The following is a 72,089-nucleotide window of genomic DNA, read 5'->3' as shown; positions in this document are numbered from 1 at the left end:
TGCGTTCAGGGGACTGAACTTTGGTCCCCAGACTTGTTTGCAAACACCTTTACCTGCTGAGCCATCTTGCCAGCGCACTGTTGATCACGTTTCTGTCTAACATGACTCTGAACAGCTTGAGAGATGAACATGTGTCTTCCGCTTCATATATTCAGTACCTAGCATAAAACTTTGCAGATAATGACTTCTTAAGAAGAAAACACTGTTGCACTGATGGAAATCAAGGGGAGAGAAAGCCATATTACTCTAAAGAGGGAAAGAGGCAACACGGGCATTGGGAAATGCCACAGCTTTTCACTGCTGTGTGGGAGAAAAACAAAGCAGTGTTTCAAAGGCCAAATTTAATGGATTCCCAAGGTTGTGCCGCTGTGAAATTATGCTACCACGGAAGAGGAACCAGAATCCGACATTCCAAAATGTAAAATACCACAAAAGATAAAGTCATAAAACATAGCATGCTTTAAATGAATCGTCCAATTAGCCGAGCACCAGGGAGAACTTGAGTCAGGACGTAACTTTATATGAACAGAGAAAGTAGCAGCCGTTAACGCTCACTGTAATGACAACCAAGGAAATGAGAGTAATTACACGTGTGTGTGCCATCTCAGCGAACCCTTCTCAGCAGGCAGCACAGGCTTCTCTGCTGTGCCCACACAGCTCCCTGTTCCCTGCTACAATATCTCGCTCCACAACTAAAATCATCTAAATCTGGAGAAAGCAAAAGAAATCAAAACTGTGTTTTGTCCATCTACAAAGAACGAGATATGTGCCCAAGTAACTAGCGTTAGAGCAAAATAAAGTTCAGGGTCACCTAATTGTGTCATACCTTTAAACACACTAGCTTGGATATTCGTCAAAATGAAGTTTCATGGAAGAAACGCGGGAGCTACTTACTGCTGTTCACTGCTAAAATATTGAGGAAAATATCATTTCCTTTGAAATTCATATCCTAAACACTTCCAGGGCACATAAAATTAGAATTTTTCATTTAAAATGTCATATAGGCTTTCCAGATAGTTTTTTGCCAAAATTTTAAAATCACTTTGTATTCTTTTAAAAAAATATATATGGCCAAGCTGTTTAAATGTTGGAATTATAACATTTTTATTCTCTGACAAAAGTATATTTTTGTTTTATTTCTTGACTTGGAGCATCAGAAGCTTTTCCCTCTGCATTTTTGTTAGCATTTTGGGGTTGATCAGCTGTCGTAGATCAAAGCTAGGTCCCCTAAGCTATTATATCTCCCTGTCTGGTTAACCTTATCAGACTAGCACAAGAAAACCAAGCCCACACATTAGAATTCATCCATTCTGTGAGTTATCCTGGCCATAAAGTGCTGCACAAAACTGAGATAAATTATGATGGGGACCAGAAATGGGTTACATTAACTGCGTGTGATTGAATTGGGTAAGAAGAGCTGAGCGGGTGACAAGTCACAGTGTGCAGAGCTGGGGACAGCTGGACATAGGAACAAGTGCAGACTCGAAAATGCCTGTAACTCAGCTTACCCTGACCCAGCCTGAAGAAGCACACTGAAAATATCCAGCCACAAACACATCTAGACTTATGGAGGTTTTTTTTTAACAATAAGAGCGTCGAATCTGCAGACGTATCTCAAGCTCTGTGGTTCTTCGTCCTCCTCACCCTCAGCTCCAGTATTGTGAATCAACTCAGATTTGCTGGAGACATTATTAGGATCCAAGAAAGGTGCGGAAACTCACACTATCCTGGGTAAGGATAAGAACTCTTGAACATTTGTAAGGGAATTTCCACTTAGACCAATTGCCCAAAGCGCTCCAAAGCATGGCCCGAGGAAACACACACCTCAGCCTAAAATGAGTGTGCAAAGTGGTCCCAGCAGATTCCACAGAAAGACACGTGAACACCCTCATCGCCTCTGCTGGTACAACGTTCAGACGGGAGGTGGCTTTGCTGGTGAAACTGTGGCACAAGAAAATTGTTAGTGCCACAATTTTCTGAAGTATTGTAGAGATAGAGAGCAAAGAAGACAAGCTGTTAACGACAATGGCTCGTGTGTGTGTGTGTGTGTGTGTGTGTGTGTGTGTGTGCGCGCGCGCGCACTAGAAGACACACTGATGGAGGCTGCCTCCTCCTTTCTTGTCACAGTGAGAAATCTGTTTTGCACTCTGAGAAATCCATCCCGGCGCTTCCCGGTTCTTCCCTCCAGTCCCACAGAAAGTGCAGAACTTCCAAAATGCATTACCAGGCAAACGTCTTGGGTGCTTTTTGCCACACATTTATATTGCAAGGTAATCAATAAATTATTATTTCAATATTTATTGGAATCTCGGAATAAGAAAGGAGATGGATTACACAAATTCGTCTTCTGTGATTAATGGACATCCCAGCAGAAGGCAGTGCTGACGGAGGAGGTCAGTATGCAGACTGTATTACTGAATATTTCAGCCCAGGCTGTAAATACAGTATCTGTTTCGCTTAGGGACTGTCACACTGAGTGCAGTATAAAAGGTAATAAATTTCAACAGATTAATTAACTCTTTGGTTACTGGGGCTGTGTATCACCTACCCTGGCACCTAATAAAAATTCCTTAATGCCAGGACATAAAGAAGGGCCTCTTTGGAAATGAGTTATTAACAGTGTTTCGTGAATAGATGGAGAAACTGTAGCTGAGCCATTTAAGTGTCATAAAGAGCGGCAAAGGCTGCTGGAGGCCTCTGAGGGACGCCAGGCAATACCATAACAATCAAATCTGAGATGGAAGAGGGATTGAGCTGTCCACTCAGAATTTTTATATTGTCAAGGAGCGGCGGGGAAATAATGTGATCAAGAAGTGAATTAACCTTGTGTGTGAAAGGAAGGGGATGATCTGGAAACCGCAGTAAAGGAAAAATCACCCCGTGGTGCGACCTTGCTGGAACACCGAGGGGCGCCCCGATGCCAGCGCGCTGTCAGGGAATGGACTCCTCCCTCCATCAATGTGACACCCTTACCTGCTTGCACCTGCACCTGGGATGCACGCCTGGATGCGATTTGACTTCTTCCTGCTCCATGATGGATGCACCCGGAGCACTAAATCCTGTAGGCACGGTGTCTTCTCAGGCTCCTGCAGAGAGGGTCTTTCGCAGGGACACACATCCAGAGGGGGTGTGGCTGACTTATCTGCTCTGCACCTCTGCGTTGTTCTTTTCAGCAGCTGGGCTGCGCTGCCCGCACCTCCCTGACGGTAGTTTGGCTACCATATTTTCATGCGTTTTTATTTCAGAGACAGTTCTTAGCAAGCAGAAGACAGTAAACATCAAATCCTGACCTTGCTTAGCCACTGATGTGCAGGTCGTTTTCATTTTCTCTCGTGAGGCTAAACCTCAGTACGATACTTGTTATCAAGTCTTAAGAACCCAAATAGAATGTAAAATACTCAAATAAAGTTTAAGCCTATAGTGTTTTTCCGAAGACAGAGCCTTTAGCCTAAGTTATTTAAGAAACTCAAACCCAGCAACTACTAACAATTAGGTGTTTGGTATACAAAAATCAGCCACATACCAGTCACACCGCTGTAACCAAATCACATGGATGAAGTCAATCGCTTTAGAGGAAGATCCTATGATGTAGGTACTGCCTATTAATTAGGGGAGCTGCAGCACAGAGAGGCTAAGCAAATTCCTCAAGCCACACAGTTGAACTGAAACTCTTCCAAAATATGTCTGTGGGAATGTGAGTCCTTAGCCACTTGACAAAGTTTCCTCATCAAGCAATAGTTAATTAAATTAGTACAGGACTTGGGAGATGCTCATTGGGTAAAAGGCTGACTGCAGGAACTTGAGGAGCCCAGTATAGCTGGAATGGATCTCTGTGTTCCCATCTACTACAGTAGGAAGCTTCTCTGATGATGGTTGAGCAAGGCATTGATCTATGAGAATAGCAGAATATTGTTAGGAATCACTTTATCAATACATCTTTCTTCTTCATTTTTTAAGAACATTATTATTTGGTTTCATTCTCGGTCCTGTGGGTTATCCATCTAGTCTCAGGTTCTTAGTTACTCAAGCAGTGTCTGGTATGGTTCCATCTCATGCAATGGGACTTAAGTCAAATCAGCTATTGGTTATTCCCACAAGCTTTGTGCCACTGTTGTCCTAGTGTATCTTGCAGAATCAAAGAAAAAGGGATTGTAGCTGGCTTGGTCTTTATGTTTCTTTTTTAATAGTGTGCAGGATGCCTTCCTATACTAAAAACCCAAGAATGTAGTGTTGAAGTCTCTGTGTAGGCACTGGCTTGACATCTCACTCCTCTATGAATTGTGTAGGTGTTGTATTCAACGATGGAGCCTTGCTGTCAGTTTGTGAAGAACAACATATAGTCTTGGCAACAGTCTGGGTTGTTTAGGAATTTCCACGGAATCCATTTGGCCAACTAGATGCAACCAAACTCCAGCACTGGAAGCTTTGTTTGGTGACAAATCCATTTGGAACTTTCTCCCCCATTTATGTGGTGATTTCATTTAGATTCTCTTCATATATTTATCTATTTTAGGAAGTTTCTACTGCATTAAGCCTCAATACGACCCCTCAAATGGCCCTCATTTTAGCTGTCTTTCACTGTGTTCCTTCCCATAACCCCCTCTCCCCTCTTTCTCTCCCACTCAATCTTCCTATTCCAGCTGCCCCATCCATCCACAACTATACTATTTACCTTTCCTAATGAGATCAATCCGTTCCCTCTAGCCTCTTATTCTATACCCACCCACAGCCAGACATTGCACAGAGAATGAGAGACCTTGGACACTCAACCTTAAAGAGATGTGTCCATCAAATCCCTCCCCTCAGAACTCAGGGAACCCCACAAACAAGGAGGCAGACAGAGTTTAAGAGCCAGAGGGGATGGAGGATACCAAGAAAACAAGATCCTCTAAATTGCCATGAGCAAATCTCATCTGAACTCACAGAGACTAAAGCATTAATCACAGGGCCTGCAAAGGTATGCATCAGGTCCTCTGTGGATATATTGTGGCTTCAAGGTCACTGTCTTTATGGGATTCCTGAGGGAGTGAACTAGTGGATCTCTGATTCTTCTAACTCCATGGGCTCTTTTCCTTCTGTTTGTATTCTCCAACTTTGATGTGGCAGTTTTTTATTATATTTTTTGGCATATTTTTAAATGAATGAATGAATGAAAATCTAGCCACTAGGATAAAAGGTTAACAACTGAACTGTCACTTATACCTGCTGAGAGAAGGAAAATCAATTTCCTTTAATAGAATGACACTGGGTACATAGACCACTCTAGGTCAGGCCTCATGTTCAAGAGTAGTTGACCAACATATAATGAGACCCACAGATTTTGGGTTGTTTGTTTGTTTTGTATGTATGTGTGTTTATTTGGTTACAGTTTAACTTTATGTTTTTCTTCTTTTGGGGTGTGGTTTTATTTTGTTTTCTTGGTTTGGGGCTTTTGTGCTTTTGGATAAGGAACTTAGAGTTGGGTGGGTAAGGATGGGGACATCTGGAAGGACTTGGGGGGAGAAGAATAGCACCAAAATATACTTAAATTTAAAATTGTCTTAAAAACAAAACAAAAAAAGCTGGAGGTGAATGTGGTATTGCACAGAAGATGTGAGGCCAAGGTAGGAGACTTCCTGGAAGCTCCCAGACAAGTGAGCCTATTGTCCACGCACAGTGAACCCTGTCTCAGAGGAGGGAAGGCAGAAGAACTGGCACCTGAGGCTGCCTATGACTGCAACAGGAGTGCTGTGACATGCATGCACCTGCACTCACACACATGAACATGTGTATGTGAACATACAAAGACATTAAAGAACAGACCCATCAACTTTAATAACTCTCAATGACTTCATCTCTACACTAAAACTCACTCACCTCAAAACTGCATGAAAAGATGCTTGTGCACTTTCCTCGGGGATTTTAACTCTCTCAGCTGTCCCTTGCTCCTCTGCATGATCAGTCAATCTTTTCTGTGTGGGAGCACCGCCACTAGTCCACACATTCTCCGTGTGGGAGCACTGCCACTAGTCCACACATTCTCCGTGTGGGAGCACTGCCACTAGTCCACACATTCTTCGTGTGGGAGCACTGCCACTAGTCCACACATTCTCCATGTGGGAGCACTGCCACTAGTCCACACATTCTTCGTGTGGGAGCACTGCCACTAGTCCACACATTCTCCATGTGGGAGCACTGCCACTGGTCCACACATTCTTCGTGTGGGAGCACTGCCACTGGTCCACACATTCTCTCTGCACTCACTTACCTTAACCATCCTCTCCATGATGGCCCCTCTCCCTTCAGTCCAGCTCTCCCCCTCAGGTAGACTCTTCTGAGTGGTTCTCACTAGCAGCCACCACTTCTCCTCCTCTCCCTCCATGAGGAACAGCCTCTTTCATGCCACCACCCAGGGACTGCTGTCCTAAATCCAAAGGTCACTTTTCTGTCTTCGTTTGCTAACTTTTGGCAAACAAGATACAATTATCCACCCACGCTTCCTGGACAATCATTCCCTGGCTACCTGCTTCCTCCTACACTCCTCCTCTCCTGGTTTTCCTTCCCATTCTTTCTCATCCTCTTCCCAGCTGTCAGTTACTAGAGTTCTCGAGATCCTGCTGAAGGTTTCCCTCTGTTGCTGTCATCCACTATCATGGTCATCAATTCAATAGATTTGAAAAACGTATTGTGCTGATGCTGCATACTAAAACATCAACAAAAATAAGAGGGTTTCATGTACCCGGCTGGCCTCAAGCTCTTTGTGTAGCTGAAGATCTCCTATGAGTTATGGAATACAGGCATGCACCAATGCACTGTGTGTACAGCACTGAGCCCTCAGCTTTACACACAAGAGGCAAGCATTCTAGAAACTGAGCTGCATACCAGCCCGTGGTCACAGTTTTGCCTATTGTCAGTCCATTTGTGAATGTCTGCCTGATCCCTACTATATGCCAATTTGGAAGACTTACAAGTCTCTCAGATTGAATGATGCACAAATGGTACTCTTGACACACACACACACACACACACACACACACACACACACACCAAAATAAAACAACAAACCACTTCTATCCATGGCCTTCCATTCAACTGCTTCATTCCAAACTCTGTCCTCCTCAATTCTGCTCCTCTTTCTCACACTCTCTCCAGTCCATTGGCCTTTGTCCCCAGCCCCTGCTCTGTCCATCTCACCTGCCAGCAACTGCTTAGAGGAAAGACACCTCATGGAGCTGCAATATTCTGACTGAGGAGACTTTCCTTTACCTGTGAAAAGACACACAGGAGAAAATTCTCCTTCTATTCTGGGGAAGATCAAAACTTATGACAGTTGTATAGGTCTGTAGGAAAACTTGGTAAAGATGCTGTGATGTTTCCATTTCCTTCTGAAACCATAAAATACCATGACAAAAGCCACTTCTAATTACCAACGGTTTATTTAGCTCACAACTCCTGGTGACAGCCCATTGTAGCAAGGATGTCACAGAAGCGGGAGCTTGAGCAATCTGGTCATGTCACATCCACATCAGAAACAATTAGAGCAATGAGTGCATGGCAGTATTCACCTTGCTTTTTGAGACACAGTCTTTCACTAACCTGAGTCTTGCCGCATTAGGTGAGGCTGTATGGCCGCAGAGCCTAGGAGATTCACCTGTCTCTGCTTCCAGCACTGGTGTTGTAAGTGTATACCATGCTAGTGTATGTGAGTGTGTGTGTGTGTGTGTGTGTGTGTGTATAAATGTATGTGTGTATGTATATATACATATATATATGTGTATGTAATGGTTTTTGTTTTATAAAACAGGGATTCTCTCTGTAACAGTCTTGACTGTTGGCTGTCCTGAAACTCTCTTTATAGACCAGGCTGACATCAAACTCACAGAGATCTGCCTGCCTCTGCCTTCCCAGTGCTGAGATTAAAGGCGCACCACCACTGCTCCACAGCCATGCCTATATTTTTATGAGTTCTGGTGTCAGACTTTGGAGCCTGTGTTTACGTAGAAAACACTTAACAGATTGGGTCAGTTATTATATGATATAACAAGATCCACACTGGCTTTAGATATTTGTAAAATGTTTGTAGATAAACTTCCTTTGGACTGCCAGTTCCTAAATAATAACTAGGAGACTTATTATTAAGCATGAAAGTTTGGCCTTAGCTTTAGCTTGTTCCCAACTAGCTCTTAAAATATAAATTAGCCCATTTATATTAATCTATGTTCTGCCACATGGCTCATTACCTCTGCTCAGTACCATGCATACCACTTCCTCTATGTCTGACTGGGGCATCTCTCATAACAGATTCTTCCCCCCACCACCCCAGTTTCTCTCTCTCCCCAGAAGTCCTGCCAATCCTCACCTACCTAGCTATTTTGACCATTCAGCTCCTTATTAAGCCAATCCGAAGATGCCTTAGCAGAGACACAGATTCACAGTGTACAAAAAGATTATGCAACATTTCCCCTTTTTGTCTAAATAAAAAGGAAAGGGTTTTAATTCTAACACAAAAAAACTTATACAATAAGAACAATTGTCAGATAAGAATTACATTTACAGTGTCCAGCCCATCTGTCTTTGACACCTTTGGAGAAAGTATTCTATTATCTACTCTACCTTGATGAGTTCAAAGTTTAGTGGCTAAATCACTTTCTATCATAACTTGTATTACCAAAATAAAAATATATTTTTAGACCTTAAAACATTTTCTTAGACAAACAGCTTACGCTATCTATCTAAAACATCTCTGTTTGACTTTAAAAACATACCTAACATGACTACAAGTTTCATTGTTATAGATGACTAACTACTAATCTCCATTTCATAAATATCCTAAACATTTTGTAATGATAGCTTTGAAGGACTAGAACTTTACATTACATTTTTAAATGAGCTGCATTGGTATAATGCCTTAAGTCAGGGTAGAAACATATATATACATATATATATATATATATAGAGAGAGAGAGAGAGAGAGAGAAATGTTTATATATAACTAACAGTATATACATATATACAGTATAACAAAAATAACCTTAAATTTATATCAATATGTAAAATTCCATACCAATGTAAAATATTTGAGACTAGTAGTTGCCTTTTAGTTTAAAAAAGATTCAATAATTTATCATTTAATCCTGTCATTACTTATCCCCCCTTTTTCACTAGATAGGAAAGAAGGAAAGAAAAAGAGAGAGAAAAATCCCCTAATCTAACCTCCTTTGTTTAGTCTCCCCCCTGACCTTGAATAATAACAACATGCAGCTCACCTTCCTAATCAATGACCAACATCCATAACCCACCGAATGAACAAAAAAACCACTCACCCAACCTCTCGGAAATATGAGCTTCTTGTTCTTAAAATTACTTCTTGTTGTCTGGCAGTGACAGAATCGTTGGGGTTCCTGAGAAAACTGGGGTAACGGTCAAGTTCTGGGAGAGCTGTGTTATTTTCTGTCCAGTCTCTGAGTGATAGGAAGGTACAGGGCTTAACTGAAGGCCTGGATAGAATAGTCTGTGAGGATGGAATACCTTATTTAGCAGCTTTGAAGTTGTTCTGGATGCAATTTTTGAGGAAACTGAAACAGAGGCATTCTGAGAGGCCACTTGGGCTATTTGTCTTGTCTTCATTACTGTCTGGTCCTTTTATTCTAAATACACATAAACTTTTAATGGTTACATACATATCAGTATTAACAAAATTATGGTAAGGATGATATACATAAATCAGCTAAAGATGATTTTATGCTCTATGTTTTAACAGATAAAAGGTATCTGTTAACTTTATCAGTCCATTTGGAATGCATAACAAAACTGTAAAATGAATCTCCATCCAGACCATATAAAAGGGTAGCATGTAATAAAAAGCCATGAAGACTTGTAGCAAACAAACTTTATCACGTCTCATCCAGTCTCAGAACTGTCCCATGTCAAGGGATCAGCGTATGCACCACCTGTTCTGCAGTTCTTTGTTTCTTCCTTCATGTCTGCAGCCAAGATTTTGAGGAGGGCTTCCCTGGTCAAATTTGATCTTTATTTTGAAGGAATCCATAGCTTTTTGTTTCCTTTGAAAACAAAGGCATAACATCTTCCCAAATGCAATACATTTCTTAACTTTTATTCTGAATTTAAGACATCCTTAAAATATCTAGGCTGGTTAGATTAGTAGTTTTTCCGCAATCCAATGTTTTTCAGCAGCTGTTGTTCTTTGTTATTAGTGTTTAAATTTTTTAAAGTTAATAAAGCATTATATAGGACCCAGACTTCCTGTGTTATGGTATTTCTCATCCCTATATGGTTTATTCTTTTTATACTTTTTTAACTTTCTCTTTAAAGACATTATTTTTAAACTATTCTTTTTTCTATGACTGTCTATACCCATTTTCTTTTCTTTCTTCGGGATCTAAGCACATTTTCAAGCATACTGTACCTGTTCAGAGGTTTTCTCAGTATGACTTTTTGCATGCCTGAAGGATTTTTCTGACTGAGTGAGCCAAGTCTTAAAGGGCACAGCTATTTGCTGCTTGGCTCCCTGTAATGCATGGCACGTGTGTCTGGCTCTGCCCCCAGGACTGGTCCAGCAGGCTGCCCCACAGGTTCTGGGTTGTGGCCACACTGGTTGCCTTTCCATGAGAACCAAGCCTCATGCCCACAGGCACTGGCCAGGAGCTGCACATATCTGCCCCAGCTCTGGGAAGTTGTTGAACCAGTGCTGCAGCAGACATTTCCACTTAGTGCCAAGGAGCTGTCCACCTCTGTTCAATACTGTGCGCCCCACTTCCTTCATGTTTGGCTGGCAAATCTCTTGCACTGGATTATTTTTCCACAGTTCCTCTCTATCCTCAGAAGTCTCGCCTATCCTCTCCTGCCTACCTATTTGCCATTTAGCACTTTACTAAACCAACCAGAAGGTGCCTTAGCAGAGACACAGCTTCGCAGTGTACAAAACGATTATTCCACACTCATTCTCACATTCTTGGAGTTAAATATCTTCTGACTAGCACATCACCTCTGAAGGAGACCCCACACACAGCAGGCGCTCCCTCTCACACCCCAAATTAGGCACAAAACCAACCCCAAACACCTGTTTCTCAGAGAGATCCTTTATTGAGTGGGAAAGAAAAGTTAAAGTGGCTGCTTTCTGACTCGGGGTAGAAATCAGCAGCAAATGACCTTGCAGGTGTTTCAGAAGAGAAAAAAGGGAAGTCTGTGTTAGAATGGGCTAAGATGTGTTGGTAAAGGAGATAGAGGATAAGGGAGAAGGGGAAGGGAAAAAATAGAAAAGAAAAAAGGGAGAAGGGGAAGGGGAAAGGGGGAAAGGGCAGGGTTATTTGTCCCAGGGGACAAATATAAACCACGCATGCTCTTTCTCGTGGCTCTTTAGTCATTGGGACCTTCTTTTACTTACTAAAGTCACTAACCTGTCTCCAAGTGCCCCCACACACGCACATACCTGTCTGGAAGAAGATTCTCTGGCTGACTGTCCCTGAGGTGGCTTTCCCCCATCATACCGACCTTGCTCACTTCCCTAGAATATTTCATTTGGACGCACTGTGGCCGCATTCCTCAGTGTCTGATAGAGAGTTGGCATGCAGACAAAGTTTGTGAATGAACGTGGGAATGAGTGGGGAAGAGCACAGGGTATGTATGTATCCACACAATGCTTTTAAGGAGCTAAGAAGAAAAACCACTCAGAGGAAGATGTGTACGGTGATGAGGTAGTTAATAAGTCTAGTGCACAAAGTGACATTACAGTTCTCTTTAAAATATTTAAGGGACTACTGTGAGGGAAAAGATTAAGTTTATACTTTATAATTCATGGGACTGAATTAGAATGGATGAGTAAAAATTATGAGAAAACGGGGCTTAGCTGAATAAAAGACAGAGCTTTTTAATGACTAGAGTCATCTAAAAAAGAAACCAGTTCACTTCCCAGAGCAATCTTCCTGTCATTTAAAAGGTTTAAAACTAAGTAAGCTATAACTAACCTGCCTGCAATATAAGAAAAAAATTCAGATCGAGAGACAGGCTGACTCGATGTACTTTTACACTCTGAGACCAGTGGTTCTCAACCTGTGGGTTGCAACCCCTTTGGGGATTAAATGACCCTTTCATGGGAATCACATACCTGATACCCTGCATATCAGATATTTACATCACCATTTAAAACACTTGCAAAATGACAGTTATGAAAATAATTTTATGGATGGTGGTCACCACAACATGAGGGACTGTATTAAAACGTTGCATTAGGAAGGTTGAGAACCACTGCTCTAAGACTCTGTGTGACTTTTCATGGGGAGACAACACACAATACAACACACACACACACACACACAGAGTCTACTCATTCAAAACAGACAAAAGTACAGATACCATTAAAGTCCAATGAGTTTTATTAGGGTTACTTTATAGGAATATAGATGAGGGGTTACTCGGGAAAGCAGAAACGACTCAAAGCCAAGCGCATCACCAAAGCCCACACCAAGCATGGGCAACAGTTCACAAAAGCTGTAAACCTGGAGCACAGTACACAGCCCGTGCACAGCTCAACAAGTTGGAAAGTACCTAACTCAACAGGCTGAAGAGTGTCCTTTCCAGTAGACTCAGTTGATCCGGCCCCTTCCAGGCAGCTCATCTGGCCTTTGTTTCTTCTGGGCAGGTTGCCTGGTCTCTGCTTCTTTTAGGCTGCTTAGCTCATAGTAGAGTGTCTCACAACAGTCTTTATTGCTTATATACTCCCGAGGAACAACGGTCCTAGTGAGTCTGGTTAGTTTCAGAGACTTCCCGAAGCTATTTTGAGTTGTTTACTTTTACTTTCTGTCTTAAAAAAGCCTGCCCCATAGGATGGAGTGTTTCACCTTGCTGTAGAACAGCCTTGTCGTCTCACCTCCTTGTGAACAACCTATCCTAAAATACCCTGCTGTTCTGCTTCCTCATTATATCCTATGTCCTAACAGTTTCCATCCCAGATGGAAGGTTTGAGCCTCAGGAGGAAACTGCTGCAAAGGAGAAGTAGTAACAAAATGTGTGTTTAAAATATCTAATATTTGAGTGAGACATAAGAGAGAGACATAAGAGAGAGAAAACTAAAATCCATAAGAAAACATTTACTTCTGCTTATGCCTCAGGAGAACTTGGTTAATGCAGAAAGTTTTAGATACTGGGCTTTTGTGATTATAAAAGCTATATTTTAGGATCTAAATGTTTCCATAGGTTGATTGAGATACCAAACTTGGAAGCTCAAGAGTCTTTGACTGAATACCTCTATGAATCACATTTTAAAATCTTTCTGGAAGTAGATTGCCTAATGTTTAGTTTCTACCCAGGCATTGAACCAAACTCTTAAAATATAATAAGGGGAAATAATTCCTCAAAAATAGTAGAAGAGCTCTTCAATGGGTGTGTGGACAAAACAGGGCACATGCACTAGAACATTATGCAAATGCAAAAATAAATCAGGCACAGGCCTGGCAGCACTGACTTGTAACACCAGCTTCTCAGGGTGTTGAGGCAGGAGTACTAATTACAAGCTTAAGTCCAGTCTCACACGGACTAGTTCAAGGCCAGTCTGGTAAACTTAATGAAGCCCCATATCAAAGCAAAAATAAGAGTGAGGAGCCGGGCGGTGGTGGCGCACGCCTTTAATCCCAGCACTCGGGAGGCAGAGGCAGGCGGATCTCTGTGAGTTCGAGACCAGCCTGGTCTACAAGAGCTAGTTCCAGGACAGGCTCTAAAGCTGCAGAGAAACCCTGTCTCGAAAAACAAAAAACAAAAAAAAAAAAAAAAAAAAAAGAGTGAGGGCTGAGAGATGGTTCAGTGGTGGAGTTTGTAAGCATGTGTGAGACCTTATGCTTAATCGGCAGAACAAGTCACAAAGTACTGGGAAGTTAAGTGAGTATTTCCAAGAAAAAACAAGGATACAGACATGATTCTAAAAACATGATCATCTAGGAAAATGTAAAACGGAATAGAGAGTTAAAAGTTCAGTTACTGCCCAGAGCTCACAGGCAGAGGGCTAGAGGAAAGGATGACAGTGGGCACATAGGGCATGGGAGTTATTCAGTGCAACACTCTCCTGTGGACACATCATTGTACTTCCCTCCAGACCCATAATGCCACAACACCAGGTGCATCCCCCTAATGTAGTCTGTGTGTTTAAGCCACAGTGTGAGGAATCGCTCTGGCTCAACAATCATAACAGCAGCAGCATGCTAATGGAAGGTGTCAAGAGCAAGGGAGATGGGCGAGCATAGGTCATGGCTAAGCTTGGTTGTCTGCTCGGCTTTTGGTGAGCACGCAGACTTTATGGAGTACACAAAATAAAAGATAGTGACACTTTTGTGTAAGCTGTTTGAAGCAAGTGTTTACGCATTTGAATCAAAAACAGAAAGAAGCAATAATAAAGTATAAGAGACTAGATTCCAAACTTGCAGGATTGCAGAACTTGGAGAAAAATTGAAGACTGTAACTGAATCACAGTGAATGAAAACTCAAGAGAATAAATACGACTGTAAACTTCCATCCTGCTACCAATGATGACTATAATAATTGTGTAGGACAATACATTAGCCTGCTTTCTGTTATTATAACAAAACACCTATGTTTAACCACTCACTTGGCCACAATCACAGGCTGCTGTGGGCTTGTAAAGCATTCTTTTTATCCATAGGGAATGGAGTGTCAAGGGGACTTGTAGCTATCAGGATCCCCAAGGCTTGTAAAGGCCTTATAAAGAGCCCTGAGTGCACAAGAGCATCTTATGGTCAGGATCGCTGAGGGTATCTCCAATTGGTATCCACAGCTCTGGGTCCCATGTACAATAGCATCCTAGAGAATGTTCACCTGACACTTGGCTGTGATCCTCACAAGACAGCCCATTTGACTTTGGGAAGCTACTGTACACCCAGAAGAACAATGTCATATCTCAGTTTAGTTATAGCTCTGCCTTCAGAGCCACATAAATCTATTTTGTGTGTGATGTCTAATTAATTACTTGAGGACAATACCTGCGCACTCCTTTGTTTCCATGATTCTTCCTTATCTTTCTCAGGCCCTAGAAGAACATGATATTGCTCTTGATTGCACTCACAGAGTAGCTGAACACATTTATCCTTTGGTTCTTTCTCCACCACCAGTTTCAAAGCAACAGCTGATCAAAGAGAATATCACAACTAAAAGCATAATGACCAATTAGACGAAAACTACACCTAATGTAAATACACATGAAAATATAAATGTAAGAACAATTCTAAACAGTATATAAATGTATATAAATAGACCAAAATTTTAACTTATTTCATACTACAGAATATAAAGTTTTTATCTTTAACCTCAAAACAATCTAAAAGATGTAACATTAGATAGTATTAGATGCAGAAGGTTTTTGTATTATAGCCTACTGGCTTGAGTATTTAAAAAGGAAAAACACGGGTGTGTGTGCATTTCTTATGCATGTGCTATCGTTGGAAGAATATTAAGCTCCGAGTGCCATCAGATGCCATAGGACAGAAGAATTAAAAGAATTAAGCGTGTGATTAAATTTTTATGACTTATGCTTTGGTAACTTAATTTTTAATTATGAAACTGTATTTCATAATTATAAGTAGCATGATAAACTAAGAAGATAATAAAATATAAACTCAATTAAATAGCTCACATGTAGATAGAGCAAGGCTGTGGCATTCCCTTTGGCCTGAGTGTAATTCACAGCTTTTTCACTGACACAAGGAAGACAAAATAATCTGAATTTAACTTAGTCCTTAAATTGTTCTCTTCCATGAGCACCAGACCAAGTAATATTTCGACATAAGTACAGAAGTAAAATAAACTTCCTGCTTGTCTATATTTAATAACATTGTCTTTTCTCAACCAACCCTGCCCCTAACCTGCCTGTTCTTTGATCCTGCTACACACAGCTCCAATACTGAGTGGACCCAAGAGGTGAGTCAGCAGCGGCCCTGTGGCCTGACAGGTAGACGCCCCACTCCCTAGGACCTCCATGCGGGAGAAAAACCAGGGTCCCCTCCCCAGCTACCTCAGCTTTTCTAGCCACCAGCAGGGAGGTTTCCTGCTATCCCTCAACCCACCTGTTCCCTGTGAGCTTCATGGAACCCTGCTACACAGCCTGCTCCAATACTGAGTGGACCTAAGAGACAGCCACAGCAAGGATTGGACCAAGACGCCAAGACACTGCCGGATTCATTTGAAGGAAGAGATGGGTAGGCACCAATGCAAGAATTCCTCCAACATCCTAAGAAGCAACATGGTAACACCAGAACCCAGTAAACACACAATAAAAAGACTTGATCATCCTAACCCAGAAGAAGTAGAAAAAAACAACTTTAAATGTAACTTTATGAAAATGATGGAGACCTTTAAAGAGGAATTGAAAAGCTCCCTTAAAGAAATGGAAGAGAAGACAAACAAAAAGCTGGAAGAAATTAATGAATCCCTCAAAGAAACCCAAGAAAACCAAGAAAAAGCAATCAAACAGGTGAAGGAAACAGTTCAAGACTTGAAGACTGAAAAAAGGGTAATAAAGAAAACACAAACTGAGGGAATTCTGGAAATGAAAAATCTGGGTAAATGAACAGGAATTACAAAGACAAGTATAGCCAACAGAATACAAGAGATAGAAGAAAAACTCTCAGGTGCTGAAGAAACTATAGAGGAAATAGACTCATTGGTCAAAGAAAACATTAAATCCAACAAATTCTTAACACAAAACATTCAGGAAATTGGGACACCATGAAAAGACCAAACCTAAGAATAGTAGGGGTAGAAGAAGGAGAAGAATTCCAGCTCAAAAACACAGAAAATATATTCAACAAAATTATAGAAGAAAACTTTCACACCCTAAAGAAGGATATCCCTATGATGGTACAAGAAGCTTACAGAACACCAAGTAGACTGGATCAAAAAAAAAATCCCCTTGCTATATAATAATCAAAACACAAAACATACAGAATAAAGAAAGAATATTAAGAGCTGCAAAGGAAAAAGGTCAAGTAACATACAAAGGCAAGCCTATCAGAATTACACCTGACTTCTCAATGAAAACCATGAAAGCCAGAAGGTTCTGAATAGATGTGCTGCAAACACTAAGAGACCATGAAAGCAAGCCCAGACTACTATACCCAGCAAAGCTTTCATTTGCCATTGATGGAGAAAACAAGATATTCACTGACCAAAATAGATTTAAACAATATGTATCCACAAACCCAGCCTTACAGAAAATACTAGAAGGAAAACCTCAACCCAAGGAAGTTAACTACATCCACAATAACACAGACATCTGATAACACCCTACCAGCATAACCAAAAGAAGGGAAACACACAAACACCGAAAAATAACCGGAGTTAACAACCGCTGGTCATTAATATTGCTTAATATCAATGGATTCAATTCACCTATAAAAAGACACGGGCTAAGAGAATGGATATGCAAACAGGATCCAGCATTCTGCTGTCTACAAGAAACACACCTCAACCTCAAAGACAGACACTACCTCAGAGTAAAGGGTTGGGAAAGCTTTTCCAATCAAATGGTCCTAAGAAACAAGCGGGTGTGGCTATCCTAATATCTAACAAAATTGATTTTAAATTAAAATCAATCAGAAGAGATGGAGAAGGACACTTGATACTCATAACAGGAACAATTCAAGATGAAGTCTCAATCCTGAATATCTATGCCTCTAATACAAGAGCACCCACATATGTAAAAGAAATATTACTAAAACTTAAATCGCACATCAAACCCCAACATCTGACTTCTGAGTCTTTATTGGTAAATAGAACTACCTAGGTAAAATCAACAGTGGGGGTTGCATCCCCAGACCTCAAGGTGTGCGGTTCACAAGGCATTGTAGGAACATGTGTAGGGACTGGAAAATCATGCTTCCCCTAACTTTATGAGCCAGGGAGCTCAAAGAGTGTGGCACATGTGAGACAATTGTGGGCGGGTTTTGTCTCCTCACTTGCTCAGTTGGGCCTGTGCACAGTGGCAGTGGTGTGCGGTGGAAGGAGAGGAAGTGTCTTTCTTCAAGCTTCCCCAGCTGGGGTAAGCCCAGGGTGGAAGAAACTGGCTGGGGCCGGAGGCCCTGAAATCTCTAACATGCACATCCAGGTTGAGTATGCCATGCCGAGAGGCAGAAATGCACAGAAGACAAGAGGGTTGGTAAACTCTGATCTCTCCAGTCAGGGTAAGCTCAGAGTGACAGAAGTGTGTATAGGGGGTGGAAAGTCCCTGGTCTTTTAACCTGTTTGCCTGGGGTAGATGGATGGCAATAAAACTGTGCAGAGGAAGAACAGAGAACTCTGACCTGACCAGCTGGGGTAAGCTAAGGTCAGAGGAATCAGCAGCAGGGTTGTCTAGCTTGTCAGGTGGGATGCTCACAGGGTAAAAGTGTGCTTGGGAGCTGGTGGGTCTGGAGACCTCTAACCTATGCAGGTCAGGTGCTTTGTAAGGCAGCATGATTTATTTGTTTCCAGAACTTCTAATCTACCAGAGAAATTGGAAATATAAATTCTGACACTGAGTCATTGGAATTCACAACGAGAAGGACCAATACCTTTTTTGAGTTTTGGATCTCAGACTCTAACTATTCTAGCTATCCGGGAGTACACACTTTTGGTTCTGTAACTATCTGGGACGATGGCATCTTCCTCCTGCTGGGTCTTTGGTCCTGGTGAAGGAGTGATGCTGGTCTCATAATGCTATACAAGACCAATGACCTCCAGGTGGTAATACATGGCAAAGCCAGTGTATCCCTTAGTCATATGTCCCATCGTGCCATCTTCTTGCCACGAGTGTTTTCTGCAGTCAGTGGCAATCTGTCAGGAAACTGTATTTGTAAGGCTGGAGTGCAGGCAGAGAACGGATCTGGTATCAATTACTTTAAGGCAAACTATTGATCTTTACAGGAAGTCCATTCTTTGAAACTCCAGTCCTGATGAAATTACACCCACTTCAAAGGGTTAAAACCCTCCCTAATGAGCTCTGGAATTGCATTCTTCTAGTTGGTCCCTTTGTTATCTACCTCTGCTGCCCACACAGTTCTGTCCCAAACTATTGGTTGAGAAAAAAAAGTAAGAATATGTCACAAATGCTCTCCGAATCAGATTTCCGTAACACTGGCAGACACCAAGCATGCTTTGTCTCCCACCCTACTTCACATATATGTCTTAATCAGACACATAGCTCCAGATTCAATTAGCATGTCAAGACTAGAGAAGAACAAGAGGGTAATCTGCAACCCTTTATGTCAATCACAATTCCTGCAGGATTGAGTCATAGCTGGAAGCAGGACAGTTTTTACAAGCCTAGAGACAGTCAGTGCATGGCACTCCAGTTATTTTCATGAAGGAGCCAACTGATCTTTACTGATAGGGCATCTACCAGCTCAATAACTACATAAAAATTTGCATTCTAGTAAAACCTCACATTTTCCACAGCAGCTGTTCTTGGAGGTATTGCTTGGAGAAGTTTACTAGAGCCCACCAAAAGCACATCGTAGCTTTAAGAACAATACGTGTCAACATCCCTATATTTTCAAAGTCTTTGCTGGTAAAGCAACCTCTGAAATTCCTAAGTAAAATTGTCAACTGATTTCAGAGCCTCGCCATGAAGGAGAGAACACCTTCTGTATATTTTTCAAGTCTGGCTAGTAATGAAATCTCTCAGATTCCCTGTAGGTGAAATTAGTATCTTATTTCCTACCTTGGACCCTAAGAAGTAGACAATTTCAAGAGTTCCCACCTGCCCCTTCCTATCATCATCAATCAGCAAAGGTCAGAGATTCTGTTGTTAAACGGATGAATATCACTCTTGCCCTGAATGATTCTCCAGACCTTACAGACATCCCGTGAGACAAGACTGTGCCCAGAATGCCTTTCGCCACTTGGCCCCCCACTCTGAGTCTTCAACATCAGTGTCAACTCAACTACGGCAAAGGGCCCTTCATGACTTGGTAATTTGCTAGCCACAGAATAAGCCCTTGTGCAAATAACTCCAAGTGCCTTGGGAGTCGAACACATACACACGTATTGGCATTACAAGTGTTCTTCCTCAAGAGTCAAGGGACCTGCTTCTCCCTCGAGGGAAGAGTTTGAGCATGAGGTGATTTTGGAGGGAAGTAGTTCCTTGCTTTTTCTGTTTGCTTTGTGGTTAATTGAAGCACTCAACATGCTGAGTCTGCACATCTGTCTTCACATTAAGGACATGCACTTTTCATGAGTCCACAGGCAGTGGTAACAGGGTTTCTGCTCTAGTTCTGTGGTTGCTCCTAACTGCATTCACCTTGCTCCTATTGGTGAACAGCGCCGCCGTCACCTGCAATCCTATCACGAGCCTCATCACTAACGCCACGGTGACATCTGGCAATGCTTGCTTTTCATTCCCGGTGGACATATCTGAGGGCAGTGTGCCATGCAAAAGGAACAGTCAAGGCGAAGCAGGAGGCATGCTGTGCTTGACAGGGGCTAGACGAACTCTGAGATGGCGTCTGGATACGACCCATCAAGAGCAAGTTGCAAGCCACGGGAAGCGTGTTGGGTTGCAATGAGATGGTAAGTCATAAAAGGGTCGTGAGTACAACCGCATAGGATCCTAAAAGGCTAACTCCCGCTGCTGAGCAGAATTGGGCTGTAAAGAAATAGAAAGGAGGGCTGGAGAGATGGCTCAGTGGTTAAGAGCACTGCCTGCTCTTCCAAAGGTCCTGAGTTCAATTCCCAGCAACCACATGGTGGCTCACAACCATCGGTAATGAGGTCTGGTGCCCTTTTCTGCCCTTCAGGCATACACGCAGACAGAATATTGTATACATAATAAATAGATAAATATTTTTTTAAAAAAAGAAATAGAAAGGAAGTAGAGAATACCGTTAGGTTACTGTGATTGCCCAGGCAAAGTGGGTGGACCTTGACACCTCTTGTAGTCTAGGTTTATATTACCATTTACCTTTTCCCCTGTGCCCTATAACTCCTCCAGGATGAGGGGTTCTACTTATAAATTATGCATATAACCTACTCATATGCCCATTTAACAGGTGTTTGACAAATATGTTGCTTCAGTAGCTACCAGCAATAGCGACTTACCACTACTATTTGCTATTGTCGAGTGACAGAATGACATCACTGCATGGGCTTTGTAACTATCTTTAGGAAATTTTTTAAAGTTTCAACATTCATGTAACACTAGCTTAACAAGACTGGCATTTCAAAAGTGTCTAACTGGACCTCCCCTCCACCCCACCACCACAACCAAGGCACAGATGCTTCTTTCTGCACAATTCTGGTGAAATTTTAAACCTTATTCATAACTGACTGGGTTATAACGTTTCTGTTGATACTCTTCACCCCCTTCCCCTACGCAAAGCAGGCTCTCAAATACCCTATCGGTTATGGTAATCATAGTAACCCTTGTCACCGAACCCATCTGGGTATTTTCTTTGTACCTCAGTAACTGTAGGTGTAGCTCTCAGTGAGGGGTAATTGATGATAACTGTCAGACCTCAAAGTAGGGATTTACGTTGCAGGCAGTGAACGGCCTCTTCAATACAATCCTGCTAACATTTCTGGCCAATTACAAACCATGGGCACTGAAAGAGCATGAGACGCTGGGTTCCCTAAGCGTTTACTTCTGTTCATCTTGGCCAGAAGAGCAGGAATGGGTCCCGAGACTGGAATAGGGAAGGCGGCGTTGAGAAGCGACCTCATTTCTTTGGTTCAAAGGACGCGGGCTGGGGAGAGAGGAAACAGGCTGTTTCCGGTTCGAACATTTTGAATATGTCCTCCTTGAGGGGCGTCAGCTCACAGCCTTGGATGTGAAGTCAAATGGGTCGTGGACAAACGGGGCAGAACCAAGATCTCGGCCCAGCCTCAGAGAAACGAGCATGCGCGCAGGGTAGTGGCCAAGAGGGTTGCAAAGGGGGCGGGGCAGCGCCCCTACGCAGGCGCACAAAGACGCCTAGGCGGAAGTGGTGCGCGGGGTCTGGCGGTGTGAAGACCTTCCGGGAAGGTGGCGGCCGCCGTGGCCGGCCCGGGAGCAGGACAGGAGGCGGAGGAGGAGGTGACAGCGGCGGAGCTGGGAGGGGGTCTCGCCAGGTGCCGTCAGGCAGGACTGGGGTGGGCGTCCACGCCGTGTCGGCCAAGAAAGTGGACGCCGCCGTCGGGGTGGCCGGGACGCGCGCGGACCTGTTGGGGGTAGCGGGGGCGAGCGCTTCCGGGAAGAGCATCCTCCCGTCCTGGCGTGAGACCGCCGCTCCGACTCCCCTAGCCCGCTGTCTGGGTTTGGACGGTCTCCCGGATTCCCTAGACCGTTTTTTTTGCTGTTCAGAGCTACTTCCGGGTCTGTGTCCGGTCCTCCGGGTCCCCGCGCCTGTTTGTCTTGCCACGAAGGAACTGTTCTTGCAGAGCTATTAAGTTTATGTCGCTGAAAGCCTTGTGTGTTCTTTCCGGCTTTGCAACTGACTTGTCTTCTTGAAAAGAAAAGAAAAAACACTGAAAATTTTTGTTGGTATGCCAACAAGTCTTGTTTGTTTGTATTTTTTTCCTATATTTTTTTAAAAAGTACGTCTGCATTTCTTCCACAGTAGATTATCAGAATCCAGATCTTTTAGTTAATGTTTTTCTTATAAGTGAGTTGCAATAGTTTGAAACTTGGGGGGAAAAAAGACACTGCTAGCATTTGAAAATATTTTAGATAGCATTACTTGTGTGCAATGTATAGACTAAATCCTGATTTTAGTCCCTGATGAGGGAACGAGTTTCAGAAATCACCATTCTCTCACACTTTGTGTGACGAGGTATAGATGAAATCAGTCTTGTTTTCTCCTTTACGATCTTATTCCACAAACTGTCATTCATGCAGAGCGCACCCGAGGCATGAAGGCAGGCATGTCACCCGAGTGTGTTAAGTTCCAGGCCATGTACACGATAGGTTTCCTTCGCATGCCACCTTTCTGTAATAGAAAACGTTTCTATTTCTTTCTTTCTATAATGTTTCGACTTCTTTCATGTTAGAAAAAGAACTAGATTAAGAGCCAAGCCGAGGCTAGTGAGATAGCTCAACACATCCATGCACTTGCCACCAAGGCTGGTCCCCAGAGCCCACAAAGTGGATGGAGATAACCGGTTTCCCCCAGGTTGCCCTCTGACCCCACCTGTGGTCTGTGGCATATACACACAGATTTTTTTTTAAAGAAATAATCTCAGATAATTTTTATTTTAGTATGTCTTTATTAGTCAGCATCACCTATTTCTGATGGGGTTTTTTTTAGAACTGAAAAGCCTTTCTTTAATACCATTTTCGCTGTTATTTCTACCTCCATGTGCTAAAGTTAAGTGTTTGTTGGGTTTAAGAAGAGACTTAAGGCAGAAATCCATTTTAATGGTTTCTTCCTGTTTTAGTGTCAGAGATTGTTTCGAATTGCTTAAGCAAAGCAAGGTATTACTTGTTTGATTACTTTTAATCCTTTTTTTTTGAGACAGACTGATGTCAAATTCCTATGTAGTTTAGTCTTTTCCCCTGCAACGTAAGGACGTTGTCCCATGTTCTTTTTAGATTTATTTGTGTGTGTGCATGTGTATATGTGTATGCATGAATGGAGATATATATATATATATATATATATGTATATATATATATATATATATATATATATATATATATGAGGGGGTCTGACTCCCTCCTGGAGGCAGAGTTAAAGGCAATTGCAAGCCTCCTAACATGGATGCTGGGAACCCTTTGCAGGAACAATAAACATTCTTAACCACGGAGCCACTTCTCCAGCCCTAGCTCTGTGGCTGATTCTTTAGATAACAATATCAGCTATTAATATAGGAACAAGTGAGGTACAGATATCAGGGATCACAGTTTGAGGGTGACGGCGGCCCTCGTCAGTCATGTAAAACTGCACACTGAATGCCAGGTTTTGAAAGGGCGGGTTTTGTGGCAGTGAGGTATCACTTAAGCAATTACAGTGAATCCATTTCATTGTTCATCACAAGTGCTTCCTGGGAAGTTCGGGAGAGATGAGTAGTGTGTCGTGCAGAGTTAAAAAAAAAAATAAAAGTATTGTTGAAGGTGCTGAAGGTTTTTACCTGCGCGTGCATTCTAGAGCTGGAGCTCGTCAGGCTGCAGGGGAGTGAGTCTGAGTGGTAATGTGGTGGAAGAGAAGGAATAGAGTAATGTTGGTCACATGTTTACAAGAACACGAGAGCCCTTCAGCTCAGTGTCTTAGGTTTTTGTAGTGCACTCTGGTATCATATAATAGGTAGGCAATGGAAGAGACTATTGTAGAGCAGGCTAGGTGGGAAATCCAGATCCCTGCTTCCTCTTTCCTGCTGCCAGGCAAGTGAGTCCGCTTCAGCAATGTTTCTGAAAAGCTGGGCAATGACAACTAACGTGCACGGGCTGTCACACTGTGTGCTGTGCACTTGGACAGTTACGTCATAGATCCTGCAAAAGGTCTTTACTCAGCACAGTTTACTTTTCCCCGTAGAGATGGAGAACCGGAAGCTCAGAGAGACTGCTTTGCCCTAGACTCCTCAGGTAGCATCATAGTTCAGACCCCCAAGTTCCAAACCATGGGACTGCTTTTTTGTTCTGTTGGCTATACTTAAATTGGTGCTGTGTGCTTGACATTTAACTATAAGCATTTAGAAGAGGGCAATGTCGGGAAAGAGTTGCCTTCTGGAGACATATTCTGCTGTCAGTATGAGGAGGAAATTGATTTTGTAAGACTCGTTCTCTGTGTGTGTTTGTTGTGTACCTAAGTATAACATCATCATCTGCACTCTCTTGGTTCTGCCTGCTGTACACTTCAGTTTGCTGAGCAAGTTTGCCAACACCATGGTCCTTTCAAAAGTGGGTATCCAAGTGAGAGAGATGTGAGCTGGAGTTTGAGGCATGTCTATTAGGCATGCCAATTTATTTCTTTTTTCTGGTATAGATAAAAAATCCATGCCAGATATCAAGATGCAAAGCTGTCACAAAGAAGGGGGCTAACAACCCTAAGCCTAAATATGACCTAAAGAAAAAAACCTCAAGCAGAAAGGACACCAAAAGCATTCGGAAGTCTTCTATTCTGGGGAATGGCTGAATGGTTAGACCTTTTAATTGAAAGAAAATCAGGGAAGAGAAGCTCAAGACCTTTGTTTATTTAAAGGTGCCCTGTGTGCGGTTGCTGTGCCTGCCATAGATATAGGCCAAACCTTGTTTCCTCAGTACTGAAACACAGCACAGTTGGAGAAGAAACAATTTAAAGCATGTTTATTATGAAAAACGGTATGTTCAAGGATGTTCTACAGCATGGCATAAAAAAATCTTCAGGAGATAAGATGAGTGCAACACAGCAAGGGAAGCCAGAATAAGAAGAAAAGGACATGAGGGAAAAAGGAGCACAAACAATAAAAGTGCTTATAGAAGTGTAGACATAAAGGGGCAGGTGTCCCACAGACATAAATGTGTTGGTGCCTACATATGGATAGTCGTGATTGTGTGTAGTGCCTTGCCCTTGGTGTGCTGTGACTAACCAGTTCTCTTTTAATGCGTGCAGCTCAGCTAGCTAGAAGCAGTCACCGAGAGTGGACTCTAGTTTTGTCATTTCCAACGCGAGCACGACATTTTCTTTTATGGTAATTTTTAAATGAAGACCCTGTCAAAATTGTCCTTTCCTGCCCTTGGAGTCTGGATTTTCTCTTGCTGGAGCACCAGCCGTGAGGCTGTACAGGAAGAAGTCTTTCCATCCTGTGTGCTGTCATGATTTCTGCACTTCCCTTACTGCTTACATGGAGTTCATTATTTTTGGCTTTTGTAAGTGCAAAGAGAAACCTGGCGTCATCAGTGGTGCTTCACATTTTTTTCACTGCCAACACACACACCACACACCACACACACACACACACCACATTTTCTACATTTTCCAAAAACTTAATTTGGATCATTTTCTCCCACAGGGAAAAGAAAGCCTTCTCAGTCATGGTTGGTAGCCATGCTTTGTAACCATAGTGTTCAGGCCACTAAGACTTCTCCCATCCTAGCAGCCTGGGCTACAGACAGGTTTTTCTTTCAATTTAAGGAATGCTATTGCTAAATCTTACACCTGTTTGGGTTTAGTTTCAAAGCTTACCTTGCAAATAGATGTATGGTTGTCAACCCTATGTCAATCATCACTTTTTCTTTATTCTACTACAAGATTGTCTATAATTTGAAAATATTTTACATTTTATTTCATTAGCACTAGATATGTACTAGATGATAAAATCATACAACCATATGTAGTCCTAGTTTTGCTTGCTATGGAGATGAATATGATGCTATCCGGTGATGGATAGGGCTGGGGAATGAGGGTCTTGTACTTACTTGTTTGGGGTGTGAGAGGTTAACACTGATACTCAGAGAGACTCAGCTGTGTCTGTAAATCATATAGTGTACACATTGGATTATTTGAGTCTGATACAGCTTCATTGGTTGTGTGATTTACCATAACTGCTATTCCCTCCCCTAGGCCCAGCCAGCAAAGGAAAGACAGGACCTGGCATTGGAAACCGGCAAAGACAAGGTCGCAGACCGTGAGTGTGGCAAAGCAAGAACAATGGACCTCAAGTTCAACAACTCCAGGAAGTGTGTCTCCATCACTGTGCCCTCCAAGACCCAGACAATGTCACCACACATCAAGTCAGTCGATGACATTGTGGTGCTGGGCGTGAACCTCAGCAAGTTTAACAAGCTCACACAGTTTTTCATATGTGTGGCTGGAGTTTTTGTATTTTTACTAATTTATAGGATACTTACAGGTAAAAAGTACTCCTTTGTTTATAATAGTGTTAGGTATTTTAGCACTTAATGTCCATGTTGGTTTTGACTGCTTGTTTTTACCATGATAGTTTTATTTACAGGCTACCAGTTTTCTCAGAACTGGAGATTTTTATAGAACAATCGCCTCTTAAAAGGATGACTAAGAGTAAAGAGCAAACTCTCCAAGTTAAATAGCTTACGGTGGAAAGACTATCTTGTAAAATTAAAGTTATGAAAGTAACTTGTAAATATTTAGTCAAAATAGGTGTTTGCAGCTGTATGTTCATATCTTTAAAGACTTATTTATTTTTATGTGTATGAGTGTTTTGCTTGCATATATATAAGTGTACCACATGTGTGCCTGTTGCCCAAGGAAGCAAGAGGAAGGCATTGGATCCCCCAGAACTGGAACTAACGGAGCTTGTGAGCTGTTGTGTAGGTGTTAGAAAGTGGACCCAGGCCATCTGCAAGAGCAGCGCAAGTGCTTTTCCCTCTGAGCATGCAGTCACACATTATATCCCTGCTGACTGTTAGAGAGTGAGTTGAGCATTGATGTCTAGGAAGATCATTTTGCAATAAAGTTGAAAATAACACAGTTTAATTCCTGATTCTTGGATTTCATTGGGAAAAGGTTATTTTTGTTTTCTTGTGTTTTGAATGGGTCTTTATTTGTGACCCAGACCAATCTTATATTCAAAGTCCTGCTTCCTCCCTCCAGTTCTTAGGAGAGTTTGACACTCTCCAACCACACCTAACATAAAAGACATTTTACAGACTAAAGTCTGGTCAAGAAAAAAAAAAAAGTTTTCTGTCTTTCCCCCTTTCGCTAGAAGGCTCTTTTATTCCTTTAAATATAGCTTTTTAATCCTGCCATCCTTTTCTGGTACCTATGATATTCTCATTCTTGTTTTGTTTTTCATTTTATCCATTTTTTGCAGAAATCTTACTTTTCTATGAATTTGTTTCACTGTATCTAACATTGCAATAGCCTGTCTTGTATTTGTTCTGTAGCTTGGGGTGATTTTATACCTTTAGCCACTAGCAAATTCCTAGTCTTCAAAGCCATGGCTGGATGGGCGAAGGTTCAGTCCATTGTGAATATGTTTGTTTGAATGGCTTCCCAGTGTTATTAACTTGATGCATTGACTTGATAAATATTTTAATGATTAGCAACTTAGTTTTTAATTCAACTAACATCATATCTGAGAACCTCAGTAATCCAGAGGGAACATAATTTGTTGGTTTTCAATTAGCACCACATTGGAGTGACCTTACTCATGCATGAAATTCTTATAAAACATTATGGTCCCATTATCTTATAGAAATGCATTAGATAAATACATACAATTAAATTTTGACTTCTTGTAACTATACCACAAGATGTCAATAAGAACATTATTAAAAATACTATAGAACATGACTTGGTGACTTGAGTCCCAGCTAGAAGATGATAAACAAAACAAGGTGTCAAACCTCGCACAGCATTAGGAATAGGGCGTTCGAATTTTTCTTGTTAGAAGCATTTCCTTGGGTGGTGGTGGCGCACGCCTTAATCCAGTACTCGGGAGGCAGAGGCAGGCAGATCTCTGAGTTCGAGCCCAGCCTGGTCTACATGAGCTAGTTCCAGGACAGGTTCTAGAAACTACAGGGAAACCCTGTCTCGAAAACCAAAAAAAAAAAAAAAAAGAAGAAGCATTTCCTTTCAAAATGCCTCTGTTACAAATAGCTTGGGGGCACAAGTAGCTATTGCAAAGGAAAATAATGCAGACCAACCTGGCAATGCTTTGCAAGGCTAAGGGGACTGTCCCTGACCGAGATAGTGAGTGGAATGAAGACATGGCAAACATGGGCGCAGAAAAGCTGGGTTCGGGTGGACTGGGCTCTCGGATGAGGAAGCCACAGCACCCCAGAAGTTTAGCATGTTTATTATACACAATTGAACAGGGGAGGTGAGGGTATCACATACAGTTTGGCCAAGGAGGCTACTTTAAGATATAGCGGAACAGGGAGGCAGGGTTAAACTAGGTTTTGGTAGAAGCAGTCTCTGTAGTGAAACAGTCTTCAGACCATGAACATTTTCTATATACAACTGTCCACTTTTGTACTTGGAAGAAAAGAAGGCTTACCATGCCCCTGAGTCATCCCCTGGGGAAGGCTTTGGCACACCTGTGCTGTTGAGGCATTGGAGTCTTTTGACATGCCATGCCATCTCAGCAATGCACATTCGCTTAGGACTTTACTGTCTCTGTACGTAGTCTATAAGTGTTACTAGCTGCGCTTTTCCCATTGAATAATTAACAGACTTCCATCCAAAACAAAATATGCAAAGTTTATAGTTGTATAAATCCTTCAAAATCGTAGCTTTGCTGCTTTGGCTTGTGATACATTACATGATTTCTAAATCTTTGTAACTGGTATCAAAGTGTAGAAAAGTGGCTAGGCGCTATTTTATCCATCCCCATTACTCATACAGGATGGAAAGTTCAGGTCATTCAATTAAAAATAACTAGGTACATTTGTAATACCTTGTTGACTTGTTAAATGGAGACTGAGTAAGAGTAATTAATGAAACATGTTGACTTTCGAATATATACTCTTGTATTTAGGAGCTGGGAATTTAGCTCTTTTGGTTGTTTGCCTAGTAGCCACTAAGACCTGGGTTCTTTTCTCATCATAAACAGGATGACACATGGTGACACATGCTTAGAATCTTAGTGTTGTGGACACAGAAACAGGAAGATCAGAAGTTCAGTGCCACTGTAGGCTGAGTAAGATTATCCTGGATTGCATAAGACACGGTCTCAAAAAGAAGGGAAAGAGGGATGGCAGAAAAGAAAGAGAGAAAGAAACAGAGAAATGCCCACTGTTTAGAGAAATTCATACAAGGAAGATTATTTCATCTAATCTTGACACATAATTTTGAAAATGCTGTAATATGACCCATATTCCTGATGAAAACCAGCTTGTAGATGCCTGGCTTTTACTGAAATAAGCGTTTGTGTGAATTCTTGAATTAGCCACCCACTTTGTTAAGTACAACTTTAGTTTTTGGTCTTTTTATGTCTTTAATGAAGAAGCAGTAAGAAGACATTGCATTTTAGTTACTTCTCTGTTGATTTTCATGCCTAGTCATATAAAGTCTAGTGATTTGGTGGGGAGTAGGTGGAATTGGATGGAGTATGGCTGCTTGCTTTTAAAATATACTCATAACAGTTGACTGAAAGTTAGTCTCTGCCTTGGATTTACACATTCATTGTCTTCTTACAGGAGTTGATATTTCAATGGAAGGCTTTAAGCCCTATGGTCTGGGTACCTTACTTAGTACAGTTTGCATTTTACTCCATATTTGGCCTCATAGAACTTCAGCTCATTCAGGACAAAAGAGAGAAGGTATGTGCTGCACCTTGCCTGCATCGGTTTGAATCTAAAAGAAAAAAACAAGGCCAGCATGCAACTGTGTATGATTCTACATTTCCTGCATAACATCTAATCATGAGTTTTTAAATCAATATAAACTACTTGCTTAAAATAATAAATCTATTCTTTTATGCACTGGAACAAAGTAGATCCCCCCCCTTTTAAGTACAGGTGTCACAAAATCAAGCCGAACATGGGTCAAGTCATGGTTAGACACAGCCTCCCTCAGAGAGCTCAGAGCGCACATTTTCATGACCGTCCAAGAAATGCCTAGTGAAAGATTTAAAATGCGCCTCCATCACAGTGGTAAGCAGAAGGCCAGTGTCAAGTGTCTAATAGTTTTTTAAAGTGTTATGTTTTTGTGGGCTCTATCCCCTGAGATTGTCATTGAGTGTCTAGTGGTTGAAATCTGGGTTCTTTTTTATGAGCTAATAGTAAGGGTTTCATTATGGCATTCTCGTGTACATGTGTCATCGATATTATGATCTAGTTCATCTCCTCCCACACTGCGCCCCACGTCATACCGTGCCCCACTCTTGCTGCTATTCTTCTTCCCTTACCTGCTCTCTATGTACGGGTGTTTGATTGCCCTGTCCATCGTCCTCCCCTCTCTTCTTCTCTGTTTGTCCCCTTTCTAATTTCAAGTATGAGCTCCATCTGTAGACACACCTTGTTTTCTTCAGCTGTTCCTAGGTTGTTAGATGTCTGGGCTAGCTATTGAGAATAGTAGAGCTGTCGACGTGGATGTCCCAGTACTTCTGTGGCATGTCATCCTTTCAGTGGATGAGGAGGGCCATAACTGTTTTCCATAGTGGTGGCACCAGTTTTTATTCCCACCAGCAGGGTATAAACATTCCTCTTTCTCCTCCTCCCCTCCAGATTGCCATGTGTTTTCTTTATGATAACTGGATTGAAGTGGAATCTCAAAGCAGGTTGAATTTGCGTTTCCTTGATGGCTAAGGATGCTGCCCATCTTTCCAAATATCTCCTGACCACATTTACTCTCGAGAAGTCTGTATTTGGTTTCTTAGCCCATTTCTTACTGCATGATTTGTGTTAATGGCGTTTATTTGGGAGGGGTAATATATTCTAAATTTAATCCCCTGCCTGGTGTATACTTAGCACAAACTTTTTTTTTTTTTTTTGCTCCATTCTGTAGGCTGTATCTTCTCTATGGTGTTTTCTTTGCTGAGCAGGTTTTAACTTTATATGATACAGTGTGCCTGTTCTTGGGGTTCCTCCACCCTCTGGAGCACCTTTCATGATGTCACTGCCCATACCTGTAGCTTGAAGTGCTTTCCCCTAATAGTTTGAGAGCATTACGCCCTATATTAAGGTCTTTGATCTATTTTTAATTCATTTTTTTGCGAGGTGAGATATGGATCTGGTTCTATATGAATGTCCAGTTTCCCAGCACTGTCTGTTGAAAGGGGCTGTCTTTTCCCAGTGTGTGTTTTCACACCTGTGTGAGTTTCCCTCTCGGTTTTCTAGTCTGTTGGTCTATATCTGTTGGGGTCCACTGTCATATTTTTATCAATATGGCTCTATAGTACAATTCACTGTGATACCCCAGAATTGTACTTTTTGTTAGGAGTGCTTTGAGGTCCTTAGTGCTTATGAATGATTTTTAGGAGTGTCTCATGTAGTGTAAAAAAAAAAATGCATTAGAATTATGATGAGATTATGTTGAATCTGTAGATCACTTTTGCTAATACAGCTGCTGTCACAATGTTAATTCTGCCAATCCAATGACTTCAGGTTCTTTCTTTATTGTCTGTATCATTAGAACAGTCTTTCATGAACTCTTGGTTAAGTTTATTCCTTGGTTAGTTGTGTGTTTTTGTTTTAAATAATTATAAGTGGGATTTTCTTCATTTCTTCCTTAGCAAACTTGGTTTGGGTATATAAGATTAATTAGAAGAATCTTTAGTTAGAGTTCTTTAAATATAGGATAAATAATGTTCTTTAAATATAGGATCACGCTGTATACAAATATGGATGATTTGACTTTTTTCTTTCCTATTTGTATGCCTTTTATTTCTTTCTCTTTATGCTCTAACAAGTATGCGCTTTTACTTTCTTAAATTGTATTATGCATGTGAATCAGCGGAGGAAGAGAAAACTAGAGCACCATAGCCTGTGTGCAAGTAAGTCAGAGGACACATTGAGTGTCACAGCCTGTATACAAGTAGGTCAGAGGACATATTGAGCACCACAGCCTGTCTGCAAGTAGGTCTAAGGACATATTGAGCTCCACAGCCTGTGTGCGAGTAGGTCGGAGGACACCTTGATTTTGAGCACTTTGAGTATAACGTTGACCATAGGTTTGCTATCAAGAGACTTGAATTTCTTGATGTGGTTGTCTTCTATTGCTAGTTTCTTACAAGTTTTAGTCATGAAGGGGTATTGAATTTTGTCTGTGATATTTTCTACATCTAGTGAGATGATCTTGTGCTTTCTGTCTGTAAGATTATTTACGTGGTGTATTACATTGATTTGTGTATATTGAGCCAACCGTTTTTCTCTGATATGAAGCTACCGTATCTGTTAAATCCATTAACCAGTGTTATAGTTTAAAGTTTCCTTGTAGATTTTTAGTTTGAATGACCAGTCTAAAGGTGAGAATTGACTATAAAATCTCCCTATTGTACTCAAACTTTAGTGACTTTTTATGTCTGTTAATATCCATATAAAATCATGAGCTACAGTGTTTGGTGCTTATTTATTTACAGTAGTTATAACTGCTGTTCAATTGTTCCCTTTATCAGTCTGAGAATCAAAGGGTAGAAGTGAACCTACCAAGCAAATGGAAACTAAACACAAGCTATTATAGTTTTTTGGTAGCTGATAACTTGAAATCCAATTAAGATATAAGTAATAAAAGTCAGCATATAGTAATAAAGGGAACAATTGAACAGCAGAATCTCTGCAATTGTGGGCTGGGCAGACCTTCACCTCCTGTGACTTGTTAGACAGTATCCCCTGGTGTCACTGGACATTCTGCTTGGAGGGGGCTAGCAGGTGTGCTAGAAGTGTGGCCACACACCGCACAGACCTGTACAGACAAAGCCCCTTCTTCTGTGCTGTGTAGGCCCACTTGACTGTCCTCACCTCATTGAGGGATGCATCTGTGGCTGCCAAGCAGCCGCCTGGGCCATCAGAGTTCTCAGGTCCTCCAGCAGGCTCTCTGGCGTTCACTGTTCCCTATTTTAGGCCACCCCAGGTAGCTAAGTTTAAACAGTCAGTTCCCAGCCACTGCCCTTCTTAGGATTCCTCTCCAGCAACTGACCAATCTGCCTGAGACATCAGTCTTCTCCAAAACCTACCACTGAATTGGGAGGCTCTTCCTGGCCTTGTCCCCAGGGTGGAGCTGCCTGTGTCTTCCCCAGTGCTGACTTCCCTTTGGATGAGGCCTCTGCTACCAACCCCCACTCCCATCAGACCAAGCAACCGAGCTGTTTGACTTAGCCTCCATTTCTATTGGTATATCCATTACCTTGAAATAGAATCCTTTTTATATGGCTGTTTTCTTCACCAAGTCACTATGAGGCTGCTGCCTTACCTGAAAGTCCAGGTTTCTGTTCTTTTAATTGAGGCGGTTTGTGTCGTTGGCAGGTTCTTCACGTGTATACGTACTCTCACCCAACCTGCCCAGATCTCCTTCTCCAGCCCTGTGAGCTTCCCTTCTCCCTACAAGTCCACTTTCCACATTCTTGTCTTGGTTTGGAAATCTGTGTCCGAAATACTGGAGGAACATCTTTCGTTCTATTAAATCCAGCATGCTTATGTTGAAAATCTTTTAAATTAGTAACTTTGTAGATTGAAAAAGTGCTTTGGTTTATCTTTAACGGCAATATTAAAACAAAATACAGTAATACTGTGACCATAAACAGAAGGTAGTTAGGAATGTGAGCATGAAATTTGGGGGTAAATGAAGCATGTTCGTGCTTTCATTGTCATCTAAGATGCTATATTCATGTATCTTTGGGACAGTTAAAGATAATAAAGACAATCCTGACATTCCATCTTTATAGAAATGGTTAATGCCTCACAACAATATAGCTTGTTATTTCTACTAAACATTATGCTTTTGGAGCGATACATAGGTAACTATTCAGTGTTTATTAAATATTGCAGATTCCATTTACACCAAGATTTTACTGGAAGAATCGAACAATTTTCTTATAAATTTTAATTTTATTTCCCAAATTATTCTGGTGCCTCTTGGGGGAAATTTTTGCAGCCATTATAGTTGAAGTACGAGATCATCTTTATTGTTTTTCGTGCTCTAAAGCTCCAAGAGAAAATGGTGGTGATGGACTAGAAAGTAAGTAACGATCATTGCCAAGACTAATGGTTATGGGCTGATGATCCATTATCTCTTGGAAACTGCGGCTTCAGGGTGGGTTTGAGGGCACAGCTCCTGAAGTGGAGGTTGAGGAGGAAGCATCTCCCCTGCATGACCGATGAGATGTGGTGTGGGCTTGGCAATCTCAGCTTTCTAGACATGTCACACCTAAATATTTGAAAAGTAAGATAACTTACTTTGATTTAAACCTAGAAGATTCTGAAGATGAGTCTCTAGACTGAAAATCAGTAGGTGTGAACTGAGCCTTTTCTTTACGAGGCACAATGTTCAGAACTTCCATCCCGCCGCAGGGCTCCGTGTCTTTAATGTACGTGATTTCTGAATACCCAAGGCGGTTGTTACTTTCTTTCAAAAGCCTTTGACCTGTACTCTGCTTCTTGATTTCTCTGCCTGGGGTCTGCATAGGTGATGTATGTGTTGGTACAGGCACAGGACTTACGGTGTAGAGATCACGGGTTTAAACGGGCATTGCTTCTCTCAGACTCCGTCAAGACTGGGGAGTCTCTGAACTTCCTGGCTTGTTTCAGGAGTAACGTCACAGCTAACAAGCTCTGATGCTCGAACATGGTGCTGTCATCCCTCACCAAATAACATTTTACCATTGTCTGACTTTGGGATACAGGAATATATGATTTTGGCATTGAAGGATTTTCTTTCCTGACCATTATTGAAGAAGTTGTTGAGGGAATCAAATAGAAAAACACCGGGAATCCGGAGGGTAGCTGATGAGATGCAGCTTCCTCATCACCCATGAGGAAACAGGACCTGGAGGGGGCTGACATTTTATATAAGGTCATGTAGGAAGTCCTCTGGGGGTTGGCCCTCTTTGGCCCGAGCCTCAGGACAGCACCTGTCTGCCTGCATATCCTGCTTCCGTACCATTCCTCAGAAGTTTAATGAATGGAATTTTTCCTTTCTGGCCACTGTTGTTTAGCAGCTCTCTTTGAGGAAAATATGGTGCTGGTGTTTATACTAAGCTGGGAAAGTGGGTGTTTCTGCCGTCGCAGACAAGGACAGTGGGCTGGTCCACTCCAGGGACAACCGAGGAAGTAGAGTGGTAGTAATTGTAGGGTACCCGTTTCTTGACAGTGGATTAAAAATGGTGGCTCCTACATTAGAACTTAAGTAGAAAAAAACTCAACATTGAAAAGTCAATGCATTTCAATAGAATTTTCCCACAAATTAGTGTACATTTACTTATATAAAAGATTAGAGCGTTGGGGATGTAGCTCAGTTGGTAGCGTCTTTGCCTAGCATGCCTAAGGCCATGGGTTCAGTCACCAGTACCTGCATATACCAGGTTTGGTGGCACATGCCTGTCATCCCATCACTCAGGTAGTAGAATCAGAAAGAAGCTCAAGGTGTCCCTCTGTTACATACGGCGTTTGAGGCCAGCCTGGGCTAAAGATCCTGTCGAGAGAGAGAGAGAGAGAGAGAGAGAGAGAGAGGAAGAGAGAGAGAGAGAGAGAGAGAGAGAGGGAGAGAGAGAGAGAAGTTAGAGGAGTTGCATGTCTTGTTGCCTGACTTACAATGCCAGTACAAAATGCTTAGTGTAGGTGGGTTATAGTCTGAGTTTACAGCATAATCAAATTACGTGACTAATGCTTTTTTGTGTCCATCATACAGTATGCCACATTATTACTTTAAACCATTATTGATACTTAGATATATGCCCGTGCTGATGACTTTCTAAAGATACCAATTCAGAATCTCCTTCAGGCGACCCTGATCGAGCCAGAATTAAAAGTTTAGAGGTTACAAAGACAGCATTAGAAACATTACCTGAAGGCTGATTATTGGTAACATGGAAAATAGAGATCACTATAGTAATAATCACGTCTGGAGCTGCGAAGCTTGTGAGCTCTCTCTAGAAAAGTTCTTGAACTGTCCTGGTGGTTACAGTCTTCCTAATTATGGACAGAAAGTTAGGGAACAAAGCCAATTTACAAGTTCCATTACAGCATTAGTGATTGGGGCCTTTTTACCGTTGTAGAGGCCATATTTTTTCATCTCTCACTTATTAATTAAATGAAGATAGTTGTTGTCTATACCTAGAGCTACTATAAGAAAATCTTTTATCAGCATTTATACATCAGCTAGAATCCCAGTGAGTCTCTTACTATTACGCACACAGTTGAGATACCTCATTGATGATTCAGCAAAGTAGATTGTGATTTTGTCAGTGTACAAGTAAACAGTGGTAACAATTTGAGAAAAGAAAAACGATTTTTAATGTATATTCCAGAAACATTAACAGAAATAGAGAAGCACATTGTAAGCCATCATCTTTAAAGTACTATGAAACCGGGTCCCACAATGAAGGTTTTAAAAAATTGTCTCTTCCAGAATACCAGGAAAAACCTACATGATAATAGCTTTTCTAACTGTGGTACTATGGGCTTATCAAACACTTCCTTGGGCTACCTGAATTACCCCCACCCAAGTCATCTTCAAGTGCCTGCAAACTGATTCCTGTTATGCTAGGAGGAGTTTTTATTCAAGGTACAGTAATGACATGTTTATACTGTTTGAAGAGCGCGCAAGCTGTGTTGTGGCATCTGGCATTAGGAAAAACAGTAAATGTCCACAACACTGTTTTTGAGCATTCTAGCCATTGTGATAGTAAAGCATCTGATAAAAATAGGGTATCATAAAAATATTGCTGTTTCTCTAACATACTGTAGTATTTGCATTCATAATTTGGATATGAGAGAAAAGCCATTATTTTATTTTATTATTTTATCTTGGAACTTAATGCATCCCATAGTGCCATATTCACATAGTGAAGCCCGTCTGAGTGGACCCACTTCTTCCCTGACTGAACTGGTTCTGATGGTTTAGAGCAGCTGAGTCGAGCTGGATGAGAAGAGGAGGCAGCTGGAGCAGCAGGCGTTGGAGCAAGTTGTTGCTTAGTCCCTCCCTGTCTAGAGGCTCTTCCCATCACTAAGGGCTCGGGCAGCCTGCTCTCAGTGTGTGCATCAAGATGCCTCCCTGGGGTTGACCTTTTACAGTGGAAGTGTGTCAGCACCTCACTCAGAACACAACACAACAGTGGTTCATGTGGAAATAAAATACCTCAGTCTCTTTTAAAAATTCTTACTAGACACATGTATTTCCTTAGAGTCTTTACCAAAAGTTAGAATACATTAGCAGAGGAAAATGGGTGACTTCTCCCCTGCCTGACAGTCTTCACATAGTGTTTACCAGCTGAAACGGTGTAGCACAGGCAGACCCATTCCTCTTCCCTCTGTGAACTGACAAGCTGCAGGAGCGTCTGTAGTCATTGCACACTGACTAAAGGACGAGCTCGTTTCTCCGCACAGTTAGAACTGGGGAGTGTGCCTTTTACTTTTGTCACTTTTCACCAGACTGCAGCCACACCAGTAGATGTGCATGCATTTGACCCCATGAGATAAGGTTGCCCAGTGACGTCATAGCCATCTCAGTCTGTATGCGTCTGGTGACGTCAGACAACAAGATACCCGTCAGGTGCATTTTCAAGGCATATCCTCACCATTAAGTGGTGCGTGTGTGTGGTTTTGTTTTATGTTTTGTTTTGTTTTTTTTTTCCCTGTCAGATAAAATAAGATCTCGTTCTGTCTTACAAGATCATGGAGTGCCTGATTTAGTCTTAACTCACCTGGGATTGCTGTGTCTTGATGTGAGTGTTCTTTATGTTTGGGCATTAGGTATGAACGGCACATCTCTATTCTGCTTGGTGAGGCACTGTGATCTGACCGTAGACTAGGTAAGTATCTGTACAATGAGGCCGGTGTCCTTTTGTCTTACACAGGAAAGCGTTACAACCTTGCAGATGTGTCTGCTGCAGTGTGCATGAGCCTTGGCCTGATCTGGTTTACCCTGGCTGACAGCACAATTGCACCAAACTTTAATCTGACAGGTGAGGAGTATGTTTGTATTCCTAAATTGTATAAGCATTTTATTTTGAATAAGAATTTGCGTTTTCGTGAGGATTTTAAATGATGCTGTGAGGTCGGTGAGTCTCCTACCCAGGGAGGCTTTCAGACTTTCCCAACTGTAGTAAAGGTAGCAGTGCTCTAGAGCTGTGACACTGTTGTAGGCCTGACAGCAGGCTCCCGAGCAAAGCGTTCGCTCCCAGAGCCAGGAGAGTTGTGCACGGACACGCAGGAGGTGTGGGAAGTCACAGTGGTAATGTGCATAGAACTGTAACTCTGGCTTAGAGTTTCCTCCATTCTTACATTACGTGGCATCAATAGAGGAGGAAGACTGAGAACACAGGCAGCAGAGGGATGAGACAACCGGTGCCCCAAGACACCTGGAGCCCGTCCATCTCTTCCTGAGTTCTGTGGGCACATTTGGAAGGAATTAGGACCCAGGCATACTTGATGAAAGAAGCTGATAAACTCTGGTTTCCACTTGGATTTTAGAGCAGTGGTTCTCAACCTATGGGCCATGACTCCTTTGAGGATCTACCAACCCTATCACAGGGGTCGTATATCAGATATCCTCCTGCATATCAGATATTTGCATACGATTCATAACTAGCAAAATTACAGTTACAAAGTAGAAATGAAATAATTTTATGGTTGAGAGTCACCACATGGAGGACTGTATTAAAGGGTTACAGCATCAAGAAGGTTGAGACAAAGTCTGCAAGCCCCACAAAAAAAAAAAAAAAGATGGAACTGTGACACCCGTTCCTCTGTATGTGAAGCTCAGAGGCAACCAGGCCTGTCCTGCACACCTGCATGCTGCTTCCCAGGAGAAAGTGCTGTCACCTAGATTCAATGCCATTGAACCTGTCACGGCAGCGTGTGACAACTTTCATGGGCATGAAAGGAAGGCTTGCTCATGTGAAGAGTCTCCAAGACAGTTTGGCTGGCAAGCTAAGAAAGGCATTGCTCTAGGTGCCTCGGAGACAGTGTGGAACTAAAGGGTTGTAAAAGTCCAAAAGGGTTGGGCATTCCTTTGTTTCCCCAGATCCTGAGTCATAGCTGCACTTTCAACAGACACTACCTGAAAAGTGTGGACTTTATTTGGCACGATGCTGAAGTAAGATTCTGGTGGTAGCATTAGTTCCTTAGTGTCTGTCTTTTTTATATTAATATCATCACCTATGTGCTTACAAAACAAGTTATAGATCAGAATATTCAGCATTCCAGCCAAATGGGCTTGACAATTTGCTTTTGATTTGTAGCCCAGTTAAACTTCGGGCCAACCTCGCTTATAATTAATGTGCTTAAAGAGGATCGTTCTCTTCTCCCTAAAGGTGTGATGCTTATCTCCCTGGCACTGTGTGCAGATGCTGTCATTGGGAACGTCCAGGAGAAAGCCATGAAGCTGCACAATGCTTCCAACTCTGAGATGGTGAGCACCCCAGTGCTTCCCTCCTGTCTGGAAGGTGCATGGCCAGTGTTATGAAATGGCTACAGTGTCAGAGACTCGATGTGCTTTTCAGTCCACTGTATCCTTCCTGGAAACATAATGCTAGCAATACTGTGGAAGGTTGGAAGAGAGCCCAGCACTGCTAATAGCTTGTTGTATAACTGATCAATATTTTTCTTGTTGATTTCTGTAATCTTTTATCTGTTAAAAGAAACCTCTTTGTGACATGGTTTTCCTTCTGCTTGTATTTCTCTTTGTGTTGCTCTCAGTGTGGAAATTTATAGTTCTTATTGGCCCAACTTCTCTTTTTATTGATGGCTTCTGGCTATGTGTCAAAAGGCCTTTCCAACTCAAGATTTTCACCCATGTTTCTTAATAGTTTTATTATTTCCATTTTTTATTAAATAAATCCTGCTAAAACCCAATTCTGTCTACTGAATACCCGACCCTTCCCACTTGTGACTTCTTTATCTCACATCCTCACACAGGGGTCAGAATTGAATTCTCTAGTATTGATTTCTGCCTTAGCCCACAGAAACTTGAACAGCTTCATGTATTTCTCATTGTTAGGACTAACCATCTTTGTTCCTTTTCGAAAGAACTACCAGCGGTTACTCGTGGGTACTCATACCCTTACATAAATTAGAAATCCCTCCTGGGATTGTGACTGACGTTAGTATTGAATTATAAGTTAATTTAGGGACATGGCTTCTGTATACTTGATTCTTTCATTCTAAGACTAAGGTATGGCTTTCCTTTTATTCAAGTATCTCTTTAAAATATTTTTGTTTTATTTTTAATTGTATAATATTAGTGTGTGTGTGTGTGTGTGTGTATGCATGTGTGAGTGCATGTAGATACCATCAGAGGCCAAGATTCCCCTGAAGCTGGAGTTACAGACAGTTGTGAGCAACTCATTATGAGTGCTGAGAACCTACATTTGCAATCCACCTTCTTAATTCCTGAGCTCTCTCCAATCTCTCCAGGTCTTCCTTTTAAATGTCCACTAGATTTAAAAGTATTCTTCAGATAAATATCTTCTGCTTTTGTTTTTATATAGGAGTGGTGTGTGTGTGTGTGTGTGAGAGAGAGAGAGAGAGAGAGAGAGAGAGAGAGAGAGAGAGAGAGAGAGAGTGCAGGCACACTTGCTTTGTTATTCACATAGAACACACTGTGTTGAAGACATACAGGAGTAAGTTTCCTATTACCGTCTGGGCACAGCATTGGGTGATGGAGGAGTGTCTATGTGTTACTTTAATTAGTTAATAAAGAAACTGCCTTGGCCCCTTTAATAGGACAAAAAATTAGGTAGCCGGAGTAGACAGAACAGAATGCTGGGTAGAAGGCAGTGAGGCAGATGCTTCAGGCAGTCGCCATATGCAGTCGCCATGCTTCTCCTCTCCAAGACAGACGCAGGTTAAGATCTCTCCTCATAAGCAACCACCTCATGGTGCTACACAGATTACTATGTAATATGGGCTAAAGGAAGATATGAGAATTAACCAATAAGAGGCTAAAACTAATGGGCCAGGCAGTGTTTAAAAGAATACAGTTTCCGTGTAATTATTTCAGGTGTAAAGCTAGCCGGGTGGCGGGACGCAGCCCGCCATTCCATCTACAATTGGGCATCTTAAGTGACATCTCAGTAGCAGGAGCCTGAGGTGTTTGTTTGATCACTGTCACCACTCTTCATGGCTGAGGTAAAGATGGCCTCAGAAGTGAGACCATGCAGGTCACCTGGAAACTCAGGGTACCACATAGGGCAGCCGGCTTTAAACTGAAGCCTAGGTTACTCCTTAGCTCTCCTTTGGGCGAAATTACAACCTCAGGCTTCAGTTGAAAACTGGGTGATAAGCATGGGATTAAGATTAGGTTACTGTGAGAGTCAGGAGAGTAGCCCGCATACAGGGTAGCATAGCTAACCTGTAGCAAGCATTTCAGTAAGAGACTGGAGGTACCCTTGGGGGCGCTAATAAACGAGCAAAAAGTAGTGGGGAAACTAGAGTGGTGATTTTCCTATCTTTTGCAAACTTCAGTGTCCAGGACATTTTTCATATCTTGTAAGTAGCTCTAAAGATTTTGTCATATTTATGCTTATTGGAATAAAATTAAAGTCTGCTTAAATTTAACAATCCAGAATGAGTAAAATGTGAACAAAAATGGAAGGTCCCATATGGCCATGGATTTTTGTTACATAATACTGTGTGTATGTGCATGTGTATATATATATACACATCTGTATTTGGTATTAATTCATAGCTATTTCTAGAAACTTCAGCCATAGGGCAATGATTATAATATGTAGCATTGATTGAGTAGATTAATTGTTCCGTGTGTTCAAACCTTCAGTGTCCCCTCTGCTGAGACAGTCATTTCTGTGCTTTACTTCTGCCTCCCCCAGGTTCTGTATTCGTACTCCATCGGTTTTGTGTACATTCTGTTGGGATTGTCCTGCACTAGTGGACTAGGCCCTGCAGTGGCATTTTGTTCAAAGGTAAACACTAATCACATTTTTAAAAGTAAACACTTTACATTTAATAATTTTCTCTGTACTATTTTTGCCTAGTTCCAAAAAAAGGCTATTGTTATTAAATAATTTGGTCACTCTTCAAATGCAACATTACAGATCAGAAATGAAAGATCTTAGAAATGATTGATATTTAATTTTTTTATCCATTCTCTACCCTGTAAGTTAATTTTTGAGAAGTTCATAATGTACAAATCAAGGGTTTTTCATTTCATCAATATTTTCCCATTAAATAAAAACTAAATATTGTTTGCTTGGCTGCATTGTGGAATGACTTATTACTGCTCAAGAGGCTGCTTCAGATCTGTGGTTTGATACCATAGGATACCTCAGGGCTTGCTTTGTGTTTTCCTAACAGGTCATTTTTCTTCTTGCAGAACCCTGTCCGCACCTATGGCTACGCCTTCCTCTTTTCCCTCACTGGATACTTTGGGATCTCCTTCGTTCTGGCCCTGATTAAAATCTTCGGTGCTCTTCTTGCTGTAACAGGTAAGAGACTTGCTTAGATTAGATTAGGAAGAAACACTACCATGTTTCTCATGCGCTTACCAACACAAGGGTATGACCTTGTGCTTAAAAGGAGTACTATTCTCCAGCTTGTGCTCTGGTAGCTTGTTTTGGCTTTTAGTTCCAAAGGAAATGGTGTTTGGTCTTAAGTTCTCATTTCGAAGACTGCATATTTTTTCTTTATGCAGTGCTGAGGCCAAACCCTTGGCCCTCAGCATGCTGGGCACGCACTCTACCACTCGGCTGCACCCCAGCCCTGAAGGCTTCATTTTTATGTCAAATATATACATTTTCATGAAAAACGTTAAGTACATTAGAAAAATTTGCTGTAAAACTATGATGGAATGAAACCCCTTCAGGGAAAACACTACCTTCATATACTTTTAATTGATTACGGAAATTCAACTCTTCTTGCACTTAAAATATGGCAGGTGCATTTTATAGTTTGCAAGCCTTTCGCTGGGTGTTTCTTAGCACCAGCCCAGATCGCATTCTCGCTTCCGCAATGATGATGTCTCTGTGCCTGACACCTGAGGACTGCAAGTTGTGTTTGCTGTGTTTGGGAAATGCACAGCAGTGAGGGGAGCCAATGACTGTGTGTACTGCATCGCTCTCCAGAGCTGTAAATGTGCATTTACCTCCACGGTATAGGCAGAAATATTTTCACTGTCAAATAAGAGGCAGAGATAGGCATAATTGTAGCTAACAGAGAGTCCTTCCTGTGTACTAGTCACCATCCCGGATAGAAGTCTCACCGCAGTCCTAACCAGCCGGCGCTATTAGTTTTCTAATCCATGCTCAGATTTAAACGTGAATGTGGAAAAGTTAAGGGCTTGGGTGACAACTTGCTAGAATCAAGATTCCAGGCAAAGCTGTCTGTCTCCACACCTGCATCTTCCCTGCGCCTCCTTGGTTGGCATGGTGAGAGACTGCGTGGTCCTCAGCACCCTCCTACCATCGCTTCCTCCTGTGTGCTGGGCAGCAGGATGGAATCTGAGAAGATGAAAGCCATAGTGTCTCAAGATGCTGTACTCCTCGAAACAACACGTCAACCACATTTTTTTTGCCAGATCCTGAGACATATGAGCATACCTAAGTGTGGGGGAGACAGGAGCATATGCCCAAGCAAGTAGGTCTCCCAGAGGCAGTCGATGCAGATCAGGCCCCAGCTTGTGCTGAACGTAAAGAGCAGGAGAATGGGGTGGAATGAGAAGAGCTGCGTGAGGGTAGAGACCTGAGTGGAGAAGTGTGGCTGCCCCTCTGCCTGGGCTGAGCTATGCTGAGGTCAAAGTGTGAAGACAAATGTGCAAAGAGCAGCACTGTCAGAATTGCTGTCCCTTTCCCAGAGGTCACTTTGGCTAAATACTGTGAACCATCATGAGGTGCGTGAGTGCATTGGAGGCTGGAGCAGGATGAGCAAGACATGGCAAGACCTGTCTGAAAAACAACCAAAAACCTGACATTAGTGAACTCTCACTTTGTTAAAGGGCAACCCTTGTTCTACCTAATCATGTCTTTATGGGAAAGCCTCTGGTTGTGGCTCCTGCACCCCCATGGAGCTGATGAATACTTACACAGGTGTACGTAGACTTTAATTGGATCAATGATAGTTCTCTACGAAACCATTAGCAACAGAACTTGGTTGGCCGTTGGTTGGTCAGTTGCATTGTCTCCGGCACCTTAGAGGTTCTGCCATATCCAGAGCTATAAATATTTGTGGAATAAATAATTTACAAATATTGCCAAAATAGTAAGGTATATCTAAATCTTTTCTCCCCTACAGTGACAACAGGAAGAAAAGCAATGACCATAGTCCTTTCGTTCGTATTCTTTGCTAAACCATTCACACTTCAGTGAGTACCTTTAGTTCAACAGATGTCTCAAAACTTAGATGTTGTCTTTCATGTTATGTCTTAAACAGCATTACTTTCTAACTTTTGAATTGCCTAGCCAAAGCCCAGTTGTTGCAGTGTGACTGTGTGAGAAAGGAATCTAGGATGCAGACTGATTGTCAGTTAGGTATGCCTGCCCATGTGAGTGACTTTTAGGAGTGTGTAAGCCAGTGTGAGGAATGAGTGGGTGTGTGCTCCAGTGTAAGCGACTGTTAGGAGTGTGTGCTCCAGTGTGAGGAATGAGCGGGTGTGTGCTCCAGTGTAAACGACTGTTAGGAGTGTGTGCTCCAGTGTGAGGAATGAGCAGGTGTGTCCTCCAGTGTGACTGTTGTTGGTGCATGTTTCTGATGGGGGTGAGTACAGTGGTGTGCATGTGTTAAGTAAAGGATTTTCTTTCTCACATACAAATATGTAATTTTTATGTTTAAAATTTTTCTTGTGAAGCCTTTATTTATGGCTGCTTTGCATAACAGTAAACAATGGGAAAGTATTCTGTAAATTGTATCCTAATGACTTAGTTTGTGGCTCTTTGTGAAAGTGGTCAACAGTCTTTGCTATCTCTATTTAAAAGCAGTTTGTTAAAACATTATAGGTCAGTAATTGAGATTTCAAACCTAGTTTACAAATACATAATTTTAAATAATATTGTAAATTTCCACCAGTGTACTACAGGTCATTTGTTGTCTATAGATTACTGCTGTTTATGCCTGTGATAGTATATTATAGTAATTAAATTATGATAATCCAAGCCGGGTTAAAGCACACGCCTTTAATCCCAGCACTCGGGAGGCAGAGGAAGGGAAGGGATGTTAGTTCGAGGCCAGCCTGGTCTACAGAGCAAGTTCAGGGCAGCCAAGACTGTTACACAGAGAAACCTTGTCTCGAAATCCACCCCGCCAAAAAAAAAAAAAAAAAAAAGATTCTCTGCTTCCTGCAGAATGTGTCCCTTTTTATTGTCTGTGCTCTACTTCCCTGGGACAACTAGGCAGAGTGCTGGGTTGAATGTATAATGTAGCCTTTGATAAATAGGACTCTGGCATTTAAAGTATAATCTTAAGTCTTTTGGTAAGGTTATACTTTGAATGTGCTAATTAAGAGCCCTCAAGTTTAAATTAGTCTCACTTTGTGTAACTTTTCTGTATATATTCAGGATAAAAATTTTTTGAGGCTTTATATATGTAAACAGTGTGTTTTGATCAAATCCATCTCTTACCCCCACTATCCAACTTCATGTACCCTCTTTGTTAACCATTGAGCCTAATTGGTGCTGCTAGTATGTACATGGGTATAGGGCCATCCATGGGAGCGCAGGCAACCTACCTGGAACTAGATCCTGAAGAAAACTGACACTCTCCCTCAGCATCCTTCAGTTATCAATGCCTTAGCCAGGGGTGGGACTTTTGACTGCTTATATTTTTTGTCAACTGGACACAATCTAGAGTCAGCTTACCAGAGGGAATTTAATTGAGAAAATAGCTCCATCCAGTTAGCCTGTCGTTAAGCCTGTGGGGCATTTTCTTGACTGATGGTTGACGTGTGAGGGCTAACTCACTGGGCAGTGCCATCCCCGGACAGATGGTCCTGGGGTGTGAGAGAAAGCAAACTGCCAACCAGGAGGAGCAAGCAGGTAGACAGTGTTCCTTGACGGTCTGCTACAGTCCTGCCTTCAGTGCTCCTGCCTTGGTTTCCCTCTGTGGAATGGGACTCGGGATGTGTCAGCCAAAGAAAACCATTCTTCCTCAAGTTGCTGTGGTCATGGTCTTTATGCTACATAGTCGTGGGAAGCAGAACAGAGCAGGCTTTGTGAGCCCCTCTCTGTTCCATTTAAGATAGGATTCTAATGCTATTATTTTAGACCTCTAATAGCAAGTTTTGTGTGTTTGGTTGGTTTCCTTGTTTTGTTTTTTATTTGTTCATTTTGCTTTTTCTTGTTTTGTTATGTTTTGTTTTGAAACAGGGTTTATCTGTGTAGCCCTGGCTGTCCTGGAACTCTGTAGAACAGACTGGCCTCAAACTGAGATCTGCCTGCCTCTACCTCCCAAATGCTGGGATTACAGGCATGCACCACTACTGCCCTGCTAAGAGCAAGTTTTTATTTGATTGAAATTACTGTGGACTGAATCCCACATGTTGTAATTAGCAGCGAAGTGTTACCTTGTTAATTTTAATATCTAATTTTTCATTTCTTTTAGGTATATATGGTCTGGCTTGTTAGTTGTCCTTGGTATATTTCTCAATGTTTACAGCAAAAATATGGATAAAATAAGGTTACCATCAGTGTACAATCTGATGAACAAAGCCATGGATGTGAAAAAGTCAAGGACGTTGGCACAGACTGTGTAGGCCCTGAGGTAGCCTACTTAAAATAGAATCCTAAGGGAGAAATCATTAATCAGTTGACTTTCCAAAGGATTGGGATAAAAACCAAAGGATCTGAAGACTGCTGTTGTGTGAGCCGGCAGCGGTTTGTGACGTCAGCCTCTGCAGAACACAAGCTTGACCAGCTCCGAAACAGTCTGGAGCCGCACCCAGGACATTGTTTCAGTGAAGTCAGTATGAAGGAAAGCGCTTGCTGGCAGCGTCCTGCACATTTCACTGGAAATGGACTGTGTTGCAAGACTGATTGGAAATCCTTCCAGCGTGCAGCGCGGCGCTGTGTAGTAGCGCACTGTTTCGTCTCCATTCCGTTTTGGTGGTGTTATTTAAATTGCTTCTCTGTTATAAGAGTGAACCGATGATTTAAAGTCTAGAGAAAATAGAATTCATTTATAAATAAAATTATCCTGTGATTTTTTTAATGCTGTTTTAATAAAATTTGTTATTGAAGAAAATGGAGTTGGGAAGGCTTAATTAACATGCTCTTTAAAACTTGAGTTTTTTACTCATAATGTAAAAATATTTTTGTCTATATGCACAGGGTAAAGTGCTTACAGGAAGTACACTAGAATTACAGTGTGCCACGATGTGGCTTTAGTTTGGATGTTTTAACTGCAGGGCAGACGTTAACATGTTAAAAAAAAAAACCCTGTTCTTCGTATAAGGATAAAATTTTCTTTCAATACTGGAGATGAAGTGGGGTGCACTTAAGCCTGGGTAGATTTGGCAGACCCAAATATTTTTTTTTCTCAGACTCTAATATAATTTCATAGTCTGGATAACTTAGATCCACTGAGGTTTCTTTCTGGCAGTTCTCGATGCTATGAAGTCCACACTCAAGATGCTGTCAAACCTGCAGGGCTGCCTCCCACTTTCTAGATGGCATCGTCTTACTGTGTCCTCAGGTGTTTAGTGCTAATCCCATCATGAGGTCTCTACCCTCATGGCTCAATCGCCTAATGCTACCACTAGGGAGTTAGGATTTTTATAGGTGAATATAGGCTACATAGAGATTCAGATCATAGCCATATTACTTGCGTGGTTTCGAGTCAAGTTTAGTGCCTTTCAGTATTGATTTTTGTAATTATTATATGCATCTGCTCACTGTGTGTGTGTGTATGCACGCGCACGTACTCACATTCACACATAAGTGCATGTGTGTATAAAAGCTGTTACCCTTCATTTTCAGCATAATCAATATGATTAAAACCCTTAGTGTTTAAGTTTTCTTAGGGTTCATAGAGACCTTTGGTGGGAGAGGGGAAGTCTTGTTCCATCAAACCACATTAGCCTGGAAGGAATCCACAAGTTCTCATCTTCGGTGGAAACAAAAACAGAACCTCTTTTCCAGGGCAACATATCCTTAGACCCAAATTTTGAAGTCAAGATACCTAGATATTGGTTTAACTTAGCAGTCCCCAGAATCAAATGTCTCTCTGCAGTCAAAAAAATTCAAAGAAAACACAATAATATATATAATCCAGATTCTCTGTTAATATTCCATGTTTATGTGACTTACTGTTCTGTAGTCCTTTAATCTATGACTGACTGTCTTTTTAAAGACTTTGCTTTATTTTTAAAAATTATTTATTTTTCATAACTATCTGTACTCTTTTTCTTCTCTCTCCCAAGCCTATGCACATTTTTTAAACATACTATAACCCATTCAGAGGTTTATTTCTGTCTGAATCTGTCTTTAGTTGTATCTGTAAGCATTTTCTGACCAGGAGCACCTTTTTTTTTTAATGCTAAGCAGGTGTGGCTAGGACCAAAGCTACTTTGCCTTTTGGCCCTGCCCAGTCCAGTACGGTGGAGGTACGTTCACCACCAGCCCTGTGAGCCATGCTCACCACCTCAGCTCTGGGGATGCAGCGGGTTTATATCGCCATTGAGCAGCTAATAGCACACTGCTCACACACCCCATTTAAGTGCAGGACCTCCCAAAAGAGCCAGAGTTCATGCTGCCAGCACAAACTAGGAAGCCTTCCCTTATAGAAGCCCTGAAGTTTTTGCCACTAAATCTGAGCCAGGAAACCTCTTAAAGGAGTGGCACCTCTCCTTGCTGCCAGCAAACAGAGCCTATCTGAAAATATGCTGCTACCAAGAAGTCTTGCTTAACTCTGTTCTTTTGTGTCTAGAATTCCTTCCCAAACTCTCAGGTTTTAAGCACATGTAGTTGCCACACATTGGCGTACCATTTCCTTAGACCCAAATAATCATACGGAAACTATATTAATTACAACACTGTTTGGCCTATTAGCTCAAATTTCTTATTAACTAACTCTTACATCTAAAATTAACCCATTTATTTATTTATTTATTATTTATCTGTGTATCATCACAAGGCTGTGGCTTACAGGGTAAGATTCTAGAATCTGTCTCCTGCAGCTGTATGGCGTCTCTTTGACTCCACCTACTTTATATCTCTTTTCAGATTTCCCACCTGGCTGAAAGAGCTTTATTCATTAACCAATGGCAATAAAACATATTCACAGCATACAGAGCAGAATCCCACATCACGGCAATGGCCTAATGCTTTTAATTTCTGCAGTTTATTTTTAGATTAAAGACACTTAGCCTTGCACCAGCCATCTCTCTTCCTGTGTTAACACCATTGTTATATCTTTGGCATAACTGTTTTACTACATGATATCATTTGTTCACCTCTTGGGGGGGGGGGGACAAAGATGATCTAGGCATTGGTTCTCCGAGATTTTCAAGATGCAGGGTAAAGGGGTGGGGGGAGAACACCCCTACTCTGAAGAACCCCAGTCTTGCCAGTCTTGAGAAGAATTGGTATTATCATGGAAACTGAGTTGATGTCTGTGCAGTAGGAACTTGTCTTTTTTGTTTGTTTTTGGTTCTCTGTGTAGCCCTGGCTGTCCTGGAACTCACTTTGTAGACCAGGCTGGCCTCAGATTCACAGATTTGCCTGCCTCTGCCTCCTGAGTGCTGGGATTAAAGGCGTGCACCCTAAGTGATGGACTGTGACCAGGACACGTAAGCAAGACGAACACTTCCTACCTCAAGTCGCTCTTAGAATTCTATCACAGCCACAGAAACTGAACTAAAACCCTTCCCACTCTATGACTCTCCCTCCTTGTCTTGTTTCCTTTCTCCTGTCCCCATTTCTCACCCTCCCTCTCTTCTTCTCCCTCTGTCCCTCTTGATGGGTCTCCTCCACTCCTCACTCCCTCTCTCTTAGTTTCTCTAGGTTGTTTCTGAGATTTAGAACTTCTCCTGAATCTTCTTCTCAAGGATTTACACTCGTGATTTTTCAGGTTTCCCATTCTGCTACATATAAATAAAAGAGCTTCTTGGCTGCTGTCTTGGCTCAATTTATTTCAGAGATGTTTCAGTTGCCAGTGTAATTTGGTAGAACTTAAAGGTCAGCAGTACTTGTAATGCTTGTGATTTAAATAAGGATTTCAAAACTGAGAGAAAAATTGATAGAAATATAAGTCATTCTCTCCTAACAATCAGAAGTTGATGTTCATATTATAGCTAATTAGAGACAGTTGTTTTAGTATAGATTCCCAATGGGTAGAGTTCAGAAAATGTTTCTTTATCATAAAGCTCTGATAATTTCAGAGGACATAAATCCATACATCTTGTCAGAGTCCCGAAACCTGTTTTCATGTTGTGTAAAGCATTGGAACAAAGTCTAGAGAAACAGGAAGCAGAAGAAATCACTTGTATTTGTCAGATGTTAGTACCAGACCTCAGGCAGGAAAGCACCTAAGACTCACATAAGGTAAGTTGCGGAAGAGACCTAAGGTACTCTAAGTACACAGTAAGATTCCTTTTAAACCCCTGCTCTACAGCCTATGTGATTTTATCCGATGTGTACCGCATAAGATACTCCAGCACCATCACAGGCTGCATTAATGCTGTCCATTTAGAAGACAGATCGGAAGCACCGGCCCTGTCATTTCTGGGTTTGCAATTTAAGTGTAAAATCTTGCCAGAGTGGCAATCCATTGAAACAAAACAGTCTTGGAAATGAAGCCCTAATTTCCTTCAAATGGCCATTTCTGGTTCTTTCTTTTCTAATTACCATTGTAATGAAGTGGCCGGTATTATGGGAGGAAGTGATTTCAAAGGCAGCAGTCTCTTATTATGAATCATACTCTTGATTTTCTACCCTAATGGGAATCAGCCTTAGTTATAGAAAATGCACGTGCAAACCCCCTCTCCACTGAGACTGAAATGGTCCCACAACTACAGATCCTTTCTTTCACTAATCGTGGCTCAGAGAATGAGTAGGCTTCTGAGCATCGCCCTGTAGCAAAGCTGGGGGAAGCCATCCTGATCCTCACCAAGGCATTGTTTCCAATCCCTGGGGTCTGTTGCTCTCAACAACAGATTCTCAGTGCCTTAAAACACAGCTGTATTAATATCAGCCTATGAAACCTGTATTGATATTTTGTTTGTGCTTTAACAAATAAAGCTTGCCTGAAGATCAGAGTACAGAGTTAAGCCCCTAGAGGCCAGGGAGTGGTGGCACACACTCTGTGAGTTCAAGGCCATCCTGGGCTACGCCAGATTGACCTTTCTAAAAGAGAAACAGAGCTCACACAAAGGTGATCCCAGCACTTGGGATCCTATGCCTTTAATCCTAGTACTAGAAGAGGTGGAGACAGGAGCGATAAGGCTGGGCAGGGAGGAATACAAGGCGGGAGGAAACAAGAGCTCATTGCAGTCTGAGGATGGAGACAGTCTGAGGATGCAGTCAGAGGACAGGATGGCCCCGCCCCTTCAGTCTGAGCATTGCTGCAGGCATAAGGTCTCCAGTGGCTGCTCTGCTTCTCTGGTCCTTCGGCTTTCACTCCCTAACTTCTGACTCCAGGCTTTATCTATTAAGATCCATTAGACTTGGTGCTACAAAGCCTACTTGTGTCAGAAAACCAAGGGCCCTTGTCTGACTCCACCTTCCTGGGCCACAGCCCTTGGCACCATTCCCTGTAACACAGGCACCCTCCCCTTTTTTGTTACCTGTCAAAGTGCAGGATCCCACTTTCATCCATTCAAATGGAATTTCTCTTTTTTTTAATTGCAGCTCCGCATGGATGGAATTCCAATCCCATGTTCCCTCAAGTTTATTTTTCATTCAGTTGTTCTCAGTATGCCATGCTCCTGGTCTGTGAGTTGTAGTATGGTGACAGTTGTGGTCGTCTGGCTCTTGAACACCTGATTAAACTAATTGCACAATGATTTGCTGCGAACAAATAGTGATAAAATATGCACCTAACTCCTTGGTTTCAGAGATGTCACACATCACAAACAAGATAAGCCATCTACGAGCTGGGTCTGCAATCTAAAACGCGGGAGAACGCCCAACAGCAAAATACAGAAAGTTTTGCCCTTGGCAATTGCTCCTTTTTACAATGTCCAGCTGTAGGGAACATAACACTAGCCACTATCAGCACTGGGACAATTTAGAACTGGTGATTGACAACAGGCACATATCTTCCCTGGGCATTTCTGTGTCTGTTAGAACTTGAAGATGTTTTCCAAGGTCATTCTTTGACCCATGCATCCCCTGATCAGAGATGCATTTACTGTGACTTTCTGGGAAGAGAAAATTCAAAGTGCACCTTGTAGGAAGTGACCTCTGTTTCTGTTTTTATTTAAGCAAGGCAGAGGTTCTTGGAGGTATAAGATATGAGTTTACGTACAATCCCTGCTGCTTACTGGTAGTGGAAAAATTGTTTAGTATTCTTCTGAGATCCTTCAGGTAGATGGAAAATTCTGGAGCTAATTTTGTTAAGTGTATCTATGTTTTATAATTCAGTAATATTCTCAATTCTTATCTTGTAGTCACTGCATACCTCTGCACTCAAAAGTTTAATAGTCAGGAGATTAGCTGATACTTAAGCCAATACCTGATGATAGGTAGCAAACAGGCCCCTCCATTCTCATCAAGGTTCTGACACAGATGTGTGCAGAAAGCAGTTGGCTGAGGTGGCCTCCCAGCACCACTTAAAGTGAAGTTGTTGGAATGTAGCTTAGTATTTTCTTCTTCTTCTCCATCTTCTTCTCCTTTTCCTCCTCCTCCTTCTTCTTCTCCTTCTTCACTAATTCAAAGTTTTACTTAATTTAAAGGTATACTCGGCATTTTTCTTGGAGAATCAGAACTATAACAACTTCTAGAAGACCTTGAATTTAATTTTAATGTAATATTGTTACTATGCTATTACCTCCTTTATTATTAAGCATATGTTTATGGCATGCATAAATAATTTGAAAACTTGACACATATATACCATATACAATGATATAATCTGATTTTGTATATTGTCCAGATATCAACAAAATGTATTTCTCAATGTTTGATAAGAAAGTTTAATTATTATTTATTTTTCTCTCCCTACTCGTTTTTATTACATCTTTTATTTTTTGAGATTGCAATTACAACACTTTCCTTTCCTTTTCCTCCCTCAAAGTCCTCCCATAGACCCTTTCCCAGATCTTTTTCAAATTCATTACCTCTTTTTCATTGTTATTATATACATATATTGATATGAATATCAATATATTGTGGTGGATTGAGTGATAATGGCTTCCATAAGCACAAAGATTGGAATATTTAGTGTCTAGTTAATGGAACTATTTGGGAAGGATTAGGAGGTATGGCCTTGTTGGAGGAGGTATGTCACTGGGGGGTCAGCTTTGAGATTTCAAAAACCCACGCCTGGCCCAATTTCTGTTTGTCTGCCTCTCTCTATGTCTCTCTTTCTGCTTCTGTTTGTCTTTCTCTGTCTTTCTCTGTCTGGCTGGCTGGCTATCTGTCTGTCTCTTTCCCTCTCTCTCTTTACCTGCAGATCAGAATGTAAAGCTCTCATTTTCTGCTCCAGAGCCATGTCTGTCTGTGTCTTTCAATGATAATTATGGACTAATCCTCTATAACTGCAAGCAATTCCCAGTTAAAATCTCTCTTTATAAGAGTTGCCTTGGTCATAGAGCCTCTTCACAACAAAAGAAAAGTAACTAAGACATTGTAGTCTCTTTTCAAACAGATCTTGTGAAATACATTTTTTGTATATAATTCCATAAATTGTGGCAAACATTAGTGTAATGTATGGCCTCATCGCAATTAACCTTCTCCACCTATCAGGGCCCTGGGAAAAACCCTGGACCAGCCTGGCCCCTACCAACTGTAAAGGAACAGATCATATGTTATCCTGAGTTCTTTAATTTCAGCCCCTTTATTTTGTCAGCTCCTGCAAAGGAACCAATACATTATTTTGCTTCTACTGTTTTATCTTTTCAAGAATATTATTGTATAAATGGAGTGAAATAGTATATATAACCTTTCAATGAATGTAATACATTTGAAATTGATATACCTATGGTGTATACAATAGTGTTCCTTTCCCGTGCCCAGTAGCTTTCCGTCAGATTGATGTTTCAAAGTTATCTCATGTCACATGTTGCTAAACATTAGAGGTGTTTCTAATATTTGAAATTATGCACTAAGTTATTCTAAGTATCTCTCTGGACAAAGTTTTATATGAACATGTTTTATTTTTCTGAAATACTTAGGAGTGCATTTTTTATATAGTTTTACTTTACAATAATCTTCCAAAATGCCATTTCCAGACACAATCTGTGAGCATTCCAGGAACTTCACATTCTCACCAACACTTGACCATGTAAGATTCCTAAAATGTGCTTTCCTAACAGGTGTGTGAGGCATGTCACTGCAGTTTGAAATTTACTCATTCCTGATAGTTGTATGGTTGAGTAACTTCTCGTGAGGTCATTTCCATATGTGTATCTTCTTAGTGTTCAAATTTTGTTTAATTCTTTTACTTATTTAATTTATATGTATGAATGTTTTGCCTGCATTTATGTATGTGCACCATGCCCATACCTGGAGCCCCAGAGGTTAGAAGAGGGCATTAGATTTCCTGGAACTGGAGTTAAGGGTGGTTGTGGTGCTGGGAATTGAACCCCGGTCCTCTGCAAAAATCAATGAATTCTTTTAACTGCTGAGCCATCTCTCCAGCCTATGTTCAAATCTTTTGCTAAGTTTTCATTGAATAGTTTCCTTCCTTATCAGATGTGCATTTATTTTGCAAATATTTTATTCCTATGTGTGGCATGAGTGCGTGTGTGTGTGTATGTGTGTGTGTGTGTGTGTGTGTGTGTGTGTGTGTGTATGCATGTGTGTGCACGTACACTGTATATTCCAGGCATGCGATCTACCACTACTGAGTTATAACTCTTGCCATTATTTCATTTTCTGAGTTCCTTTCAGACAGAAAGCAGGAGTCTTACATTTTTATGAAATCTAACTTACTTTCTTTTTCTTTCGGTCACCAAAATTTCTTCTATGGATATTAGAATTTTGTTTTAGTTTTAGGTTTTAGGATTAGTTCTATTATATTTGCCATATGACACAAAGTATGGCTCAAACTTCATTGATGTTCATATACTTTTCCGGCATCATTTGCTGGAAAGATAAGCTTTTCTCTATTAAACTTCCCAATGAACTACCCATGGATCCAGCTCTGAAGGGTTTCTACTCCATCCATGTATCTATGTGTAAGTCAGTGCTGTTGTGCAGCTTTGTTAGTCTTAAAATACTCTGGTAGACCCTGTATAATTGCTCTGCTTCTCATGCGTGTATGATACACATCTTTCAATTTAGAGCCAACTGTGGCTTTGGAAGCTATTGTAGGCTGTACCTCCTACAAGCTTCAATTTCTCACTGTGCACTATTGGTATATAGAAATAAAATTTTTCCTGTACTGATTAGACTCTTATTTCCAGTGATAAAATTTCTACTGGATATTTTATGCATTCTAAAATAATGGTCTTCAAAGCTGATCTTCAGCATCCCCTGAAGATTTGTTTACATATTTTCAGACCTCATCTCCCACAGGTTCTTGGCCCACAGCTCTGGGATGGATCTAGGAATCTGTGTTTATGACGCTTCCCTGGTCCTCAGTGAGGTTTGGGAATCACTGTTAGGCATTTGTGAGTATAAATTATTCAACAGATGTGACAAATATAACCGATTCACTCCCCCCACAGACATGACCAGCCTGTGCTCACTCCGCATTTTAATTAGATTTCTGGTGATGGATTTGCAGTGAAATGTGTGTTCTGAACCAGCCCTTCGTTTTTAACCAAGCACACATGTTGGAAATTGAGCCAGATCATTTGCTGAGCTTAGACATTCATTAAAGTTCAATCTATAGCCAGACTTGGCCAGATTAGCACATATTGTTAATTATTTGAGTGAATTACGTAGACTTGCTTTGGACACAGAGCAGATGAAGAGATGCTGGCTGAAAAAAAAATTCTAAAACTTTAGAATTGGCTAAATTCTAGAATGGTTGACTGAGCTAAAATATTCAGATAAAGGAATTGTGGCACCAAAGTCACATTGAAGGAGCTTTGTTTAAGTGACTTTGAGAGGTGGAGTATAGATTTATTGCTAGAACACTCTGATTTTTACAGAAGAGCCCAAGACCAGGAATTTCAAATTTGTTTCCCAGGGGATCAGAAGGAAAAACAAAAGCCTTGGGGATCATAGGCAGTCCCTGTATCCTATGTCCCTTCTGTCTATACGGCTACTTCTTGTTTCTTCCCTTTCTTTTTTGGTCCTTCTAAGTGAAGAATTGCCCTAAATGAGACCCTATTCATCATTCTGGATGGCTCTAGAAGTCAAAGGGCTGGCCAAGTATCCCAGAAGCTCTCTTGTAAGATTGGGTTGGCTTTACTATCATTAAGTGGGCCCATGGTGGTGGCTAATCTTTATTGTCAACTTGACTAGATTTCAAATACCCTTGGCTGTATCCGTGAGAGTATTTCCAGAATGTTTTGATTGGAGAAAGAAGACACACCCTGAATGTGAGTGGTGCCATCCAGTGGACTAAGATCTTGTGTTGATTAAAAAGGCAAAAATGAGCTGAGTGGCAGAAGTCATCTCTACTCCCTGAGTACAGATGGGATGGGACCAGCCATCCACCTCACACTCCTCCACCACAGCCACGTGTCCCTTTAAACTCTGAGCTAAAATAAACTCTTCTCATCTCAAGTTCTTTTGGTCAGGGATTTACTCACAGTAAAGATAAAAGTAACTGATATCGAGGATTGGTGTGAGGCAGGCATGGTGGTGCACACCTTTAATCCCAGTACTGGGGAGGCAGGGGCAGGCAGATCTCTATTGGTTGGAGGCCAGCCTGGTTTGCACAGCAAGTTCCAAAACAGTCTGGACTATATGGAGAGACTCTATCTCAAAATAATAAACAAATAAACAAATAAATCAGAGAGGAGAGAGAGAGAGAGAGAGAGAGAGAGAGAGAGAGAGAGATGGTATGTAGAATTGCAAAAGAAACAGAAAGTAGAAGACTGTCTCCTGAGGATATAGAGGAAAAAACTAGTAGGAACTGGGCTAGAGGTCATTCATGGAATATTTTGGACAAAAGTCTGGCTATATTCTGCTGGTGTTTGGAGAACTTGAGTGAGGGTGACTTCAAAAGTAATGGACTAAGTCGCTTGTTGGAAAAAAAATTCAAGACAGCATAGCATTCAGGCTATGATAGGGCTATTGTTCTCTGCTCTTCTGCAGGTCTTCTGTAAGAGAGGAAAGGCATAGCATGAATAAGTTAAAGTTACAGACAAGACTGTGAAGGGCAGCTGTAATTGTTAAATAGATTATCCCCGTTAAAAGGAAACCTAGTGTTCTATGCAGGGGACAATAGGAAAAGTGTCCTCGGGGCAAGATCCATCCATCAAAGGCTCCAAGCAGTGAAAATGCAAATTCATTTGAAAGAGGGGAGTCACTGTTGAGCAGGCTGCCCTACTGGAAAAACTACCCTCTAGGGACTGGTTTTCCTAGGCTTGGCTTCAGAGACTCACAAAGACAGCTGCAACTGTGGCCCACGGGGACAAGGCTATCTCTCCAAGGGACAGGAAAATTTGGCAGGGTCAGTCATGTCGGCTGACCAAAGCAAGACCAAAAACCAGTGAGGTGAACACCAAACTCTGTAGCTCAAGTCTAATGGCAAAATGCTTTCAGACTTCAGCTCCTCTTAACTTTGTTGACTGCTACACACTTCTTTCTCTTGGACTGGTTCTACTCCCTGGTAGGAGCTTTCTTTGGTAGGTGTCCTGCAACTCTGGCATCGCCAAAATTTTGTGGTCTTCCAGGAAATCCTGGTTTCACCTTGTCAGCGTCACTCAATGGTCTGTCTCGCTGGGCCCCACGCAGGGATATCCCTGGCAAATACCTGGTCTCAGCAGTTTTCTTTAATCGCAGAGGAAAATTCCATAACCCCCTCCTTGTATCCTTGACTCTAAAGCCAGAACCACGTGGCTAAAGAACTTGGCTAAAGCTACCAAGTTCTGCTGCTTCCTGGGACTAGATTACGTCTTTACCAGCTTTCTCTAGACAACCGTTTCTTTCACTTGCCAAAGCCTGACTGACCTGGAGCTTGCTATTTAGATAAGGCTGACCTCGAACTCAAAGATCCTCCTGCCTCTGCCTCTGGAATGTTGGGATTAAAGGAATGCATCACCACACTTGACTCTGAGCTTTTCTTTAATCCCTTTTCATAAATTGGAAGTTTAGCTGGTGGTGTCTTGCCCTTTATTTCATTTAACATCAAACATTTCTTTAATCTCTCTATCTCCTTGAAGACAGGATTTAGCTCCATTCCATTTCCTGGTGCCCCCCCCTTCTCCTCAAATTGTACACTTTCAATCCTTTTCTTTGCTCCTCATTAGGGATCTTCATAAGAGTGAACACTAGCAACCACATGTCAGAGTCAGTACTAGGCTGTCTTGAAATTGCCTCTGCAAAGGGAATTAATTCAAGGCTCTTCAACTTAGCCTCAGGCAAACTTTTTGGACAATGGCAAAAATCAGCCACATTCTTTGCCAAAATATCACAAGAACAGTCTCTAGGTCACATACTAACATTTTCCTTCTTTGAAACCTCTTGAACCACACCCCCAGAGTTCAAATCCCCCTCAGTACCACTGTCTTCCATGCTCCTACTAGGACAGCGCATTAAGCCCCCACTTAAAGTCTCCAACTGCTTTTCTAATCTAAAGTCCAAATACCCAAATTCCTCCAAGCAAAAGCATGGTCAGGTCTATTACAGCAATACCTCAGTTCCTATTATCAACCTCTGTCTTAGTTAGAGTTTTACTGCTATGAAGAGACACCATGACCACGGCAACTCTTATAAGGAAAACATTTCATTGGGGCTGACTTTTTTATTTAGTTTTATTTAGTTTCAGAGGTTTAGCCACTATTGTCATAGCAGGAAACATAGTGGTGTGCAGTCAGACACAGTGCTGGAGAAGGAGCTGAGAGTTGTACATTTTGATATGCAGGCAGCAGGAGACTGGGTGACATACTGGGCTTATCCTGAGCATATGAGACATCAAAGCCTTCACACACAGTGATACACTTCCTCCAACAAGTCCACACCTCCTAATAGTGGCACTCCCTGTGGGCCAAATACATGAGTCTATAAGGGACATTCCTACTCAAACCACCACACCATTCCCCATTCCTCCCTTTTGGAATGGGAATGTTTCTTACTCTTTTGCCACTGAATATTGGATGTAACTTGTTTTTGATGCTGTTTGTTTGTTTCTCTTATTTATAGAGACTCAAAGTTAGGAACTTACATGGAGTCTCAGAAGAGACTTTAGATTTTGGACTTTTGAACATTATTGGGATTGTTAAAGACTAGGGGGACTTTTAGAGATCAATTAACTGTGTTTTGTATTATGAGATGAAAATAAGACTTTAAGTGTAATCTTATGATTTAAAATGGTATATATTTGGAGTGTCAGGTTGACAAGAGGTAGGTTTGTGATGGGTAATCTTGTTAACTTGATTGGATTTAGAATCCCATAGAAACACATCCATGGGAGTATACACTAGGACTTCCTAGACAGTATTTCCTGCAAAGGGAAGCCCCAACTTGAATGTTGGTGGCACCATCCCATGATCTACGGTCCTGGATTTAAAACAGGAGAAGGCCAGCTGAGAATAGGGATTCATCACTACTTCCTGACTGTGGATGCGGAGTGGCCACCCACATATCTGATGCACGCCTTCCCTGCCACAGAAGACTGTACCCCCAAACTGTTAGTTAGTAAATCAGTTAACTAGAATTAAAATTTAGAAGCACTATACCTATGAAGTTCAGACTTCAGCACAAACATGCAAAATGGTGCAAGGAAACCAAGCACATCAAAAACAGACAAAGCTAATCATTTAAAAAGTGTTCACATTAGCTGATCTAGCTCATCGAGTATTGCATTCACCTTCTGTGATACTGGCTAACTTGGAGCAGGTGGTTTTCACGGCCCTGGTCATGCAGCATGATTTGACCATCTAGGTGCTTCACGTCACATGACTGGAGACTCACATCACATGAGCCTCACAACAAGAAGGCCAGAACAAGACCATCAGCTCTGATGGCCTTGCCGATCAACCCTGATATCTCCAGAAGGTGGAGAGGCTCAATTGCTGTTACCTCTCCTTTCTCCTCTTTACCCTTGCTGCCTTTCAAACACCTCCTCACAAGCCTGCATGCCCAGCAGTCCTTCTTTCTCCTGGGGAAAGCATTTATGTCCTGCCACCGTTGAACACAGAGTCTTCTGCTAAAGTGGACCAGCATCTCCCTGGCTTGGTCCCAGCCTGTGCCTCTGTCCTTCACTCTCACTTTAGTGTGTCTCCAACACACTAAAGAGAGACACTCATTTTAGAAAATGGTTTTTGTTGTTGTTGCTTTTCACACTAATGGTTTAATGGTTATTTTAGTTACAGAAAACCATGGGATAGGTGTAATAATTTGATACACATATATTCCACATGATAAAAACAAATGATCTAGTTAGCATTTCCAGCTCCGTAAGCTTTGCTTAAACTGACTAAGGTGATAATTGTACATTTATAAAGTACCGTATAGCTTTTCTTTCTTTTTTTCCTCACCAGATAATTCCATCTACCTAGAATCTCAGTTTCTACCAAATTCGAGATAATTCCTCCTGTAAGATTCCTGATAGACATAACAACTGCGAGAAACTTTTTGCCCTCCTGTGTGCCCCCAACTGCATCACATGACCCTCCTTGGTCATCAGGTAGCATACTATGCACACCTGCTTCAACACGGCTCCCAACACACATTTTTCAAATTGTTTCCCTATAGTCAGTTCCACCCTGACCTTCGTAACAGGGACCCTGTCATTTCTCTTTGTGACTCCGTCAGAGATGGGTATGTGAAACAATAAATGCTTATTGAACTGCAACCCAAATTGCTTGAAATTCCTTCTCCCTTCCAGAAGCCCTTCACTTCAGCCTGCCCAGTCTTTCACTTTTAACTCAACTCCCCTTAACCCTGCTCCTGTGTGATTCCTTCTCCCCTTAGTCTTTCCCTGGACCTGTGGTTTGTATCTTTCAACCCTTATTTGATGCAAGTATTATATATCCAAAGCTGACTAATAGGCCTGCTGGGTGGAAGCTGCATATCTTAACGTTTTCACACAGCCTCATGCCAGGCACACAGAAGCTTCTAGCATTTGCACTTCAATTTTCCTGAGTCGGGAGAAAGCACTCTGGGAAGAGGGAACAGACCAAGTTCTCCAGAAAGTGACCATCTTTGCAAGCCGCAGCACCATTTTTAAACGAAACACTTCCCTTTGTTTAACAGAAGCACTAATGTCGTTCTCATCCCCATCCTCATTTTTATTATTATTAGTTGCCAAATAAAACACATCTATCCTGCAGCTAAGAAAGGCAATAAGAGCGGTGACATGCTTTTGAGTGCATTTATTAGTCAGAGCACCCGTCTTTTACATGCTCGGGTCTTTAATATGCATGAAACAATGTTCTCAGATGCAACAGATGATTAAAGAAATATATTAAAGCATCCATTCTGAATGAAGACACTCGGACACGGTGAGTCCCAAGGCTCAGGGCAACGGCGGGGAGTAATGTCAGCTGAAGTAGGTCGTTTCTCCTGAGAGAGACGCTGTGAAGATTGCTTTGGGTCTCTTTCTCTCCTTTCTCCTGTTTCTCTCTCTCTCTCTCTCTCTCTCTCTCTCTCTCTCTCTCTCTCTCTCTCTCTCTCTCTCTCTCTCTCCTTTAAAAACCGAGAACTTTCAGCATGGAGAGTCAGGTTTTCTTCCTTTTTTCCTTTGTTTTCTGTTTTAAGGATGGTGGGTGGGATGCAGAGGACCCTTTCTCTTTTCTATGAGGTCCAGTAATGATGTCATCATTGGCTCATTGCTAAAGCCCCAGAAGCTCCCATTTGCTCTTCTGGACACTGACTAGTCACAGTCCCTGGAAAAACCATTTGACCTTTCTATTTAATTGAAAAATAGATGTTGTACATATTTATCATGAATATCATGATATTTTGAAATAAGCATATAATATAAAATATTTAAACATAACTAGTTAATAATGTATGTCCTAACATATTTCCCTTCTTTTTCCTTTTCCTCCTTCTTCTATTCCTCCTCATCTTCCTCCTCGCTCTTTTTGAACTAGCATCTGGACAGCCTGAAATTCACAAGGTAGGTCATGCCAGTCTAGAACACCTGCTTTTGTCTCTCAGATGCTGGGATTGAAGGTATGTGCTGACATACCTGCATTCTTTTTGTTTACTTTATGGTCAGAACACTTGATACCTTCTCTCTCAGCTTTTGAAAATGTATAATGAATAGTGATTAACTGCAGTCACCAAGGTATTTCTTTATAAAACATTAAAAGCTACATTTGTTTATTTTGGGGGAGGGCATGTGGAGGTCAGTTGAGAACTTGGAGTCTGTTTTCTCCTTCCATCAAGTGTATTCTGAGGATTGCTCTCTCCTGGCCTTTCTTAAGCTTTGGTTTTTTTCATTTTTCAAGTAGGAACCACATCTTTGGCTAACTCAGATTATTGAGGATAAAGTATGAAGGAGAGACCAGATAAAGTAAGGGTTGAAAACTTACAAATTAAAGGACAAATTATTACCAAAGGAGCAAGCACGGGGCCTGCATGAGTGTGCACCAGGTCCTCCACACATATGCTGTGGCTGTTAACTTGGGGTTTTTGTGGGACTCCTAACTGTGGGAGTGGGTGTGTCTCTGACTCTTTTGCCTGCTCTTGTGACTCTTTTCCTCCTATGCAGTCGTCTTGACCAATCTATATATTTTTTGCCTTATCTTGTTGTATCTTGTTCTGTACTGTTGGGCTTTTGTATCTTAGAGGCCTGCTCTTTCCTGAAGAGGAAATGGAAGAAGGGGAGTGGATCAGTGGGAGAAGGGAGGTGAGGGGAGTTAGAAAAAGTAAAGGGATGGGAAACTTTGGGCTGGAGGGATTGTGTGAGAGAAGATTCTATTTTCAATAAAAAAAACTAAAGCAGAAGAAACAAAAAGAAAAATTATCAAGAATTTCTTGTTTCCACAGCGTAGAGGCCCCCAAATTTTAATAATATGTTATCTGTATGTTAAATCATGAGATGAGTCCCAACACATCCTTAGTGTGGACTAAATGCAAACTTGTCTTTGCTTAAGAAAACCAGCCTACAAATCACAATCCCAGAGAACCTAGACAACAATGAGGACCCTAAGAGAGACATACATGAATCTAATCTACATGGCATGGGAAGTAGAAAAAGACAAGATCTCCTGAGTTAATTGGGAGCATAGGGATCATGGGAGAGGGCAGAAGGGGAGGGGAGAGAAAGGGAGGAGAGAAGAGAAAAATGTAGAGCTCAATAAAATCAATTTAAAAAAAAGAAACAACAATAGAAAATCTTGGCTTTGCTTAATCTAGAGACAGAAGGACTACCCTTGGGCAAACTGGCACCCTTGGGAGGGCTGTGAAATCCTGAATGCTAGTCTTCTTTCAAATGATTGATCCACAAAGAATTATTGATTAGTGAGAGCCACAGGCAAGTGGGGTGCACACTGGATAGGATTTCCTGAGTGCCTGGGATCAGGATGCGAATCTGAAAGCATATGACTGGTGTATGTATCAAGCCAACTGAAAGTTCACCCACTGTGTTTGTGCAGAGCCAGGGCTGAGTCACAGAACAAGGTCTGAAATGGGAAAACAAGGAAAGATAAGCTATCCGTTTCCCAATGACGCTGAGCAGGGCTCCACTGCCACAGGATTTGAACAGCAGCAGCTCATTCCCCCATGGCTCTGGAAGTTGAAGTCTGAGCTGACCTCAGCTAATTTCTCCTAAGTCCTCCTCCTTAACTTGTAGTTATTGTCTCTTTCTGTGCTTCAATAATCTTTTCAGTGTGTGTGAGTGTGTGTATAAGTGTAGGTGTGAGTATGTAGGTGAGAGTGTGTGTATGAGAACATGTATATAAATATATGTGTAAATGTGAGTGCAAGAAGTGTGTCTTTTTAAATGTCTGTGTATTTTTCAGCATGCATAAGGGTGTTTATAAATATGTGTAACTGGGTATTAGTGTGAGTGTGGGTAGTGGGTGTATGAGTGTGTGTGAAAGTGTATTGTGACAGAGTGTATTGTGTGTATATAAATATGAGTAAGGGTGTGTTTGAGATGTCTATGAGTGTATTGTGAATATGCTTATGTGTGAGTGTGACTGTGCAAATATTTGAGTGTGTATGTCAGTGTTTATACATTTATTGTGTGAGTGCATGTGTATATGAGTGTATGAGACAGTGTGTTATTGTGTGTCAGTGTGTGTATATATGAGTATGTGAGACAGTGTGTATATATACACAGATATAGATATATGTGTGATTGTGTCAGATGTCTGTGTGTGAGCTTGTGTTAGTGTGTGTGTTTGTGTGTGTGTTTGTGTGTGTATAAATATTTGAGTGTGTGTGAGTATGAGTATCTGTGTCAGTACATGTGAATGTGTCATTGTGTGGGTGTGAGAGTGTATAAGTGTGAGAGTGTATACATGCGTGTGATATAGGTAACTGTGTGTGATTTTGTCTGATATTTGAGTGTGTGTGTATATGAGAGTGTGTGAGAGCCTGTGTGTATGAGTAATAAATGCATTTGTGTTTGTGAGTGTTTGTGTGTTCGTATGTGTATGTGTATGTGAATGAATGTATGTGTAACTGTATGTGTTTGTATAAGAGTAAAATACATGTTGATGTGTGTTTGTGTCATTGTGTATGACTGTATGCATACATGTGGATAGGTGTATGTGAATATGTGTGTGTGAGAAAATGTGAGTTTGTTTGTGAGAGTGTTTGAGTATATATGTGAGTGTGTATGTGAGTGTGTGTGTGTGTGTGTGAGAGAGAGAGAGAGAGAGCCTATGTCCTAATTTTTTCTAAATCAGCTTAGATTACAGTACATCTAAAAAACTCATTCAACCCGATTTTTTCGTCATAGACTCGATATCAAAATACACGCTGCTTGGAAGTCATGTGGGTTGGAACTTCAACAGAAATTTGGGAGGAAAACAATTCAGCCCAGAGTAGACAGGTGTAGTTCAAGCACTTAGAGGGAAAGGAAGGAAGATGGTCTAGGCAGAGGGAAGGAGTGAGCACAGGTGTGCAAGCTCAACAAGCCGGCAGCAGATATCTGGAATTAGAAATGCACTCTTTAGTTCCAGAGCACACGGCTATGAGGAAGAGAGTGTCCTTCACAGATTAGGAGCTGGGCTTTGAGTCTTGCTTAGCAGGGGTTTGCAAATGTACTGATCAGAGAACAGGGATTGATATGGTTCAAATGTAACATGTTCCCATTGGTTCCTATAATTAGACAGTTCCAGGAAGGAGATAGGGACTGTGGAACTCTGAGAAGCTGGGACCCAGCTGGAGGAAGTAGATCTCTGAGAGGTGGGCCCTGAGGTTTATAGTTCAACCCTGCTTCTTCCCTTGTCTCTACTTCTGATACGACTGAGATATGAGGAGGTGGGGAGCCATAGTTCTAAGCGTTTGACACCACGGAGCTCCCTGACACCATGCTTTCTTCACCATGGTGGTCCAAAGCCCTTATACCAAAAGCCAAGGTAAAGCCTTTCTCCTTTCCAACTGCTACTCGCCAATTATTGGATCACAGCGATAAGAAAGGCCACTGATGCACTTTTCAAACACAGATTCTAGTTCAGGAGATGCCTAACCTCATTCAGCTCTTGTGACTGATGCCATTACTGTTCTACTTTGCTTTCTGTTGTGATAAAAATAAAATCCTGACCAAAACCAACTTGGGGGGAAAGGGTTTGTCTGGCTTACCTGTCCTGATCACAGTTCATCACTGAGAGAAGTCAGGGCAGGAGCTCAAGCAAGAAAAGATGAATGATCCACGGGGGAGCACTGCTCACTGCTCTCCATGGCTTCCTCAGTCTGCTTTCTTAACAACCTGGGCCACCTATCCTGGCATGGCACCATTTGGGTGATATTGATGCCTCTGGTCTGTCTACACTCTGAGTAGGAAGGATGCAAGATGCAGGTAGGTTGAAGCAACAGAACACTATAGTTTTTTTTTTAAATTATTGTTTGAGAATTTCATACACACATATAATGAGTTTTAATCAAAACTATGCCCCAGTTTCCTCCATTCCTTCCCTACCACACCCTCCACCAATTTCTCCTCCCAGATTCACATGCTTTGTTTGCAAGCACACTGAGTTTCCTTAGAACTCCCTCTATCGGGACAGTTATGGGACTCTCCCACTGGGACAAATGTAGTGGCTCTGGTACTACATTCTTGGAGAAACCAATTCTCACTCTTCCAGCAGCCACCAGTTGCCAAAGTCCCTCAGCTAGGAGTGGGGCTTCATGAACTCTTCTCCCTTCTATGTAGGAACTTGGGGTTGATTTGATGAAGTGAATGACTTGAACATGTGGTTGCATGTACTGTGAGTTTACATGTGCCCCGTCATGCCAAGCAAATACGGTTATTTCTCTGCAGGTGTCCGCTACCTCTGAGTCTTACAAATTTTTCACTCCTTTTTTTTTTTACAATGATCTCTGAGTCCTAGAAGAAGATGGGATATGGAATGTAATAGGTTTTCTGTCCCCTCATAATAGGCTTCTCTGCCAACGAATTAAACCAGGTCAAGCCCGTTTGAAAAAGCAGAACAACAAGTTTATTTGAGCAAAGCGACTTCATGGAGGGTTCTCCAGTCCCAGTGATTGAGGCTGGAGAAGCCACATGTCCAAACTAAAGCAAAGAGACTATATAGCCTGTAGGCCAGTGGTGATGATGTTTCTGCCACAGCTGGGTTTGTGCCCAAGTATGGTCAAAAGCTAGAATGGGGACTTGGTTTAGACAGGGACTTGGGCTGCTGGTGGCAACAGGAGCAAAAGTTGCAATAGTTGCCAGGGATACAGAACTGGGCTTTTTGGCACCTTTTCTTTGTTGGAGATTCTCTGAGATGTTACAGGAGTTCTGTTACCAGTTCACTAGCTAATTGCGAGGAGTGTTTTGGCCCAAGAGGTAGGATTTTCATGGGGATGGGTGTGATGGAGGAAGAGGTGGTCCTTTCAAGTGAGGAACAAGCAACAGTGGGTGTAAGCAATGGCTTGTGACTCAGTTCATGCTCCCCATTTGTCCTTTAATATTTGTGCATGGACTTTGCTTGTTAATAAATGGCAAAGAAATCATTTATCATCTGGTACCCAATGTGGTCTTGCTAGAAATTGCTAGAATGTGTCTTTCCTGCATGGTTGCTCTGCAATCTAGTAGAGGATGAACACCCTCCCTACACCCCTGCCTTCCCACATGGCTGCTTTGTGGTCCATTGGAGGGTATGTGCATAATAAGACCCTGTTTTATTTTTTTAAAGAAAAACAGTTTAACAACTTTATGGCATACCATGGAAGGCAGATGCCACTTTTGTCTGGATGTGAAGTGTCTCTTGGTATTGAAGGCTTACACCCCAGGATTGTGCTATCTGGGAGGTGGTGGAGTCTTTAAGAGGTGGTAGTCGCTGGATCATAGGAGAGTTCCCTGAAAGAAATTGTGAGACTCTTAGCCCTTCTTATTCCTGTGCCTCTGCAACTGGGTTGGACCTTCACCAACAGTCTCCCCTGGGCTCTCTTCAGAGACTCAGACCCTGCCACAAGTACCAAACCTCACCTTCTCTCCGTGACCCCCTCAAATCTCAAGTTTCTATTAAGACTGAAACCATACACTCACCAGTGACCTATCCTGGCTTCTCATGCTGCCAAGCCTCAGCTGCCCGCCATGACCCCTTCATGCCTTCAAAACCTGTCCAGCCTGGGAAACTTACACTATGCCAAGTTTGGCTCCAGCATAAGGTACTGCCTTGGCCCTTTCTCAGTAGACCCAGTGTAGAAATAGTGAAAGAAACTTGGGGATCTCACTGACATTTAATTTATAATGTTTCAGCTTAGCTGGGAAGACCTAGGAGGGCTGGAACTTGAACATGGCCTGATTTAGTCCATGCAGGGAATTCAGAATAGACTCTGAATTTATCCAGCCATGGATAAAGCTACAAATATGGACACAGACAAAGTCTTCACTCTTCAAAGACTTGCAATTCACCTAAGATTCAAGTCTACACCTCTGTTCCTGGTCTTCAGTAGTTTATCCCAGAATGCAGTGTGCAGGAGAGAGACATCCACAACACTGAATATGCAAGCATATGCTTTGTAGGGTCTGATGGTAAAGCTGGATGTTAAAGATTACATTGTCTTGACTGTTTTAATTAGATGGTAATAATGTTTAGTATATTGATTTAAATTACAACCCACTGTGGTTATTTTAAAACACACCATTTGGATATGAGGGTGAGCTGGCTGTGATATACGCCTGCCTCACTGATCATTGGCTACCTGAGTGTCTCTTTATTCCCCTACACTTTCACATGTACTGAAACGGAGCACTCAGTTGAAGAGAATGACCCTCCCTTGATGGAGAAGGACCCAGACTTCAATCAAGGGTATAGAAGTAGCTGTACCCCCTAGGAGGACAACCAGAAATACTCTCAAGGTTAAAATATACCATTGGCCTACACAACCCTACCCTGACCTCTCCACTGACATTAATGCCTGTGTATTTTTAAACTGAAAATAGTCCTGAATGAATCATGAATTAAGATCTGTTGTAGTTAATCTTTTGATTTATAAATACATATGTGTGTATTTGTAATATATGTGTATTTATACATGGCATACTTAATAACATATTAAGAGATATATCCAAAAATAACCCCTTCCCAAAATATCTTGCGAATAAAGGAAGCACATTTTAAATATGAGTAAAAATAAAATGAAGGTCATTTATAACATTATAGCATAATGATGTTGTTTCCAGTTAATTAAAGAGGTGCTTATTTTTCTCCATCAGAGAAATAAATACAGTATCTTATTTTTAAGTAATTTTAGGAACATTGTTACTCAGATGAAACATACCTCATGTGGGATGTCCTTCTGAATATGTGCTGAATTTATTGGTTAATGAATAAAGCTTATTTATCCTATGGCAGGACAGAATATAGCCAAATTGGAAGATGTATATAGAGAGAGTAGGTGGAGTCAAAGAGACGCCCTGTAGCTGCTGAAGGAGACAGATAGCCAAAATCTTACCAGGTAAGCCACAGCCTCGTGGTGATACACAGATTAATAGAAATGGGTTAATTTAAGATGTAAGAGTTAGTTAATAAGAAGCCTGAGATAATAGACCAAGCCGTATTGTAATTTCAATGTGATTATTCAGGTCTCAGTGGCCAAGAATGAACGAGCAGTCTCTATCTAAACACACCTTTGCTTTGGGTACATCCATTTTGTATGATATTCAAAACCATTGTTTGCTCAGTTGGCAACCCTCTGGGTCTTCCCAGACCAAAGCATAACATGGTAAATTAAATACAGAAGAGCTAAGAATGCAGCTTTTTAATTTTTGTGGGGTCCTGAGATGCTGCTAGTAACTTTTGAACTGTGTTTTATTGATGGAGGAAATCTAACTTGTGCTATGGCTGTATTATATCTGAGTGAAAAATGATGATGATGGTGGTGGTGGTGGTGGTGGTGGTGCTTGTGGTGCTTGCGGTGGTATGGTAGTAGTATGGTGGTGGTGATGGTGATGGTGGTGGTGATGGTGGTGGTGGTGGTGATGGTGGTGGTGATGGTGGTGGTGGTGGTGATGGTGAAGGTGGTGATGGTAAAGGTGGTGGTGGTGGTGATGGTGAAGGTGGTGGTGATGGTGGTGGTGACGGTGGTGGTGATGGTGAAGGTGGTGGTGATGGTGATGGTGAAGGTGGTGGTGGTGATGGTGAAGGTGGTGGTGATGGTGAAGGTGGTGATGGTGAAGGTGGTGGTGATGGTGATCTGAAGGTGGTAGTGGTGGTGAAGGTGGTGAAGGTGGTGGTGGTGGTGATGGTGAAAGTGGTGGTGGTGGTGGTGGTGAAGGTGGTGGTGGTGAAGGTGGTGGTGGTGATGGTGGTGGTGGTGATGGTGATCTGAAGGTGGTAGTGGTGGTGAAGATGGTGGTGGTGATGGTGATAGTGTGATGATGTGGCTTTAGAAACAGCAGGCATGCCAGCATCCTCCTGTGCTGGATTGAGATAGCCACTCTGTTTGTATTTTTGCTGTAAAGAGATCTGTCTCCTACTTTGGTCAGCTGCTTTGCCACAGTTTTACACACACACACACACACACACACACACACCCCAAATGGGTCCCCACCCTTCATTCATGTCAGAACTCAACAGTTTGAGCAGCACAAATATTCTGCAGTCACTCATGAAAAGAAATTTTTAATAATAAATATCTAACAATTAATGGGCTGGTAGCTGCAATTGTCTGCAGGGCATAATATCTAATTTCCTTGCGATGTTTCATATCCTCACTTTTCACGCTGCAACAGTCTGTCATTAAAACCAAATGCAGGTTTCTATCACTTTTATTTATTTTTCAAATCAACTTATAAATCATTGCCAGGCCTTGTTATAGATGAGTTCTAATAAATTATCGGCTGTGGACAAATTCTGAATGTTAAACACTTCTTTCTCTTCCTCTGGCCCTGGGTCTCTGTCTGTTTCTTGCTATTGTTTTTCCTCTCTCACTCTGAGAGCGATGTCTAGCCACAGCCCTCTAGGCCTGCATACCTCAGTGCCTGTCCTCTAGGTGCAAAGAACAGAGAGCCCTTGTGCTTAATTATGTTCTATTTAAATAATGCAAAGCCACATTTATTTTCAGAGGAAAATACCAATAGAGGAGACAAGAGTCATTTTACAGTCCTTGGGAAATTTACCTTCCTGAATTTCCACAGAGAAATCATTTTGTTTCTTAGTGCTCTCCTTGCTTTCTTCACCAGCTGAAAGTCTATATTTCACCTCCGTCAGGCTGTGAGGTGCCCTGGCTACCTTTCTCAAACTACCTTGACACTTCTAAGAATGTCCTGACAGCTGCTGGGGTAGCTAAGGGAGTGGAGCCAGCACCTGGCTCTCTGCTCCCACTGAATGGGATTGGCAGTGCCTATGGGAGACAGAATGTTCCCTGAGCTATAGTGGAGACCCAAGGGGCAAAGAGTCTAAAGGGTCACCATTGTCACAGTAACCTTAAACACAAATAAGGAAATAACCCCCTAGCCGTGATATATCCGTACCATAGATACTTGGGTATTTTGCTGTGAATACAATGAAAGCCCTGGAAAAGCAATCAGAAGTAGTATAACTGTAGGAGAAACATGACTTCTTGGGCTTATTGAATAAAAGAAAGAGTTACGAAAAATTTCTTTGAGAACTATGTTTCAGGCATTGTACCAAGTTCTTTCATAACCTTTAGCTCTGTGAGGTAGACAGTGCTGTTGATCTCCACTAAAGAGTCTACTGTTGGAGAACTCAGTCATTAATTTAACTTGAGCTTGGCTTGGACCTCTTTCAGGCCTGAATCAGTGGAAGACAAAGATGGCTTCCCTCCACCCC

At 41.7% G+C, this 72,089-nt stretch overlaps 1 protein-coding gene across 1 annotated transcript; it reads left to right on the top strand.

The window, feature by feature from the left end:
- Positions 1-25,562: 25,562 nt before the first annotated feature.
- On the top strand, positions 25,563-47,686 carry Slc35b3 (solute carrier family 35 member B3). The gene is given in 13 exon segments (XM_038333996.1): positions 25,563-25,792; positions 26,487-26,764; positions 30,034-30,192; positions 36,909-36,946; positions 36,949-36,995; positions 36,997-37,020; positions 37,022-37,064; positions 38,356-38,463; positions 39,814-39,911; positions 42,331-42,423; positions 42,834-42,945; positions 44,747-44,816; positions 47,048-47,686. Coding segments are annotated over 13 exon segments (1,275 nt in total). The 5' UTR covers positions 25,563-25,738; the 3' UTR covers positions 47,199-47,686.
- The last annotated feature ends 24,403 nt before the right edge of the window (positions 47,687-72,089 follow it).

The sequence above is a fragment of the Arvicola amphibius genome, chromosome 6 (genome assembly GCF_903992535.2).
Source record: "Arvicola amphibius chromosome 6, mArvAmp1.2, whole genome shotgun sequence".
Classification (NCBI taxonomy): domain Eukaryota; kingdom Metazoa; phylum Chordata; class Mammalia; order Rodentia; family Cricetidae; genus Arvicola; species Arvicola amphibius.
Note: the sequence above shows the minus strand (reverse complement) of the source record. Positions and strands in the feature narration are given on the sequence as shown.